The sequence below is a fragment of the Triticum urartu genome, chromosome 3A (assembly GCF_056163025.1).
Source record: "Triticum urartu cultivar PI428250 chromosome 3A, HENAU_Tu73, whole genome shotgun sequence".
Classification (NCBI taxonomy): domain Eukaryota; kingdom Viridiplantae; phylum Streptophyta; class Magnoliopsida; order Poales; family Poaceae; genus Triticum; species Triticum urartu.
The window spans coordinates 447,833,660-447,905,748 of record NC_141875.1 but is presented as its reverse complement, the minus strand read 5'-3'; positions in this window follow the sequence as shown (position 1 = coordinate 447,905,748).

Sequence of the window (72,089 nt, the reverse complement as noted above, 5' to 3'; positions counted from 1 at the left end):
CCATTTGTTACAATTTGCAGTCACAGCTTAGGTAGGAATGATGGCTTCTAGCTTTAGATAGCCCCCCCCCCCCCCCCCCCCCCTTTTTTTTTTTTAGGAAAACATAGATAGCCCCTAAATGATCTCTATATATAGCATTGTTAACACACTTTAGTTGCTTCATTATTCTTTCTGTACTTCTACGACCCAGACCCACCAAGTAAAATTACTATGTTTCACAAGTAGTACTGGTTCAGAATTTGACCTGTAGAGAAGGCACTGTGGCCTCAGATCTTGGCTACCACATCGTCTAGTGCAATCGATTTGGCAAACTCGTTAGACTAGTGAAGTAAGGCAATTCCAGATTTCCTGATTCTCTCTCCTAATAAAGCTTGCGATAACCATGGCTATTGTACCTGATGTTGCAAAGTTATGCATGATTAATCTGCTCCAATAGTGATTAAATTGCTCTAGGCGATCCTGTTAATATTGAAGTATGTTGTTGGTCTTTGTACATTTATGAAACCAAGCGATCCTTTTTGTGATAATGGTCTTGTACACCAGACGTTCTTGGTCCAGAAGCTGATGACATGTTTCAGATGCCTCTCTTCAGATTTCAGGGAGATGTTTTGGCCGGGGCATTTGAGAGGATTGGCAAGTACTCCCTCCGTTCCAAAATAGATGACTCAATTTTGTACTAAGTTATTCAGCTTGATGAGCAGTATGCAGCTGATTTTCAGAACTTGAGTTCTGTGCAGTGACAAGCATCGAGCCTTGAACTGGAAGCCTACCAGAAAACTGAATCTTGCCTCCAGTTAGAAGGCTGTGCATAGTTTGTGTGGGAGCATGTTACAGTTTAAGAAGCTGACATATCGAAGAGACCTGGCAAAGATCTATCTTCATTGACGAAGATGGAACTTGTCAGGTTTGTGTTGCACATCAGGAAACTGTGTTGACAGAATGCACTTGTCCCAAAGATGTGCTCTACCGCTCAGGCGAAGTTCTACAGTTAATTTTTATTTTTATTTTGAAATGGATGCAAAAGATTTGCCTTATGCATTAATTAAGGGCTGCGCTGCTCGGCCAGGAGGGCCGAGGCACTGTGGGGTCGCTGCAATCCCTGGAAAGGGGAGCCCCTGGTCAGGAGGATCAGGCTGCTTGCTTGGGTGCTCGTGTACACCCTTCGCTCCAAGGCCAGGGGGGCCAGGTGCTGCAGCGCCTGGAAGCGCTGTCAACTACACAAGTGAGGGCTGCTGCTGCTGTCCATGTGGAGTGTCCTGCTGGCCAGGAGGGCCAGGGGATCCCCTCGATGGGTGCAGCTAGTGATCTACCGAATGTGACTGGCACATATGACATACAGAATCAGCTTTTATTTAAGGGCCTGTTTGGTTTCAAATAAGTCACCAACTTATAAGTCGAAAAGTGAAAAAAGTGACTTATTTTGTCAAACAGACCCAACTTATAAGTCATAAGTTGCTCCACCCTAACTTAAAACATATAAGTCATCCCTTTTTGTGTGGGTCCCACCATCTTTACATAAAAAAACAATGTGGAAAGGTGTGCTCAAGTGACTTATAAGTCAGATGACAACCAAACATGCATGACTTAAAACCAAACAGGGCCTAAGCCTGGTGTGCTGGAGGCATTCTCAGGTGCTGCGGCTGCGAGGCTAGCTAGCCCGGCTATAGCCAATGAGTCTGCAATGTTCACTTTTGTTGCTGAAAAGAATCTTATGCAGGGCCCCATGCAAAGAGAAAGGCGAGGAAAGGTAAAAAGAAGGGGAGGGTTGAGAAATCTGAGCGCTCGAAAAGAGATCATAGGAAAAAAGAGGGGTAATCCTTTTGGGCTACTACCAACAGGGAGTGACCAAAACTTTTCTTTTGAGAGGGAAATGGATTGCTATGAACGTGTGTTGTATGGTGTCGGGGATATACCCCGCGGTATGACCCGGCTGGATGTATAACCCTGCCGGACTTGGTGACTCACTAATGACCCATCCTGACTGGACGACACACTAAGTGACCCGCCCAATCCTGGCGACTTATGGATGACCTGTCAAGGGCATCAGAGGAGCGACAAGACCCGGGGGCCCAGGAGGCTCAAGGCCCAGAAGGCCGGCTTACGTTATGGTAGGCCGGCTTAAGACAGAAGGCATGAGGAATATTTCCTTTACGAGGAAGCAAGACCTGTACTTGTATCCGACTTGTAATAGAGAATAAGTTAGTTCTAATCCTAGTAGGACTCCACATGTAACCCGCCCCTCTAACTTATATAAGGAGGGGCAGGGCTCCCCAAGAGGGACAAGCAACAAGAAACAATATCTAGGGCTAGACACAAAGAGGAGAGCCGGCTTACGGCAACTTCCTCATAATCATAATGAGACCTAGCCATAAACAGCATGTAGGGTTATTACCGGATGATGTTTTCCGGGGCCCGAAGCTGTCTAAATCCTCGTCTTGTGTGTTGCGTCTCTTGATTCCGCTCAACCCCTTCAAGCTACCACGTAGATGCGTTGGCCTCGCGACTAAGTTCTTACACTAGGACATCTGCCGTGATAATTTCACGACAGTTGGCACCCATCGTGGGGCCTGTGCATGGTGGTGCTGAGTTTTGAAGGGATCTTTTTTAGAATTCGAGAAGCTCGCAATTGATCTGATGAAAAGAGTCGGCATGGAACGATCGTAGAAGAAAGCCTGCCGCCGGACAACCTTGGGTAGAGCGGGCACAGCCATCGTTCTGTGAATCGAGATTGTAACTAATTTTGGAGTTGGCAGATACGGGATCCGAGTTCGGGAAAACTAGGGTTGGAGCGTTCTGTGAGCCACCGGCGCCGTAAACCTGGTGATCCATCAATCCGAAGCAAGATTGTTTTTCTGCCTTGTCAGACGTTATCGAGACCGACAAATATTTCTTCTGCTGATTCAACTCGTACACGGCAGCAGAGGTCAGCCCCAATTCGGTTTCCTCTGCAATCAAACCATCAGGATTACCTGCGCTGTGTCTTGGTCAGTTGTCAAATCACCGAGACAGTCAAATTCTACTACGGTGCACTGTTTTGCTGATTTAAAACTCCGAGGCATCAAATCATAAGTTGCTGGTACTACAACACGTTGGGTAAAGGCCAAAGATAATTTCATCAACCACAAGTACTACTTGGTGATCACGTGGGTTCTCAAAGGTGTGCATTGTTTCATGCACATATACCACGTTCGTCTTGGCTCCAGCTCATGTGCGCGTCAGTGTGTTTTTTGGTCAATGGAAAGTCAAACTAGCACGCCACCACAGCGGACCTACGGCGTGGGAGTAAGAATCAGTGGCGGCAGGATCCGTCGGAGCAGCAGTGCACTCCCGAGAGCCGCCGCCCTGGTTTGCCTCTGAATCGCCAGCTGCCACACCGAGCCGCCTCAAAACCGCCACGCCACGCGCCGCATCAACTGCAGCAGGGGTGAGCCGCCGCCGTCTTAACACGCTGCCGCTGCAGCTGTTGAGCCGCTGTACTACCACTGACGTCGCGCCAAATTGTCCACTGCTGAGTTCTTGAGCCACCGTGCCTGTGGCCTCTGGGCTGCCGGGTTCGCCCCGCGTGGAGGCACAGGCGTGAAAGAAAAAAAAATTGTTGTGGCCGGAGGATAATGGAGCAGTGCATGCATGCATGTATGTGTTGGTTCGAGGACATCAACCCAAGGGGGACGTGGTGCTGCAATTGTTTTGTTGTCATATAAAAGAGAAAAGGGGACGTTCGTTTGTGCTGTGCCACCCAACAGAACCGGCTACAGACGCGCCGCGTTGAGTCACCTCTGCCGTGTTGAGTCGTCGGAGACGCCAGTCTGCTCGAACCGCCGGGATTATATTGAGTCACCGTTTTACCTGAGCCGTTTCTGTCACGACGAACGGGTCATCGATCGACTGAGTAAATCAGGTGATATCAGTTTAAGTTTATTTTATTAAACATATTGTTTTCATCAAAAAACAATTACTTTGGTCTGTATATTTTTATGTGCAGCAAAGGTGGTGCCATGTTGTGCCTATGAAGTGTACGTCAGCACCATCATGCACCAGTATCTGCGCCCTCTTACTGATGGAACAGGTGTGCGCAAGTCACCGCTCGTGCAGCTTAATCTACATCAACCCGCCGGAGCCGCGTTGAGCCGCCCTTGCCGCGTTGAGCCGCCGGGGTTATATTAAGTCGTCGGTCTGCCTGAGCCGCCGGACTATATTGAGTTGCTGGTCTGCCTGAGCCACCTCTGTCGCGATAAACGGATCATCCGTCGTCCAAACAAATCAGGTGATATCCATCCAAGTTTGTTTTATTAGCACATGCTGTTTTTGTCAAAGAACAAGTTTACCTTTGCCTTGGTCTGCAATATTGTTTATGCAGGGCAATTATTTATGACAAAAAATGATATTATACCGCGGAGATGGAGGCACGCCAACATCTTTTGGCACAGGTGGTCGTCGTTACTCAACGGACTCCGCACCGGCTTACAACACCGTGGCCGTCTCTCGCGACCGCGCCGGCTTACAACACCGTGGCTGTCTCTCGCGACCACGCCGGCTTACAACAAGGAGGACAACTTGCCCGTTCGCACCGGCTTACAACGCCACGGCCGGTTCATCTGTCTGTGCCGCCTCAGATGTTGCGGTCGTCTTTACCGTCCGTCTCTCGCGGCCTGGTCTACATCGACACACCGAGCCGCACTTGTCTGGATGAGCTGTTTATTGAGTATGAGCAAGTCACTACTTGGGAAGCCCGGTTTTCTTCCAACAAATTAGAGGCAAATTATGATATATTATCAGCCGCCGTCTGCACTGGATGGTTCAATGGGCAGGTGCACAAGTCGCCGCCACTACAGTTTGGTTAACTTCAAACAGCAAGTTGGAAGGAACCATTGGCTGAGTTGCTGACACGGCTCATATGGGATCATTTATAACCCGCCGCAGTCACCTCAACATTCTGTGGATTTACATCGCGCTATCAACGCCAATGATATGTACCTTCTACTATGGTCAAATATGGAGAATCTCAAGCCAACTCCTCGAGTCGTCTTGAGACTCGGGGGCTACAATGGTATGACTCAGCAAAATTAGCCGATTTCAATAAATTCAAGAACTCCAGGTTATTGAAGGGAAAAATAACCCGGCCCCGGAGATTACTGCTAGATTGATGAAAATTTCAAAGCCATCAGAAGATTTCCGGCTCAAAATAAGGATTCTGGTTTAAAATCCGGCCCAAGGTAAATTTGTCCCTCACAAATTTTTGAAGCTCTCAAATCCGGTTTAAAATCCGGCTCAAGGTAAATTTGTCCCTCACAAATTTTTGAAGCTTTCAAATCCGGTTTAAAGTTCCGGTTCAAAAAGAATTAGTCTCTCATAAGTTCGAGTTCTAAGAAAAATTAAAGGTTGCCAAAAAGAATTTGCTGCCATGATGCGCGGTTCAAACATAGGTATCCTCCCTTACGACTTATTTTATTATGGTCACTTGGGGGCTTCCTGCTCATCGGGCATAGCTATCAGTACCCTCTTGATCGGCGCAATGCCAAAACTTATATGGTCACTTGGGGGCTTCCTGTTCAAACATAGGTCGTATTCGAACCAAAGAGAACATAGCTGTCGATACCCTTTTGATTGGCAAACTGCCGAACCCACTTGGGGGCTTCTTGATCATATCCGAATAATAGCTCAACCCCTTTGGGAATCGACGTGGATCGTATTCGAATCAGCGTCGCTAAACAACTCTTAAGGTCATTTGGGGACTTCCTGTTCAAACATAGGTCGTATTCGAACCAAAGAGAACATAGCTGTCGGTACCCTCTTGATCGGCAACGCCAAAGCCACTGGGGGCTATATGATCGTATTCGAATCTTAGCTTAACCCCTTTGGAATGGTTTACTGATCGTATTCGAATCAGAAGCCTCAAAATTTTGTCTCTCTTGTACAGTTTTTTGCAATCGCAGTTATTTGACTGTCTTGAGACTTTTTTGATCATATTTGAAAGCATCTAGGGAGTGGCTTTGATTCCACCGGCTTAACCTTGATCAATAGAGTTGTCAACACATAACAAACATCATGTGTCGGCTTTTACAGAATTGGGTTCTCACCCTCACTGTCCGGGTCACATAAACCGGCGGTATCATTCAAAGGATCATAGGGATATTGTGATCTACTTGTGTGCAGGGTAAGACTACATTTGGGTGGTTACCCGCCCTGGCTCTTGATGTTAAGTCGCCAGGGCATATGTTGTTTAAACCCTGTGCAGGATTTGCAGAATTATGACTTATATAAATGCTTCAGTCCAAGCTCATCACTAAAATTGGTGTCTCAAAAGGGTTATCAATTATTGATTTTCTCAAGGGCTATAGGCCACCGGGTTACAAAAATTCCGGCTTACAATGAATGTGCATTAAGTCATCATCGGCCAAGAGCCACCAGGTATTTAAACTCCGGATTTACTTGTCAACCGATGAGGTATTCAAATCTTTAAATAGCCAAAACTGGCTAGATTTTCATGATGACATTGAATGATTGAGGTTTTCATATCGGGTTATATTATTCAAATCTTGAATAGCCAACATGGCTGGATTTCTATTGTGATTATCAATAACCAGTGTTATGATTGAGGTTTTCAAAGTTGCTTTAGCGCAACGGCTATTATTTTTATCAATGGATATGATTTATTCTACAATGGAAGGAATAGTCCCGAGTCGCTGCAGGCTTACGACCCGGCACTTGGGGGCTACATTATTCAAATTGAGATTACATCGAATATGCAAGTCCCATGTCACTGCCAGCATGCACCATGGCACTTGGGGGCTAATGCAAAGTCAATTTTTTCTCAACTTATTGAAGACTCAGCTCACCACATTCTAAATGAGTTGGCCCTTGGGGGTTACCAATTGCTCCTGTCAAAAATTCAAGGTACACAAGCATTAATCCATTATATTGAACGGTCCACTATTCAGTTGGTGGAGTACAAAGCTCTTAACCTTGTGGATGTGGGTTCAAGCCCCATGGTGGAGACTATATTATATGATGTTATTATCAATTATATACAAAGTCCCAGCTCAGTATTATCTTACTAAGCTGGCCCTTGGGGGCTACACATTGCTGTTCAAATTTACATGGTTATATCTACAAAGTCCCTGCTCATCATTGCATAATAACCCGGCCCTTGGGGGCTACACTGGTTGAAGTTTTCATGAGCATAAAGCAATTACCAGTCCCAGGTTGCTGCAAGCATGACAACCTGGCACTTGGGGGCTACATGTGTGGAATATTCAGTTTATATGATTGAGATGAATAAACCGGATTTCTTCAAGGTTGCAACATTTATTGGAGCAAGTCTTAAACCATCACTTTGTTCTGCTCAAGACTTGGGGGCTACAAGTAATATGGATATAAGGGAGAAAAATCTTCAAATTATCAGTTTTGAGCAAATCAGGAGGATCAATTACATAACCCGATGTCAACAACAATTATGACCCGCCATCGTCTGTTTTATAATCCGGCAGTTTTTGGTAATGATAAACCGGCAAGTTTTACATATTCAAGCCGGCTAAAAATCAGATAAGCATTTCAAGACCAATATTTTTTAAAGCCGGAGCTTTGGAGGTCGACTCAAGTGGATTATTCTTCACAATATTTCTCTGTGAGAAACCAACGTCAGCAAATTGAATATGAAGCTGGCCTATTGACCCGGACTTTCCAGAAGGAGGAGATGACAAGGACTTAAGGATGATCAAGTGCCGGCTTACAAGAATATTTAACCCGGAGTACAACCTGTCAGTTTGTTCTTGTGTTTATGTTGCAGATCAGTTTAACATGGATAAATCCAAATTAAACTTGGGGGCTAATGTCGGGGATATACCCCGCGGTATGACCCGGCTGGATGTATAACCCTGCCGGACTTGGTGACTCACTAATGACCCGCCCTGACTGGACGACACACTAAGTGACCCGCTCGATCCTGGCGACTTATGGGTGACCTGGCAAGCGGATCAGAGGAGCGACAAGACCCGGGGGCCCAGGAGGCTCAAGGCCCAGAAGGCCGGCTTACGTTATGGTAGGCCGGCTTAAGACAGAAGGCATGAGGAATATTTCCTTTACGAGGAAGCAAGACCTGTACTTGTATCCGACTTGTAATAGAGAATAAGTTAGTTCTAATCCTAATAGGACTCCACATGTAACCCGCCCCTCTAACTTATATAAGGAGGGGCAGGGCTCCCCAAGAGGGACAAGCAACAAGAAACAATATCTAGGGCTAGACACAAAGAGGAGAGCCGGCTTACATCGACTTCCTCATAATCATAATGAGACCTAGCCACAAACAGCATGTAGGGTTATTACCGGATGATGTTTCCCGGGGCCCGAAGCTGTCTAAATCCTCGTCTTGTGTGTTGCGTCTCTCGGTTCCGCTAAACCCCATCAAGCTACCACGTAGATGCGTTGGCCTCGCGACTAAGTCCTTACACTAGGACATCTGCCGTGACAATTCCACGACATATGGTGAGATGAGTGTTTCTTCAAAAAGAGTATGTACGGGTAGAGTTGAAATTATGAGGGATGGGGATGGGATAGTCACACATGTAGCAATGGAAATAGAGGAGGAGGCATACATGCAATAGAGGAGGGAATCTGTTGGAGATGATGGCGCATCGGCGGCCTCCGAGGAGGAGGTCCGCCGGGCCAAATGAGGATCCTAGGATGGAACTGCCGTGGTATGCTTTCTCCCAGAACCGCCTTGATTGCCGAAGGATCCTAGGATGGACGGGTGACTACATGTTATGCTTGCTCGCGTCGCCTCCAGGGGGCGACTCGGGCGCCCCAACCATCGCCGCCCTCGACCTCCCTCCTCCCTTTCTTCCCCGCTGTCGCCAAAGGAGGCCGACGAGCGGAGCTCGCCCGGCGGACGGCGGGCCATCCTCCTTTCTTCACGAGGGGATCCTCTGGCTGAGATGCGTCGGCGTCCCTGGGTGTACATCATGGAGGCGGAGTTGGCGCGCTCGGGCGGCGTTGCGGGGGCTGGCGGCGACGGATCTTGTTGGGGAACATAGCAGAAATTCAAAATTTTCTACACATCACCAAGATCAATCTATGGAGTAATCTAGCAACGAGGGAAAGGAGAGTGCATCTACATACCCTTGTAGATTGCTAAGCGGAAGCGTTCAAGTGAACGGGGTTGATGGAGTCGTACTCGTCGTGATCCAAATCACCGATGATCCTAGTGCCGAACGGACGGCACCTCCAAATTCAACACACGTACAGCCCGGTGACGTCTCCTACGCCTTGATCCAGCAAGGGGAGAAGGAGAGGTTGGGGAAGACTCCATCCAGCAGCAGCACGACGGTGTGGTGGTGGTGGAGGAGCGCGGGACTCCAGCAGGGCTTCGCCAAACACTACGAGAGACGAGGAGGAAGAGGGGTAGGGCTGCGCCAACAGGGGAAGGACTTCATGTGTTGGGCTGCCCCTTTGCCTCCACTATATATAGGGGGAGAGGGAGGGCTGCGCCCCCACCTAGGGTGTGGCGGCCAAGTGGGGGGGAGAGGGAGGCGCACCAGGCATGGGCCTTAGGGCCCATCTGCCCTTAGGGTTTGCCCCCCTCTTCTCTCTAGGCGCATGGGCCTTGGTGGGGAGGCGCCCCAGCCCACCTAGGGGCTGGTCCCTTCTCACACTTGGCCCATGTATGCCTCCGGGGCCCGTGGCCCCTCCCGGTGGACCCCCGGACCCCTCCGGTGGTCCCGGTACACTACCAGTGATGCCCGGAACACTTCCGGTGGCCAAAACCATACTTCCTATATATCAATCTTTACCTCCGGACCATTCCGGAACTCCTCGTGACATCCGGGATCTCATCCGGGTCTCCGAACAACATTCGGTAACCGTGTACATACTTTCCCTATAACCCTAGCGTCATCAAACCTTAAGTGTGTAGACCCTACGGGCTCGGGAGTCATGCAGACATGGCCGAGATAACTCTCCGGTCAATAACCAACAGCGGGATCTGGATACCCATGTTGGCTCCCACATGCTCCACGATGATCTCATCGGATGAACCACGATGTCGAGGATTCAATCAATCCCGTATTCAATTCCCTTTGTCCAGCAGTATGATACTTGCCGAGATTCGATCATCGGTATCCCGATACCTTGTTCAATCTCGTTACCGGCAAGTCTCTTTACTCGTTCCGTAACACATCATCCCGTGATCAACTCCTTGGTCACATTGTGCACATTATGATGATGTCCTACCGAGTGGGCCCAGAGATGCCTCTCCGTTTACACGGAGTGACAAATCCCAGTCTCGATTCGTGCCAACCCAACAGAAACTTTCGGAGATACCTGTAGTGAACCTTTATAGCCACCCAGTTACGTTGTGACGTTTGGCACACCCAAAGCACTCCTACGATATCCGGGAGTTGCACAATCTCATGGTCTAAGGAAATGATACTTGACATTAGAAAAGCTTTAGCATACGAACTACACGATCTTTGTGCTAGGCTTAGGATTGGGTCTTGTCCATCACATCATTCTCCTAATGATGTGATCCCGTTATCAACGACATCCAATGTCCATGGTCAGGAAACCGTAACCATCTATTGATCAACGAGCTAGTCAACTAGAGGCTTACTAAGGACATGGTGTTGTCTATGTATCCACACATGTATCTGAGTTTCCTATCAATACAATTCTAGCATGGATAATAAACATTATCATGAACAATGAAATATAATAATAACTAATTTATTATTGCCTCTAGAGCATATTTCCAACAGTCTCCCACTTGCACTAGAGTCAATAATCTAGTTCACATCGCCATGTGATTAACACTCACAGGTCACATCGCCATGTGACCAACATCCAAAGAGTTTACCAGAGTCACTAATCTAGTTCACATCACTATGTGATTAATACTCAATGAGTTCTGGGTTTGATCATGTTATGCTTGTGAGAGAGGTTGTAGTCAACGGGTCTTGCCATATTCAGATCCCTATGTATTTCGCAAAACTTTATATCGTAGATGCTGCTACCACGTTCCACTTGGAGCTATTCCAAATTGTTGCTCCATTATACGTATCCGGTATCTCTACCCAGAGCTATCCGGATAGGTGTTAATCTTGCATCGACGTAACTCTTTACGTCGAACTCTTTATCACCTCCATAACCGAGAAAAATTTCCTTATTCCTCTAAGGATAATTTTGACCGCTATCTGGTGATCTACTCCTAGATCACCTTTGTACCCTCTTGCCAGACATGTGGCAAGGCACACATCAGGTGCGGTACTTCAGCATGGCATACCATATAGAGCCTATGACAAAAGCATAGGGGACGACCTTCGTCCTTCCTCTTTCTTCTGCCGTGGTCAAGCTTTGAGTCTTACTCAACTTCACACCTTACAACTCAGGTAAGAACCCCTTATTTGACTGATCTATTTTGAACTCCTTCAAAAACATGTCAAGGTGTGCGTTCTTTGAAAGTATCATCAGGCGTTTTGATCTATCTCTATAGGTCTTGATGCCCAATATGTAAGCAGCTTTATCCAGGTCTTCCTTTAAAAAACACTCTTCAAACAACCATTTATGCTTTCCAGAAATTCTACATTATTTCGGATCAAAAATATGTCATCCACATATACTTATCAGAAATGTTGTAGTGCTCCCACTCACTTTCTTGTAAATACAAGTTTCTAGCAAACATTGTATAAACCTAAAAGCTTTGATCACTCCATCAAAACATATATTCTGATTCCGAGATGCTTGCTCTAGTCCATAGAAGGATTGCTGGAGCCAGCATAACTTTTAGCATCCTTAGGATCAACAAAACCTTGTATCACATACAACTTTTCTTACGAAAACTGGTAAGAAAACTTGTTTTGACATCCATCTGTAAGATTTCATAATCGAAAAATACAGCTAATGCTAACATGATTCCGACGGATTTAAGCATCGCTACGTGTGAGAAATTCTCATCGTAGTCAACTCCTTGAACTTGTGAAAAGACTCTTTCCCACAAGTCGAGCTTCAGAGATGGTAACATTACCGCCCACGTCCATCTTCTTCTTAAAGATCCATTTATGTCAATGGCTTACCGATCATCGGGCAAGTCCACCAAAGTCCATACTTTGTTCTGATATATGGATCCTATCTCGGATTTCATGGCTTCTAACCATTTGTCGGAATACGGGCCCACCATCGCTTCTCCATAGCTCGTAGGTTCATTGTTGTCTAACAACATGATATCTAAGACAGGATTACCGTACCACTTAGGAGTAGTACATATCCTTGTCGTCCTACGAGGTTCAATAGCAACTTGATCCGAAGCTTCATGATCACTATCATTAACTTCCTATTCAACAGACGTAGGCGCCACAGAAAACATCTTTTTGTGTTGCATCACTCTCTGGTTGAAGTAAAGGTTCGACAACCTCATCAAGTTCTATCTTCCTCCCACTCAATTCTTTCGAGAGAAACTCCTTCTCGAGAAAGGACCCGTTCTTAGCGACAAACAATTTGCCCTTGGATCTGAGATAGAAGGTATACCCTACTGTCACCTTTGGGTATCCTATGAAGATGTGTTTGTCCGCTTTGGGTTCGAGCTTCTCCGGCTGAAGCCTTAAGCATCGCAGCCCCAAACATTAAGAAACGACAATTTTGGTTTCTTGCCAAACCAATGTTCATACGACGTCGTCTCAACGGACTTAGATGGTGTCCTATCTAAAGTGAATGCAGCTGTCTCTAACGCATAACCTCAAAATGAAAACGGTAGATTGGTAAGAGACATCACAGATCACACCATATCTCATAGGGTTCGATTACGACGTCCGGGCACACCATAACCCAGTGGTGTTCCAGGTGGCTTCAACTATGAAACAATTCCACAATGTCTTAAGTGTTTGCCAAACTCATAACTCAGATATTCTCATTGATCAGATCATAGGAATTTGATCTTCTTGTTATGATGATTCTTAACTTCACTCTGAAATCGCTTGAACTTTTCAAACGTTTCAGACTTGTGCTTCATTAAGTAGATATACCTATATCTACCCAAATCGTCAGTGAAGATGAGAAAATAGCGATATCCACCGCACACTTCAATTCTCATTGGATCACACGCATCAGCATGCATGATTTCCAACAAGTCACTTGCCCGTTTCATTGTACCTGAAAAACGGGTCTTAGTCATCCTGCCCATGAGGCATGGCTCGCATGTGTCAAGCGATTCGAAATCAAGTGACTCCAAACATCCATCGATATGGAGTTTCTTCATGCATCTTACGCCAATATGACCTAAGCGGCAGTGCCACAAGAAAGTGGTACTATCATTATTAACTCTACATCTTTTGGCGTGAGCATGTGTATTACCACGACCGAGATTCAATGAACCATTCACATAGGGTGCATGACCATGAAAGGTATTATTCATGTAAACAGAATAACCATTACTCTCTAATTTAAATGAATAATCGTATTGCAATGAACATGATCTAATCATATTCATGCTCAACGTAGACACCTGATAACATTTATCTAGGTTCAATACTAATCCCGAAGGCAGATGGAGCGTGCGATGGTGATCTCATCAACTTCGGAAACACTTCCAACACACATCGTCACCTCGCCCTTAGCCAGTCTCCGTTTAGTCCGTAGCTTTTGTTTCAAGTCACCAATAATAGCAACTGAACCGGTATCCAATACCCAGGTGCTACGAGGAGTACTAGTGAGGTACACATTAATAACACGTATATACTTTGTTGAAGTTTCCAGCCTTCTTATCTACCATGCATTTGGGGTAATTCCGCTACCAGTGACCATTCCCCTTACAATAGAAGCACTTAGTCTCGGGTTTGGGTTCAACCTTGGGTTCCTTCACTGGAGCGGCAACTAGTTTGCCATCCATGAAGTTTCCTTTCTAGCCCTTGCCCTTCTTGAAACCAATGGTCTTGTTAAACCATCAACACTTGATGCTCCTTCTTGATTTCTACCTTTTGCGGTCTTAAGCACCGCGAACAGCTCCGGGATCAACTCCATCCCTTGCATGTCATAGTTCATCATGAAGATCTAGTAGCTTAGTGATAGTGGCTAGAGAACTCTATCAATCACTATCTTATCTGGAAGTTTAACTCCCACTTGATTTAAGTGATTGTAGCACCCAGACATTCTGAGCACATGCTCACCAGTTGAGCTATTCTCCTCCATCTTGTTGGCTAAAGAACTTGTCATAGGTCTCACACCTCTCAACATGGGCATGAGCCTGAAATCCCAATTTCAGCTCTTGGAACATCTCATATGTCTTATGGCGTTCAAAACGTCATTGGAATCCCAATTCTAAGCCATAAAGTATGCTGCAGTAAACTATCAAGTAGTCATCAGGATGTGTCTGTCAGGTGTTCACAACATCCACAGACGACATTGTAGAGGTTTGCACATCGAGCGGTGCATAAAAGACGTAAGCCTTCTGTGTAGCAGTGAGGACACTCCTCGGACTACGGATCTAGTCCGCATCATTGCTTACAATATCTTTCAACTTAATCTTTCTCTAGGAACGTATTGAAACAGGGAGCTACAACGTGAGCTATTTATCTACAACATATTTGCGAAGACAATTTAGACTATGTTCATGATAATTGAGTTCATCTAATCAAATTATTTAATGAACTCCCACTCAGATAGACATCCCTCTAGTCATCTAAGTGAAACATGATCCGAATCGACTAGGAGCGTGTCTGATCATCATGTGAGACGGACTAGTCATCAACGGTGAACATCTCATGTTGATCGTATCTTCTATACGACTCATGCTCGACCTTCCGGTCTTCCATGTTCCGAGGCCATGTCTGTACATGCTAGGCTCGTCAAGTCAACCTAAGTGTATTGCGTGTGTAAATCTGGCTTACACCCGTTGTATTCGAACGTTAGAATCTATCACACCCGATCATCACGTGGTGCTTCAAAACAACGAACCTTCGCAACGGTGCATAGTTAGGGGAAACACTTTCTTGAAATTATTGCAAGGGATCATCTTATTTAAGCTACCGTCGTTCTAAGCAAATAAGATGTAAAACATGATAAACATCACATGCAATCAAATAGTGACATGATATGGCCAATATCATTTTGCTCCTTTTGATCTCCATCTTCGGGGCTCCATGATCATCGTTGTCACCGGCATGACACCATGATCTCCATCATCGTGTCTTCTTGAAGTTGTCTCGTCATCTATTACTTCTACTACTATGGCTAATGCTTTAGCAATAAAGTAAAGTAATTACATGATGTTTATGTTGACACGCAGGTCATAAATAAATTAAGACAACTCCTATGGCTCCTGCCGGTTGTCATACTCATCGACATGCAAGTCGTGATTCCTATTACAAGAACATGATCAATCTCATACATCACATATATCATTCATCACATCCTTTTGGCCATATCACATCACAAGGCATATGTTGCAAAAACAAGTTAGACGTCCTCTAATTGTTGTTGCAAGTTTTTACGTGGCTGCTATAGGTTTCTAGCAAGAACGTTTCTTACCTACGCGAAAACCACAACGTGATATGCCAATTTCTATTTACCCTTCATAAGGACCCTTTTCATCGAATCTGATCCGACTAAAGTGGGAGAGACAGACACCCGCTAACCACCTTATGCAACTAGTGCATGTCAGTCGGTGGAACCAGTCTCACGTAAGAGTATGTGTAAGGTCGTCCGGGCCGCTTCATCCCACGATGCCGCCGAATCAAGATAAGACTAGTAACGACAAGTAAATTGACAATATCGATGCCCACAACTGCTTTGTGTTCTACTCGTGCATAGAAACTACGCATAGACCTACCTCTGATACCACTGTTGGGGAACGTAGCAGAAATTCAAAATTTTCTACGCATCACCAAGATCAATCTATGGAGTAATCTAGCAACGAGGGGAAGGAGAGTGCATCTACATACCCTTGTAGATCGCTAAGCAGAAGCGTTCAAGTGAACGGGGTTGATGGAGTCGTACTCGTCGTGATCCAAATCACCGATGATCCTAGTGCCGAACGGACGACACCTCCGCGTTCAACACACGTACAGCCCGGTGACATCTCCTACGCCTTGATCCAGCAAGGGGAGAAGGAGAGGTTGGGGAAGACTCCATCCAGCAGCAGCACGACAGCGTGGTGGTGGTGGAGGAGCGCGGGACTCCAGCAGGGCTTCGCCAAGCATTACGAGAGACGAGGAGGAAGAGGGGTAGGGCTGCGCCAACAGGGGAAGGACTTCATGTGTTGGGCTGCCCCTTCGCCTCCACTATATATAGGGGGCGAGGGAGGGCTGCGCCCCCACCTAGGGTTTCCACCCTAGGGGTGGCGGCAGCCCCAATCCCCATCTGGGGTGGCGGCCAAGTGGGGGGGGGAGAGGGAGGCGCAACAGGCATGGGCCTTAGGGCCCATCTGCCCTTAGGGTTTGCCCCCCTCTTCTCTCTTGGCACATGGGCCTTGGTGGGGAGGCACCCCAGCCCACCTAGGGGCTGGTCCCTTCTCACACTTGGCCCATGTATGCCTCCGGGGCCCGTGGCCCCTCCCGGTGGACCCCCGGACCCCTCCGGTGGTCCCGGTACACTACCGGTGATGCCCGAAACACTTCCGGTGGCCAAAACCATACTTCCTATATATCAATCTTTACCTCCGGACCATTCCGGAACTCCTCTTGACGTCCGGGATCTCATCCGGGACTCCGAACAACATTCGATAACCGCGTACATACTTTCCCTATAACCCTAGCGTCATCGAACCTTAAGTGTGTAGACCCTACGGGCTCGGGAGTCATGCAGACATGGCCGAGATAATTCTTTGGTCAATAACCAACAGCGAGATCTGGATACCCATGTTGACTCCCACATGCTCCACGATGATCTCATCGGATGAACCACGATGTCGAGGATTCAATCAATCCCGTATTCAATTCCCTTTGTCCAGCGGTACGATACTTGCCCGAGATTCGATCGTCGGTATCCCGATACCTTGTTCAATCTCGTTACCGGCAAGTCTCTTTACTCGTTCCGTAACACATCATCCTGTGATCAACTCCTTGGTCACATTGTGCACATTATGATGATGTCCTACCGAGTGGGCCCAGAGATACCTCTCCGTTTACACGGAGTGACAAATCCCAGTCTCGATTCGTGCCAACCCAACAGACACTTTCGGAGATACCTGTAGTGAACCTTTATAGCCACCCAGTTACGTTGTGACGTTTGGCACACCCAAAGCACTCCTACGGTATCCGGGAGTTGCACAATCTCATGGTCTAAGGAAATGATACTTGACATTAGAAAAGCTTTAGCATACGAACTACACAATCTTTGTGCTAGGCTTAGGATTGGGTCTTGTCCATCACATCATTCTCCTAATGATGTGATCCCGTTATCAACGACATCCAACGTCCATGGTCAGGAAACCATAACCATCTATTGATCAACGAGCTAGTCAACTAGAGGCTTACTAGGGACATGGTGTTGTCTATGTATCCACACATGTATCTGAGTTTCCTATCAATACAATTCTAGCATGGATAATAAACGATTATCATGAACAATGAAATATAATAATAACTAATTTATTATTGCCTCTAGGGCATATTTCCAACAGATCTGGGGTTTCCCACCCCATATCGGCTCTCCTTCGGGTGGTTGGGCTCGGGCGCCGTCCAGCGATACTAAGCGGTGGTGGGCGCTCGCGTTGGCTGTCCTCCTTCACTGATGTGATTGGGGGCGGACAAAGGCGTTGGCATGATGTCGGATCCGAGCATGGTGGTGGCGCCGTCGCCTTCAGGGATGACGGCCGGGTGGTGGGTCCTTGAGGCAGCGCCGGTGGCGGCGGATCTTGGGATCCCGCTCCCGGGGACGTCGCAGGACGCGGCGGCCCGTGCACGAGAGATGGAGTTTCTTCGAACATATCTGGGTGAAAACTTGCTTTTGACTACTGCAAAGGCCGGCGGTGGCGGCACTGTCTGCGTCGCTCTCTTCTTGAAGGCATAGTCGTGGAGAAGTTCAAAGCCACTCTCTGCTACCTCCGGGGGAAATCCTAGATCAATTGATCGGATGACGGCGGCGCTCTGGTGTTGTTTTCCCCTTGGGGGCGTCATTCATGGAGGTACACACGGGCTCGGGGAACAGAGGACGGCTTCTTTGGTGGAGCGGTAATTCATCTTATACATTGATGGCGGCGGATCTCGACGGCGTGGCGCTGTGGAGATTCGGAGTCCGATGAGCAGAGATAGACTCGCGTAGGAGGAGGATGCTGTTTGGCGTCATGGTGACGTTGATGGCAGAAGAGGCCTGGCAAGGTCCATGCATTAGTTTCTGTTCTGAAGATGGATTGATGGAAGATGGCGGCGACGACACAGAGAGTGCGTCAGACCAGTTTGTGCCCCAAACCCGATATGTGGCTTGGTTGGGACCTCTGTCTTTAGATGTTAGGCATTTGTGCGATGTCTGTTCGGTATTAGGCTCGGACTATCGGCACCCCTTCATTAGGTGGATAGGAGTAGCGACAGTTGTTGCTAAGATGATGGCTTCAGACTACCTAATGTACTACTTTGTATGGTCTTTGTGAATAATTAATAAAATGGCTGCATGCACCGTCCAGATACAAAGATCGGGGTAATCCTCCTTTTCTAAAAAATGTTTTTTCCCACGGTAGTTCGTGAGCTCTTGGAGCTTCAAGAGCGTACCAAGGCTGATATGATTTTCATTTCTGAGTCACACTTGAATAAATGTAAAGCCGATGAGCTGTGTCGCTTTTTATCTTTTGATTCAATGATTGTGGTGGAGAGTGATGGTCGGGCCGTTGGCCTAGTTTTGTATTATAATAAGTTGAATAAAATTGTTTGAAACTATGTGTCATCTCATTTTATTGATATTTTTTATGAATGATGATGATGTACACTGGCGGTACATGGGTTTTTATGGTCATCCGGTTTGGAGTGAACGTAAATTATCTTGGGATAATATTCGGAATTTACATAATATGGGTCATCACCCTTGGGTGATCTTAGGGGATTTTAATGAAATTTTACTATCATCGGAAAAAGAAGGTGGAAATGCGAGACCAAATGCTATGATGAGAGAATTTCGCAATTGTTTAGGAGAGTGTGGCCTTGAGGATATGAGTTGTTTTGGTGACCCTTTCACTTGGAGGAGAGGCGATACCAGAGAGAGACTTGACCGTGCGGTATGCAATGTGGAATGGGCGAACAAATTCCCACGGGCTGTGATTATCAATGAGGAACATGTTCATTCCGATCACCGTCCACTCGTATTGGATGCAGATTATTTTGACGGAAATATTTTTAATGCCCCAAAGGGACGAGTAAAATAGTTCGAAGCTCGATGGCTCAAAGAGGAGATAGTCAGTGAAATTGTCCATACAGCTTGGGAAAAGGCAAAGAAGATGGGTATTGGGCCAAATCTCACTGACCGTACTCGAGCGATTCAATCAGATCTGCATATTTGGGACCGTGAGTTTTTTGAGAGGGCCAAAACAGAGAATAAAAAGCTCAAAAAAGAATTGGAAAAGCTGCAAAGAGGACCTATGCATGCGGATTCCCAAGCACGACAAAAGGAGATTTTGGTCCTTATTGAAAATTTGCTGGAACAAGAGGAGATTTATTGGGTACAGTGTGGTCGTGCAAATTGGTTATTGCATGGGGACCGTAACACTTATTTATTTCATAACGTGGCGACATCTAGAAAGAAAAGGAATCAGATCAAAAGATTGCTTGGGGACGACGGATTCTAGGTGCAAGGTATGGAGATGAAGGATTATATGAAAGGGTATTTTTCAAACTCTTCATGTGAGAAGTCTCTCAAGCTGACCCGGAAGTTCTCTCTCTTGTCAAAAGAAAAGTGACAGATGAAATGAATAAGGTCCTCATGGCCCCATATACGACAGAGAAAGTTAGGAAAGCCTTATTTGATATTGGTGATTTAAAAGCGCCGGGTCCAGATGGTCTACACGCTGTTTTTTATAAGAGGTTTTGGTCTATGTTGGGAGATGACCTGACAGAAGAGGTCCTCCAGGCGGTGAATAAATGTTCGATACCGGCAGGATGGAATGATACTGCAATTGTCTTTATCCCAAAGGTTAACTCTCCAAAAAAGGTCACTCAGTTTAGATCTATTAGTTTATGTAATGTGGTGTACAAGGTTATTTCAAAAATGATTGCAGCACGTTTGAAATTAGTTCTGTCAGATATTATCAGCCCAACTCAGAGTGCTTTTGTTCCCGGGAGACTGATCATAGATAATATTTTAGTAGCATATGAGTGTTTCCACAAAATTAAAAAGAAAAGAACGGGGAGGGAGGGGCTGTGTGCTATCAAGTTGGACATGCACAAAGCTTATGACCGAGTGGAATGACCTTTCTTAAAAGCAATTTTTTTGAAGCTGGATTTCAAGGAAAATTGGGTGAATTTGATTATGCAATGTGTGTCCTCTGTGAAGTATAGGGCTCAGTTTAATGTAGAGGAGACTGATAGCTTCAAACCCACTAGAGGGCTAAGGCAGGGGGACCCCTTATCCCCATATTTGTTCTTGTTATGTACGGAGGGCCCGACGACCCTTTTAGCAAATGCGGAGGAGAGAGGTAAGATTTCAGGCATAAAGGTTAGTAGGGAAGCACCTTCAGTTTCCAATCTTTTGTTTGCGGATGATTCCTTGATCCTCATGCGAGAAAATGCTACGAACGCGGAGGCTCTTAGAGCAGTTCTGGATTCTTACTGTGTTGCTTCGGGGCAAAGGGTGAGTGTCAAAAAATCCAGTATATTTTTTAGTCCCAATACGAAAGTGGAGGACAAAGTGCAAATCTGTACAATTTTAAATATTATGACTGAGGCCTTTAATGATAAATATTTGGGATTACCGGCCAATGCGGGCATGGACAAAAGCGATTGTTTTCAGTTCTTGATTGATCGTATTATTACGAAGATTAGTGGATGGAAACAAAAGTTGTTATCAGCTGGTGGAAAGGAAATTTTGCTTAAGTCTGTTGTTCAAGCTATCCCAACATATGCGATGTCTGTCTTTAAAATTCCTAAAATAAATTGCAAAGGAACCATAGATGCGATGTCGCAATTCCGGTGGGGTGACAAGGAGAATCAGAAAAGGATGCACTGGATGGCGTGGTGGAAGATGTGTGTCCCAAAAGACCAAGGAGGAATGGGTTTCCGTGATATACACTGCTTTAACCTGACCTTGTTAGCGAAACAAGCTTGGCGTCTCTTGAATAATCCTGAATCGTTATGTGCAACAATCCTAAGAGCCAAGTATTTCCCAGAGGGCGATTTGATGAGCGCAGTACTAAAAAAGGCTCCTCTTTTACTTGGCAAAGCATTATGGATTCTCTCAGGAATGGATATATATGGAGAGTGGGAACAGGAGAAAAATATTGACACATGGAGAGATGCATGGATCCCAAATTGTGCAGATAGGAAAATTATTACACCTAGAAGAGGTAATCTCCAGAGAAAAGTTTCTGATCTTATTGACCCAGTTACGAATTGTTGGGATGAAGAGTTGGTGAGACAAATGTTGTGGCCAATTGATGCTCATAGAGTCCTAGCGATCCCGATCCCTATGCACAATATGCCGGATTTTATTGCTTCGAGATATACCAAAAACGGTTTATCCACTGTTCGATCAGCTTATGTGGAGGAATAGAACAAAAAACATGGGAGGAAATTGGAATATTCAAATGGCATGGGTAGAAGTAAGGTTAATCCTATTTGGGGTAAGATCTGGAAATTAGCTTGTCCAGCGAAGGTTAATTTTTTTATTTGGCGGACGCTTCACGGGACTCTACCGTCTCGCGTTACACTAGCCAACAGACATATAAAAACTCAACCAGTCTGCCCAGCATGTTTAGATGGACCGGAGGACACGAAACATGTGTTGTTTCTGTTCCAGAAGGCAAAAGAAGTGTGGGAACATTTGGGGTTGTATGAAGTGATAAAAAAAGCCTGTGTCATTGATCGTGCAGGAGAGGTAGTCCTTGAATTTTTACTCCTCATGCCTGATCATGAACTACCTATCTTGGTCTCTCGGAATACACGAGAACCGATTGCTATAGCTACATGGTATTTATGGTGGAATAGACGGAAGCTAGTCCATGAGGGTAAGTCTCAAGAGGTGTCTCAAACCTCGATGGGGATTTGGGCTATAACAACGAATTATGTAATGGCCCAATCACCTAAAGCAAAGAGGAAGACTGAAGGATGGTGCATACCTCCCATGGGGTTTGTTAAATTGAATGTGGACGCTTGTTTTGATCATGATTAGCTAAGGGGCATAGCGGGTGCTGTTATCAGAGATGACAAAGGGAACTACATAGTAGGTGGTAACTGGAAGATTCAGTACTATGCAAATGCTCTAACAGTGGAGGCCTTAGCACTCAGGTTTGGTTTAGGTTTGGCGCAAAGGGAAGGTTGCAATCGTCTCATTATCAATTCTGATAATATGGAAGTCATTGGCATAATGAAGAATGGAGGACAGTCAGCAGGAGTGGCGGCTGCAATTTTTGAGGACTATTTTTTATGGCATGTGATTTTCCTCACACCAGTTTTGAACATTGTAGTAGATAAGCGAATAAAGTAGCTGATGAGCTTGCTAGATTAGCAAAATGTTCCATGACTAGGGATTGGATAGAGGAGCCCATGGAAAATCTTGTAACTCTCCTTATAGACGATGTAACCATTATTTCTAATTAATAAAGTTCAAGTCGTTTTTCAAAAAAAAGGGATGCGCCGCGTCAGCCGGTGGATTAGTTAAAAACATCCGCTGCCTGGCTGGCCGTTGGATGGACGCGCTGCTTGGATGGAAGCGCTGCTGGCTGTCAAAATGTACCACCCATGTTCCCCACCTCCTTTCTGCAACAAGTGCGGTGTTGTAGAAACAAAGGCCGTGCTACGCGTCCGCCGGTTGAAGTTCGGGAAATATCAACCACCTCCCACGCCGTTAGATCTCCCCACGTGAGCGTCACAAAATTGCAACAAACTAGTTGTTACGCTCATCCCTCTGCAATAACGACTTTGTTGCAAACCACTCAGAAGCGTTATCGTGCGACTTCATGAATTACAACAAGTTGGTTGTTGCTAAAACAGAGACTTTGTGCGAAGATGTGATATAACTTTTGCAACAATTGTATTGTTGCAGAAAACTTTGCAACTGTGGTGATGTTGTAGAGAAAATTGTCTCCACCTTTATGCAACAAAGGTAATGTTGCACAATTTTTTTTGCCTTCACATTCATGCAACGTAGGTGATGTTGTGGGAGAAAGTTTTGCAACATTATTGATGTTGCGGAGTTTTTTACAATGAATAGGGTTGGCCCAGGTATTAGGGCCCAAGCACGTGCACCAAGTCTTGAGAGCAACTAGTTAATGAGCGCTCCTTTGGGAGCCTCGCAACAATCAGCGCCACTTGTCGCGCTTTCAGTCATTCGCCACGTGTCGTGCTCTGGGTGCTTCCTTTAGATTTTGTTTTTTTGCACGTGTTTTTGGCTTTTTAATGTTTTTTTAGTTTTTTTTGATGTTTTGGTTTTCCATCGGTCTTCCTTAGCTTTTCGATTAAAAAATTGAAAAAAAATTGCGCGAAAAAACGCGTTTTCTTTTTTCTTTTTTCCTTTCGCGAGTCACGGTTTTTCTTCCCGAGAGGCACGGGTGTGCTTTCACGAGAGTTATGTCCGTGCCTCTCGGAAATGGGAAAAAACGCGTTTCCTATTTTTTTCCTTTCGCGAGAGTCACGATTTTGTTTTTGCGAGAGGCATGGTTGTGCTTTAGCGAGAGTCACGGCCGTGCCTCTCGGAAACGAAAAAAATGCGTTTTCTATTTTTTTTCCGTGAGAGTCATGGTTTTGCTTCCGCGAGAGGCACTGTTGTGCTTTCGCGAGAGTCACGGCCGTGCCTCTCAGAAAGGGAAAAATGTGTTTTCTGTTTTTTTTTCATTTCATGAGAGTCACGGTTTTGCTTCCGCAAGAGGCACAGTTGTGTTTTCACGAGAGTCACGGCTGTGCCTCCTCGAAAATGAAAAAACACGTTTTCTCTTTTTTTTTCTGTGAGAGTCACGGTTTTGCTTCCGCGAGAGGCACAATTGTGATTTCGTGAGAGGCACGGGCATGCCTCTTTCAAAAAGGGAAAAAACTTGTGCTCCCGGTTCGGTTTTTTCGTCCGTTTTTTGTCCGGTTTTTTCATGAAAAAAGTTTGTCAAAATTTATCAACATGGGATCTAGTTTTTAAGATCTCGACGTGAGGAATCCAACGGTGAAACCGGTTCGAGATTTGGACGCACGGTTTGAGAGATAAAATGTCTTGAATAAACGGATCTATGAAAAAAGGGAAAACTCCTAGGTTGCGACAAGTGGCGCGCTGCATGTGCACCACTTGTCGCAACCAGGGGAGTTGAAGTGATTTTTGCAATGAGTACTCCTCAACTAGTGATTTCGCCAAGTCTTCATGCAAGTTGCGCGCCCTCACGGTCCAGTGGACCAATGGGTCGTGTCTGACGGCCGCGCGAGCGATGGATGCAACAAGAAAGATCGGTCGGTTGATTGGAAGCGGCACTGCTACGTGTCAGTCGACAAATCTTTTTAAATGATCCGCCGCCTTGCGGGCGGTGGGATATGACTAATTGAGTGGCGAGAGTCATCTAGTATCATTGCAACACATGCGATGTTGCGGGAAATTTCTACAACACGCGTTATGTTGCAGAAAATTTTGCAACATAGGTCTAGTTGCAGATTTTTCTTTTGCAACAGAGGTTTTGTTACAATTCCTTACGTTTTTTTGCAACAAAGATCTTGTTGCAATTTATTTTTGCAACAGAGGTCTCATTATAGTCCTTTTTGCAACAAAGACCCTGCTGTAGAAACTCACTGTAGCAGAAACTCATTACAAGACACGTGTCCCACGGATGACATGGCGGGTGCACGCGTGCCTTCCGCCAGCTGTAGTAGAAATAGAGTGTTCCGCTTACAATTCCAATGGAAACCAACCAAAAAAAGCCACTACTCTCCTCACATGATTAGACCCAAATGTTTTGCATCCGCGGTGACTCAATGTTTCGCCTCTTTGTTAATGGTCTCGAGAAGGATTATTGGCGATGTAGACTGGAAGACCCTTGCATTTCTTTTATTCCATATGGTCCAACTCACAAGCATAATTAAGGAGGCGATGTAGAGTGGAAGACCCTTGCATTTCTTTCATTCCATATGGTCCAACTCACAAGCATAATCAAGGAGGCCATTGTGCGTTTATGCTGGACGTTGCTTTCAGACATGTTGATCCATCACTCCTTGGTCGAGCACTCCAACGAATCCTGCTACATAGCCGATGAGTTTTGGACGATTTGCAGACGATGCAGCATATTAGGCCGTCGATGCATGGAGCAAAAGTGAACAACACCATTGAATCCTCCAATAGTCCATGGTTCGGTCGTCAATTGTCGTCCGTACAACCATTTCGCACTCCAAGTGCCACAAGTGGTAATGTTGATCCATCACTCCTTGGTTGAGCGCTCCCAAGTGCCAAGCGGTAATGCCGATGTTCCCAAATTGGATGTTATTTTTTATGCAAAATTGCCATGGTGTTACTTTTTACAGAAATAAAAGTGCTTCAAATTGGATGACAATTTTCGAGAATTATTTTTGAAAAATTAGAAGACTGAAGGGCTGCAGATGGACCAGAGGAGGGTCACCAGGCCTAGACGGTTTGACCACGTGCCACTAGCCCCATGGCCGCGTGGGGTGCTCATATGGAGGCCCATTACTCCTCCACCAGCCTCCTCTTGCTATAAAATTTCATACATCTTCGAAAAACACATAAAATCCCCGACGCTTTTTATGATACAGAGTCGCCGTCACTTCTGTTCTTCCTTCGAAGATCTGACTTGGAGTCGGTTTTGGGCTTTGTAGAGGGATATTTCTAGCCATCTCATGATGCTTCCATCCATGTGTGAGTAATTCCCATGTAGGCACATGGACGTAGATGTGAATTGGACAAGGTTTATTATGTAATAAATGTCAGATTTGTTAGGCCTTGATGCCTATTATCCATTATATTATGATGTTGCTATGACTCTGTTATGCTTAATGCTTGACGCTAGGGACCGGGTGCCATGATTTCAGACCCGAATCCTTTATGTTTTCGTGAATATATTTGAGTTTTGAATCATACCTGCAAGTTGTATGCACTTGTTAATGTTAATGTTCCGACTCGAGACACCAAGGTAGGGATGGCTTTACCTTGAGGCTTACATGTATTCAATGATTGTTAATGTTTTGATCTAGTTCTCTATTTAAAGGAGCACCATAATTACCCTGAATTTCCATGGGGATCCCGCTGAAACTGGAGGGTGTGACAAAAGACACTGTACAAGTTTTTATCGCAAGCACGTACAACTACATCTGAAATACATGCCTACATATGATTGATGAATTGAAGTCAGTTTGCTATTGTTATATGTTATGACTATTGCACAATTGATCTTATCCATTCAACACCCATTTATCTACTTCCATGCCCACACTTTTTCATTATTGTTGCTCTCTTTATAATTAGTATTGTTGCAATCTATTACTTTACTGCAATACCGTTACTATTACTACTTCATTACTACTGCTATCATATCACTTTGCTACTAATAAATTGTGTCAAGCAAGATATCTATCTAGGTGTCGTTGAATTGAAAACTCAACTGATAAGACTTATAAAAATACTTTGACTACCCTTGTGTCGAATCAATAAATTTGGGATGAAATATTTCCCTCGAAGAGTATTGTGATCCCCTATACTTGTGGGTCATCAGGGCCTGCGATGGTAAGGGCTCAGGCAGGGTAGACTCCTTCGCATCTAGGTAGGACCAACAGCTGAAACAAACGACCCTGACACGCACCTCCGTCAACCAAGGCATGTCCGGCTAGCAAGGTGATTAAGATGCTACCCGGATCGAAAGGCCAGGTGGTGGAGCCATAACTGCTGAAAGTGGGTGTTCCTTCTAGGCTATGGTTGGGTTTTAACTTAATGAATCATTTGTATTTGCGGATGCTTGCTAAGGATTTCAATCATAAGTATGTATGGGTCCAAGTACGGATAATATGTTAACAGAGGTCTCTCGCACGTGTAAAATTTCAATGATGATTATCATCTAGTGTCATAGTCAATTGCCTAGGGACAATTTCACACCTCCTATCGTTGTTACTCCACACTTGCTATCTTTTACTCTCTTGTTCCTTTACTTTACACAAATTAACTCCTATTTATAAGTTCTTTACTTTCTTGCAAAGTTATCCTTTTATACCCGCAAAGTACTTCTAGTTTTATTTCTTGTTTTCAAGTAAAGCAAACATTATGTATACGTAGGGTTGTGTCAGTGGTCGACAAAACCCGAGAGAATACGAATACTCCCTTTATCTCCTTTCGGGTTTGACACTTCATACTAACCATGTCCACTTTGAAAAGTGCCACAATATTCCATACACTTGGATATTATCATGCATTCTGTAGGTACATCATCCTCCACTCCTCAACAAATTTCATGGAGAAATACCAAAGATGCTAAGTCAGAGAAATACACCTTGCTCGATAAAAACATAACCTAAAATAGGCCTAGCAAAGATCAACTGTCGGCCACAAATAAATAGAAAAAAGGGTAGGTCCAACAACACTTCTTTATTCATGAAAACAAAGACCAAAGTTACCAAACTAGAAAAATGCACCCTCATTAAAACTGAAGCCCACAAAGAAGATCTGGCAAAGATCAATTGTCATACAAGAATAAACTAAAAATGACAAATCCCACAAAGAAGAGCGACACATCAAGGCATGTGTTTTATTCTAGTATATGTACATTATGTAGAAATTATAGGATGGCTAAATTGTTATGAAGTATTGGTCTGACCCTTGTATGGGTATATATAGATTACAACACGGGATGAGACTTGGAGTACAAGATACATCATCATATGTTTAAATATTATATCTCGGTGTCGAGGTAGCCGATCATGCAGTAGCCATGGTTGAGGTAGTCATGATCGATGTTGTAGCCATCGTGGATGATGAAGCCGCACAAAGTCGGAGGTGAAAAAAATGTGCTATGTTGTAGATAACGTAGTTGTAGTCGTGGATGATGCACCTTGCGGGTGTTAGAGGGTGCCGTGGGCGATGATACCACTAGTTTTGCCAAGACCAAAGGAAATTGATTTATCACACGATAGTTTTGCCAAGACTGTGTGGGCATGTAAGGGTCGCCACTACAGTGATGTTGTGTCGCTACAGTCATGTTGTCGTGGATGGCATGGTTCATCCCGTTGTTGATGACACATTGTAGGATCATAAGTAGGTCTAGAGGAGGGATGACGATGACATGTACCTAGGGTAGGGTCATAGGCCTGACCTAGACACCCTACCCAAGGACACTGCCCTAGAGTCAAAGGCATTCAAAGCACAAGAAGAGAAACCGACTGAGTTATCGAGGAGTGCAATCCACTCGACCTTCAACCTCACTCGGATACCCCAATTCCACTCGACCAAGAGAATGAGTCACTCGACGATACAAGAAATCACTTGGAGTTGAGAAGGCCTAATGTCACTCAGGATGGCAACGGTCAGGCAATCACTCTGTAGACTTAAAGATCATTTATACTCCTTTATTGCTGGCATTATCAGTAATGCTCTATCTTAATGTACATTGAACTCTTTGTAACATGGGCTGGCCTGGGTCCTGGCGCACTCTATATAAGCCACCCCCTCCACTGGCACAAGGGTTCGCACCCCCTGTAACTCTCACGCATAAACCAGTCGACCAAGCCCCCGGGCACCGAGACGTAGGGCTGTTACTTCTTCTGAGAAGGGCCTGAACTCGTAAATCTTGCGTGCACAACCTTGCCGTAGCTAGGATCTTGCCTTCTCCTACGTACCCCCTATTCTACTGTCAGACTTACTCCCACAACAAGGGGTGATTATACTAGTTGACCAAATAAAACCTAGCCTTTTCTCAATTTTAGTTCTTGGCAAGTTTTAGCAATTCACACAAGTCAAGCAACACCCTACACATGCAAGTCTAGATAGTATGCAGCGGAAAGTAAAGACTTTGCATATGAACGTAAAGGAGGGATCGGAGAAATCAAACACAATGAACACACGGTGATTTTTGGCATGGTTCCGATAGGTGGTGCTATCGTACGCCCACGTTGATGAAGACTTCAGCCCATAGAGGGTAAAGGTTGCAAAAGTTCATCGAGGGCTCCACCCACAAAGGTTCCACTAAGAAGCAACCTTGTCTATGCCACCGTGGCTTCCGTTCACGAAGGATTAGCCTCAATCGGGGTTCTTTCGAACTTCTCATGCCACTGCTTAGGAGCTTGTTTAAGGCCTATAAATTTCCTCGTTCAACTCCATTGAGGAAAGCCGTCTTAACATCCATTTGATGAATGAGAAGACCGTGTGAGGCAACTAGTGATAGTAGCACCCGAATAGTGGCAAGTCTAGCCACAGGTGACTAAGTCTCAAATAAGTCTCCACCTTCTTTCTGGGTATAACCATTGGCCACAAGTCTTGCCTTGTACTTTTCAATTGTACCATCAGGTCTGAGCTTTTTTTGAACACCCACTTACATCCTACAGGTTTACAGCCGTAAGGACGATCAGTGATTTCCCAGGTTCCGTTAGCTAAGATGGAATCCATCTCGCCACAGAGAGCTTCCTACCAGTAGTCAGCATCAGAAGATGCGTATGCTTCTAAAATAGTCATGGGTATGTCATCCATGAGGTACACAATGAAATCATCACCAAAGGATTTTTAAGTCCTCTGTCTCTTACTCCTTACAGGAGTTTCATTTTCATCCTCCACAGGATTCTCAATGTGTTCCATCGCAATGGTGGGTTCAGAAAATAGAACTAATTTATGACTAGATAGAGTAGGTATCTCCTGATTTGATGATCTCGACATATCCTTCAAAGGAAATATGTACTCAAAGAAAGTCGCATCATTCGACTCCATAATTGTACCAATATACATATCGGATACCTCAGATTTTATTATCGAAAATCTATAGCCAATGCTATGAAAAGCATAGACTAGAAGAACACAATCCACGGTTTTTGGTCCAAGCTTGCGCTTCTTGGGAATTGGTATATTGACTTTTGCCAAACAACCCCAAGTACGTAGATAAGAGAGTTTTAACCTTTTCCTTTCCCATTCCTCAAATGGAGTCATGTTCTTATGCTTTGCAGAACTCGGTTTAGGACATGACATGCAGTGATTAGCGCCTCCCCACCATGCCTTGGAGAGACCCAATGTGTCTAACATGGTGTTAAGCAAATCAGTTAGAGTTCAGTTCTTTCTTTCGGTCACCCCATTTGACTGAGTTGAGTAGGGAGGCATCCTCTCATGAATTATACCATGTTCTGCACAAAACAAATCAAACTCATTGAAAAAATACTCTCCACCATGATCAGACCTAAGCCGTTTAATTTTTCAATCAAGTTGGTTCTATGCTTCAGCTTTATAGTTTTTGAATAAATTTAAAGCCTCATCTTTTGATTTCAGAAGATACACATAACAATATCTAGTGGAGTCATCAATCAACGTCATGAAGTATTTCTTTCCAAATTTTGTCAACATGCCATTCATTTCACAAAGATTAGAATATGTAAGCTCTAGTGGCGCCAAGTCTCTTTCCTTTGCAGTCTTATGGGAGTTGCGAGGTTGTTTAGCTTGCACACATACTTGGCACTTGGAGCCCTTGGCATTTTGGAATTAAACTCATATTGGCTAGCCGCCTCATGCAACCAAAGTTAATATGACAAAGTCGTGAATGCCAAATATTAGACTCATTATCATGGCAAACATTATTAGTAACTTTAGTGCAAATTTTTGACAAAGACAGGCAGAACAAGCATCCGCACTCATAACCTTTTCCAACAAATTTTCTATACTTGGATATTACAACTTCACTGGAATCAAAAACTAACTTAAAACCATCTCGACATAAACGGGAACCGCTGACGAGATTCTTATTGATGGAGGGCACATGATGAACATTTTTCAAGCGCACGATCTTCCTTGAAGTAAACTTCAGATCAACCGTACCAACACCTCGTACGGTAGCATGTGACCCGTTCCCCATAAGCACGGGAGAAGTCAATGTGACCTGATAAGAAGAAAACATGGAAGCATCATCACAAACATGTACATTGGCACCGGTGTCAATCAATCAATTAGGAGAATGACATACTAAAAGGATGGTGGAAAAAATGCCGTACCCAGATTCCTTCATATCAGTATCACTGATGACAACATTAGCGGACTTGCCACTCTTCTCAAGTTCGCATTCCTCAAAGCGGTTAGGACATCCCGGAGCCCAGTGATAAGTATCACCACATACATGGCATAATCACTTCCCCTTATTATGAGAATTCTTCTTAAAGTTGGTAGAATGTGAAGGTTTGTTCTTTGCATCAAACTTGCCTTTGCCGTGAGATTTGTTAATGTTGCTTTTGAGCTTGTTGGGATGGAAGTTCTTATTCTGTACCATGTGGGTAATAGAAGCTCCCTCAGCAACTTGAGCCCGTGTGTATTTTGTTCTCGCCTTCTCTTCAACATCAAGAGTCCCAATGGGATTCAAAATGGAAAACTATTGTCTCTTGTGTTTCAGGAAAGTAGCGAAATTGCTCCACAAAGTTGGAAGCTTGGCAATGATGCCTCCATCACCAATCTCTCTACGGGCCATTCGACCTGTCGACTAGCTCCGTTGAGACCCTGTCCGAGTGCGACAACAGCGACCTTGCGACAGAAGTCTTGATGGTCGACACGCCGCGCAGCCCGCCTGGTTTCCATCGCAGCGGTGGCAGCGATCCGTCGCGTGTTCACGAGGAATATTGTCCTGAGGCCCTCACTTCGCAATAGACGGATGAGCTACACTGTCGCAACGCGGAGGCACTCCACACTCCCATTGTTGGAGAGACCTTCGAGGCTCGGGCCTTGAAGGCTGCACGCCTGGCCACTTTGGCTGAGCACGCGCAACTGGAGAACCTTCAACATTCACTATGAGCGCGCTCGATGACAGATCCCCGGATCCAGTCGACAACAGCGACAATTGTTCCCACCTGAACCTCAGGTATACCACACTCCGATTCAGAATCTTACAACTGCAGCCCATATAGCAGAGTTAATTTAGCCATCCCAGTCAGAGGCTGGAAGAGGTTTGATACTATTCCGAGCGCTGCTCCGGGCAGTAGGAGAGCAAAACACATCCGTTTCTCAGTCTTGTAACAGGATCCATAGCAGGTCTGTGGTGGCGGACACAGTCCAGTCGGCTTACAGCCCAAGATTGCCTCTACGGCGTGAGGGTCGTGGGCACCACCAAGAGCAGTACTTGAGTCGAAACCATGATCAGTATGATCATTGGCTCGGTCGTGACAACCGCTGTTGAGTGCCTACGCCCCCTCCGAGGGGCGGATCGTACGTGCCCCAGCAGTATGGTGACAGGCGCCCATATAGCGATGAGCGGAGGGTTCCATTTGACCCAAGAGAGCCTGGATTTGATGTGAGGTCAATTCTTGTACAAGGTCTGGTCGACAGAAACCGAGCACACAGAGAAGGGCTGGACAGAGACCGTCCGAATGGCAGCAGAGTACCTGTCTCCAGACCTGAATGCTTCAGCAGAGCCATCAGAGCCGCTGAGATCCCTCCCAACTTCAGGTTGGCAACAGGAGTGAGCAAGTTCACTGGTGAGTCTAAGCCGGACACTTGGCTGGAAGATTACCGAGTGCCCGTGCAGATTGGCGGTGGCAATGACGATGTGGCCATGAAACATCTCCCCTTGATGTTGGAGGGTTCGTCCAAAGCTTGGTTGAATCAATTGGCCCGTGGTAGTATATTCAGTTGGGAAGAGTTGGCCCGAGTGTTTGCCAGGACATTTGAAGGTACATGCAAATGGCCTGCAGGGCTGACTGAATTGCAGCATTGTGTGTAGAAACCGAATGAAACTCTGAGGGATTACATCTAGAGGTGGGCCACTTTACACCACACAGTGGAAAATGTGTCACCGCACCAGGCTGTTTGCGCCTTCAAGGAGGGCGTTCGGTATAGAGAGCTTAAGCTGAAATTCGGTCGGACAGGAGATATGACTCTGACTCGAATGATGGAGATAGCCACTCGGTACGCTAACGGCGAAGAAGAAGACTGACTCCGCAGTGGCAAGAACAAACCAATCGCCTAGGACACCGGAGGAGGGAATTCTAGTCGAAAGCAAAAGCGTAAAGCCGAACCCGCAGGCCATGGTGAGGCCGCAGTTGTGACCCAAGGAAAGTTCAAAGGAAAGCCTAAGGGGCCGTGGGTACCCAAGAAAGTGAAGGATCAAGCAGGAAATGATGTGCTAGATTTGCCGTGTCATATACACACTAAGACAAATGAAGAGGGAAACCTGATTTACCCCAAGCATACCACTCGACAGTGCCGACTCCTAATTCATAGCTTCCGAGAGGCACAACCCAGCGAGAAAGAAAAGGAATCTGATAAGGATGAAGACAAAGAGGGGGACAGTGGTTACCCTAATGTCAATGCCACTTTAGTGATTTTTGCTGACCTAGAGAGCAAAAGTCGACTAAAAGTTATCAACAGAGAAGTGAACATGGTCGCTCCGGCAACAACGACATATCTGAAGTGGTCCAAGACTCCTATCACATTTGACCAGTCCGATCAGCCAGCACACGTTGCTACCTGATGAAGCTATGTACCTAGGGTAGGGTCATGCACCTGTCCAGCATACCCTCCCCAAGGACATCTTTACAAAGAATCAGAAGCAGTCGAAGAGAAATCATCATCCACTCGACCGTGGAGATGCGCTCACTCGACCACCTTGAAGACACTCGACCACCAGAAGATGAGGAACCCTCCACTCTGCAACGGTTAGGACTTAAACCATAGAATTATGAGCATTTATGACATTTACTGTAGACGTTACTAGTAACGCCTTTCCTTTATGAGCATTGAACTCTGTGTAAAGGAGGGGAGATGGGGTCCTGGCACACTCTATATAAGCCACCTCCCTCCTCTGGGACAAGGGTTCACACTTTTGTAAACACACACACACATATAATCTAGTCGACCGCCTCAGGGCACTGAGACGTAGGGCTGTTACTTCCTCCGAGAAGGGCCTGAACTCGTAAAACTCGTGTGTACAACTACTCCATAGCTAGGATCTTGCATCCTCATACCTACCCCCATTCTACTGTCAGTCTTAGATCCACGACAGTTGGCGCCCACCTTGGGGCAGGTGTCTTAGCGACTTATTGGAGAAGTTGCAATTTTTCCGATCCCCATCATCATGGTTCCAGGCGAAGGTTTGGCTGAGGGCCGCGAGATCCGTCTCGGCGCGCTCGTGTTTGTTGCCGACGACTCCGCTTGGCTTCAGGAGGCACCACTCGACGTCGACGCGCTCCCCGCCCGCGAGGCGACGCACTTTCACGCGTGTGTCCGCGGCGTCCTCTTGCGGCAACCGTCGACCCAGTACCAGTCGACTCCAATGGCTTTCCCCCTCCCTGCAACCCGCTGGAGCAAGTGCGCCGGCCGGTCGAGGATTCAACGGTGGGTGAAGCATGCGGTGGCCCGCCAGTCGGCCACCCCTCAAGTCGCAGCACTCGAGCCCGACGAGTCTCTCTACGGCCTGTTCGATCTGTTGACTGGCTCCGTAGAGACTGCATCCGAGTGCGGCAGCAATGACTCGGCAGCGGAAGTCCTGATGGTCAATGGACCACGCGGTCCTCCTGGCTTCGATCGTGAAGACGGAGGTGACGGGAACGGCGATCCGTCGCGCGTTCACGAGGAGTACCGCCCCGAGCCTCTCTCCTCGCAGCAGAGAGAAGAACTTCGTCGCCGAAACATGGATGCCCTGCATACTCCTATAGTTGGAGAAACGCCCGAGGCCCGGGCCTTGGAACAGGCTCGCTTGGCCAATCTGGCTGAGCGCACTCGGCTGGAGAACCTACAGCGCGCACTCGACGATCGCGCTTGTCAACATGCTCCTGAGTCCAGCCGACATCAACTTTTTCCACCTCCGGCTTAGGTATACCGGACACCGATCCGAAACCTAGCAGCTGCTGCCTGGATAGCAGAGTCTATTCAACCTTCCCAGTCAGAAGCTGGCCGAGGTCTGGCGCAGATCAGGGCCTTGCTCCGGGCAGTAGGAGAGCAGAATACGACCGTGTCTCAGTCGCGGGATAGGAACCATAGCAGATCTGTGGTCGCAGATACGGTCCAGTCGGCCCATAGCCCGAGATCGCCCCCGAGGCGTGAGGGACGTGGAGAGCGGCGTGATCAGTACAGAAACTAGGAGCAGTATGATCGTCGAGCCGATCGCGATGGTCGCTGTCGAGTGCCCACGCCTCCTCCAAGGAGTGGGTCATACGTGCCGCGGCCACATGAAGACAGGCGCCCTAACAGCGTCGGAAGATATATTCCAGTCGACCCCAGGGAGCCAGGCTTTGATGCGAGATCTATTCTCGTACAAGGCTTGGTCGACAGAAACAAAGCTCACCAAGATGGCCATGACAGAGGCCCGCAAACCAGCAATAGGGTGCATGTCTCTGGCCCAGAGTGCTTCAGCAGAGCTATCAGAGCTGCAGTGATTCCCCCCCAACTTTAGGTTGGCGAATGGAGTCAGTAAGTTCATCGGAGAGTCCAAGCCTGACACCTGGCTCGAAGACTACTGAGTGGCTGTCCAGATTGGTGGTGGCAATGATGAGGTGGCCATGAAACACCTTCCTCTGATGTTGGAGGGCTCGGCTAGGGCATGGCTGAATCAGTTGGCACCTGGCAGCATCTATACTTGGGAAGATCTCGCCCGAGTGTTTGTTAGAACGTTTGAGGGTACTTGCAAGCGGCCAACAGGTTTGACATAATTACAGTGTTGCATCCAGAAACCGAATGAAACTTTTAGAGATTATATCCAGAGGTGGATCACCCTGCACCACACGGTGGAAGATGTGTCTGATCATCAGGCAATTTGTGCTTTCAAGGAAGGCGTCAGGTACCGGGAGTTGAACCTGAAATTCGGTCGGACAGGAAACATGACTCTGACTTGGATGATGGAAATCGCCACCAAGTATGCCAATGGTGAAGAGGAGGAACGACTGCGGAGCGGCAAGCACAAAGCAGTCGCCCACGAAGCCGGAGGAGGAAACTCCAGTCGGAAACAAAAACGCAAGGCCGAACCAGCTGCTCCGGGTGAGGCCTTGGCGGCAAGCACAAAGCAGTCGCCCACGAAGCCGGAGGAGGAAACTCCAGTCGGAAACAAAAACGCAAGGCCGAACCAGCTGCTCCGGGTGAGGCCTTGGCTGTGGTTCAAGGAAAGTTCAAGGGGAAGCCCAAAGGGCCGTGGAACCCCAAGAAAGTAAAAGATTAGGATGGAAATGACGTGTTGGATCTGCCGTGCCATATCTACACTAAAAAAGACAAAGAAGGTAATTTCATTTACCCGAAGCATACCACTTGACAGTGTTGGCTCCTGATCCAGCAGTTCCGAGAGAAACAGCCCAAGGAAAAGGAGAAGGAGGCAGACAAGGCTGAGAGTGAAGGGGAAGATGATGATGGTTATCCTCACATGAATTCCACTCTGATGATTTTTGCTGATGTTGAAAACAAGAGTCGATTGAAAGTCATCAACAGAGAAGTGAACATGGTCACTCCAGCGACACCTAGTTACTTGAAATGGTCGTAGACTGCCATTACATTCGACCAGTCTGATCACCCAGTGCACATCACCACCCCTGGGAGGCAAGCGCTGGTGGTCGACCCGATGGTCGAAGGCACTCGACTGACAAAGGTCCCGATGGACGGTGGCAGTGGCCTGAACATTCTGTATGTAGAAACGTTGAAAGGAATGGGAATTCCGATGTCCAGACTCAGTGAAAGCCATATGAGTTTCCATGGGGTCATCCCAGGCAAGAAGGCTGCGTCCCTCGGTCAGATTGCACTCGACGTGGTTTTCGGTGATGCCAAAAATTACCGCAAAAAAAGTTGACGTTTGAAGTTGTGGATTTTCAGAGTGCATATCATGCAATTCTGGGCAGGCCAGCTTATGCACGATTCATGGCTCGACCTTGTTACGTGTACCTCAAACTGAAGATGCCTGGTCCCAGAGGAGTGATCACTGTCTCTGGTAATCAGAAAAAGGCGGAAGAGTGTTTCCAGAAGGGCTCAAAGATCGCTGATGCCCAGATGGCCGTGGCAGAATTGCAAGAATACCAGAAAAATGCAGACCCGAGTGCCTTGTTGAGAGCCAAGAAGCCAGCCACAGATTCAACATTCCAGTCGTCTGGCGAGACGAAGTTTGTTAACATCCACCCGACGGACCCCAATGCAGCTCCGGCCCACATTTCGACCACACTCGACTCCAAATAGGAAGAAGCGCTCATCCAGTTCCTCCGTGAGAACTGGGACATCTTTGCATGGAAGCCTTCTGACATGCCAGGTGTTCCCAGGGGACTGGCTGAGCATCGTTTGAGAGTCGACCCGAAAGTGAAACCAGTCAAAGAGCATCTTCGATGGTCCACCGTCCAGAAAAGAAAAGCAATCGACGAAGAGGTGGCTCGGCTTTTGGCAGATGAGTTTATCCGAGAGATTTACCACTCCGAATGGTTAGCCAATGTTGTCATAGTCCCAAAGAAAGATGACTCACTCCACATGTGCATCGATTTCAAGCATATCAATCAGGCCTGCCCGAAAGATCACTTCCCTCTCCCTCGCATCGATCATATAGTCGACTCGACTGCTGGGTGCGAGCGTTTGTCCTTTTTGGATGCCTACTCCGGGTACCACCAGATCCGTCTGTACGGACCCAACGAAATAAAGACAGCTTTTATCACCCCGTTCGGGTGCTTCTGTTATGTCACAATGCCATTCGGCTTGAAGAACGCCGGAGCCACATTTATGCGAATGATTCAGAAGTGCCTGCTCACTCAGATCAGTCGGAATGTGGAAGCATACATGGATGACATTGTGGTCAAGTCACGTAAAGGTTCCAACCTGCTGACCGACCTCGCTGAAACCTTTGCCAACCTCAGAAGGTATGATATCAAGCTCAATCCATCAAAGTGCACGTTTGGAGTTACAGGCGGAAAGTTGCTCGGTTTTCTTGTTTACGAATGAGGAATCGATGCTAACCCAGAGAAAGTAGGCGCTATACTCCGAATGAAACGCCCTGTGCATGTGCATGATGTCCAGAAGCTTACTGTTTGCTTGGCCGCCCTAAGTCAATTCATTTCTTGCCTCGGTGAAAAGGCGCTGCCCCTTTACCGACTGATGAAGAAATCAGGTAAGTTCGAGTGGACTCCAGAAGCTGATACAACATTTGCAGAGCTAAAAGCCCTACTTTCCACCCAGCCGGTGCTTGCTGCTCCAATCAGCAAAGAGCCTCTTTTGCTTTATATAGCAGCCATGGGACAAGTCGTCAGTACAGTACTTATGGTCGAGCGGGAAGAAGAAGGAAAAGCGTACAAAGTTCAACGCTCAGTTTAATATATTTTTGAAGTCCTGACCCCGTCAAAGCAGAGATATCCTCACTATCAGAAGCTTGTCTATGGAATTTACATGACCACGAAGAAGGTTGCACACTACTTCTCAGATCACTCTGTTACAGTCGTCAGCGACGCTCCATTGTCAGAGATTCTACACAACAGGGATGCAACTGGTCGAGTGGCAAAATGGGCGATTGAACTCCTTCCCCTTGGATATCAAGTTTGAGGCAAAGAAAGCTATCAAGTCCCAAGCAATAGCAGATTTCCTCGCCGAGTGGATCGAACAGCAACTGCCGACTCAAGTTCACTCTGAGCACTGGACCATGTTCTTTGACGGATCCAAGATGTTGAACGGTTCTGGTGCTGGAGTAGTTATGGTATCCCCCCGAGGAGACAAGCTCAGATATGTCCTCCAGATTCACTTTGATTCCTCCAACAATGAAGCAGAATATGAAGCACTCCTGTATGGGTTGCGCATGGCCATCTCACTCGGCGTCCGTCGCCTCATGGTCTATGGCGACTCAGATTTGGTAGTTAATCAAGTGATGAAGGAGTGGGACGTCAGAAGCCCAGCCATGACTGGTTACTGCAACACGGTGAAAAAGCTTGAGAATAAGTTCGAGGGGTTAGAACTCCACCACATCCCCCGATTGAAAAATTAAGCAGCCGATGAATTGGCAAAGATAGGTTCCAAGAGAGAAGCCATTCCCAGCAATGTGTTCTTGGAGCATATTCACATGCCGACAGTTCAGGAAGACCCTTTCACTGAAGAGCCCCCACAACCCAAGAGCGCCACGGATCCGACTGAAGTCGAGGTCCCAGCTGTGGTCGACCTAAGCATGGAGGTTCTGGCCATTACTCCCGATTGGACGGTGCCCTACACTACGTACATCCTCAGGAAAGAGCTCCCAGAGGATGAAGAAGAAGCTCGACAGATCGTCCGCCGATCTAAAGCTTTTACTATGATAAGAGGGCAGCTGTTGAGAGGAAGTGTGACTGGAGTCGGTCAGAAGTGCATAACACCAGAAGAAGGTCAAATGATCCTCAATGACATCCACTCGGGGACCTGTGGCCACCATGCGCCCTCTCGGGCCATCGTGGCTAAAGCATACCGAGCTGGATTCTATTGGCCACGAGAAAATGAGATGGCGAAAGATATAGTTGACAGATGTGAAGGCTGTCAATTTTACTCCGATATGTCTCACAAGCCAGCGTCAGCCCTGAAGACCATTCCCCTCGTCTGGCCCTTCGCTGTTTGGGGACTGGATATGGTTGGACCGCTGAGGACCGGCAAAAGCGGCTTCACTCACGTGCTCGTTGCAGTCAACAAGTTTACCAAATGGATCGAAGCCAAACCTATCAAGAACCTTGACGCTAGCACCGCTGTCAGTTTTATCAGAGAATTGACATTCAGATATGGAGTCCCACACATCATCATCACGGACAACGGATTGAACTTCGATTCCAATGAGTTCAGAATTTTCTGCGCCTCTCAGGGCACTCGAGTCGACTATGCTTCTGTTGCTCACCCGTAGTTGAACGGACAAGCAGAAAGAGCCAATGGCCTAATTCTCAAAGGACTGAAGCCCCGACTGATGCGTGATCTCAAACACGCAACAGGTGCTTGGGTTGATGAACTTCCCTCAGTTCTGTGGGGTTTAAGGACAACTCCTAATCGATCGACTAGAAGAACTCCTTTCTTCTTAGTCTATGGAGCCGAAGCTGTTCTACCAAGTGACTTGCTCCACAACGCGCCCCGAGTCGAACTCTTCTCTGAAGCAGAAGCAGAGCAGGCCCGGCAGGATTCAGTCGATCTCTTAGAGGAGGAAAGAGAGATGGCCTTGATCCGCTCGACCATTTATCAGCAAGATTTGCGTCGATTCCATGCCAGGAATGTGAGGGGTCGGGCCTTTCAAGAAGGAGACTTGGTTCTTTGAGTGGATCAGCAGAAACCACACAAGCTCGCTCCAACTTGGGAAGGCCCCTTCATCGTCACCAAAGTTCTCCACAATGGAGCATACCATCTTTACAGTATCGAGCATCAGAAAGACGAGCCACGGGCTTGGAACATGGAGCTGCTCCGCCCCTTTTATACTTAAACACTCGTTTGAATAAAATGTAATAAGCAACACCTTTTGTAATTCGTTTATCAAAGACAAGAGCTTACGGTTCTCTCATTCGATTGTGTTGTTCTTATTTACTCCTGAAATCCCCCAGTGGGTGGGCTTAGTCGCGAATCCGTTCCGCCTAAGTTCGAAAAAATCCTACTGAGTGGAGAGAAATCCTCCCACTCAGGGTGCTTAGCTGCAGTCGAGCACTCGCCTAAGTTCTCTCACTAAGAGGCTTAGCGGCAGTCCAGCACTCGCCTAAGTTTGGAAAAATCTTACCGAGTAGAGAGCAATCCTCCCACTCGGGGGCTTAGCTGCAGTCGAACACTCGCCTAAGTTCTCTCACTAAGAGGCTTAACGGTAGTCCAGCACTCGCCTAAGTTTGAAAAAATCCTACCGAGTGGAGAGCAATCCTCCCACTCGGGGGCTTAGCTGCAGTCGAGCACTCGCCTAAGTTCTCTCACTAAGAGGCTTAACGGCAGTCCAGCACTCGCCTAAGTTTGAAAAAATCCTACCGAGTGGAGAGCAATCCTCCCACTCAGGGGCTTAGCTGCAGTCGAGCAATCGCCTAAGTTCTCTCACTAAGAGGCTTAACGGCAGTCCAGCACTCGCCTAAGTTTGAAAAAATCCTATCGAGTGGAGAGCAGTCCTCCCACTCGAGGGCTTAGCTGCAGTCGAGCACTCGCCTAAGTTCTCTCACTAAGAGGCTTAACGGCAGTCCAACACTCGCCTAAGTTTGAAAAAATCCTACCGAGTGGAGAGCAGTCCTCCCACTCGGGGGCTTAGCTGCAGTCGAGCACTCGCCTAAGTTCTCTCACTAAGAGACTTAACGACAGTCCAACACTCGCCTAAGTTTGAAAAAACCATACCGAGTGGAGAGCAGTCCTCCCACTCGGAGGCTTAGCTGCAGTCAAGCACTCGCCTAAGTTCTCTCACTAAGAGGCTTAACGGCAGTCCATCACTCGCCTAAGTTTGGAAAAATCCTACCGAGTGGAGAGCAATCCTCCCACTCGGGGGCTTAGCTGCAGTCCAGTACTCGCCTAAGTTTAAGACCCATTCCTATCCGCAAGGACGACGAGGCGCAGGTCGACTGCAACCTTCTCCTTTGGAGCTGCGACACAAATACAACGTCCGCTCCATCCCTATCCGCAAGGACGACAAGGTGCAGGTCGACTGCAACCTTCTCCTTCGGAGCTGCGGCACAAATACAACGTCCGCTCCATCCCTATCCGCAAGGACGACGAGGTGCAGGTCGACTATAACCTTCTCCTTCGGAGCTGCAGCACAAATACAACGTCTGCTCCATCCCTATCCGCAAGGACGACGAGGTGCAGGTCGACTGCAACCTTCTCCTTCGGAGCTGCAACACAAATACAACGCCCTCTCCATCCCTATCCGCAAGGACGACGAGGTGCAGGTCGACTGCAACCTTCTCCTTTGGAGCTACGACACAAATATAACGTCCGCTCCATCCTTATCCGCAAGGACGAAGAGGTGCAGGTCGACTGCCACCTTCTCCTTCGGAGTTGTGGCACAAATACAACTTCCGCTCCATCCCTATCCGCAAGGACGAAGAGGTGCAGCAAGCAAAGTCCATCCGAAGGCAAACAGAAGCACATACAGAGATAAACCAAATTCAGATAAATACTAAAAGGTTCCAAGCAGCGAATCAAAGGTACTCGGGCACCAAGCCCGAAGGAGTTTAACGGTTACAGAAACCACTCGGCATTCCGAGGCAAATTTAAAGCGTATCCAAGTTTCATAAGATTGTTCACTCGGCCGGAGGAGGGCTGGCAGGCTCCACGAACGAGTCCAGATCGATCCCATCAGCGATCCGAGTGGCGGCAGCAATGAAAGTCTCCATGAAGGACTGGAAGTCGTGCCTTTTGGTGTTAGCAACTTTGATTGCAGCCAGCTTGTCTTCACGAGCCTCCTTGCAATGGACTCGCACCAGGGACAGCGCCACATCAGCACCACACCGGGCGGAGGATTTCTTCCATTCTTGCACTCGGTCAGGGATCTCGTTCAGTCGAGTCATCAGAGATTCCAGATCATTCTGAAGCGTCGCCCCCGGCCAAAGCATCGAGTCGATTCGAGAGACAACCTCCTTCAGGCGTGCGAGGTAGCTTGTGGCGCTGGCGATACGGGACTCCAGTCGGAGCACGTTCATCGCAGTTTCTTCGCAGACAGGGGAAGCGATAGCGTCCAGACCCATCTCAACCCTTCCAGTTTCTTCGTCAAAGTCTTGACAGAGTTCTGCAGCCAAAAGTCAGTTCAATCAACTGAGCAAAATCCGATGGCAAGCATCAACACAGTCGGATTAAAAGAAATACCTCCCAGCACGAGATAAAGCTTCTTGGCGAGGGTCCTCAGATAAGCTTCTGTGTCGTTCCTCTTGCGGATCGCAGACTCCAACTTTTCGTTCAGGACGACCTTATCCTTCTTCAGGCTGGTCACTTCACGGTTAGCTTCATTAAGACAAGATGTCAGTCTAGTCACCTCTCCTTCAAGCGTTTCGACTGAAGCAAGCTTCTTGTCTGCGAGAACGGTTTTGTCTTGGGCTGCTTTTTGCACGGTGGCGAGGTCCGAGTCCTTCTTGTCCAGAGCCAACTTCATCTTCTCTGCAAAAGAAATAATCGAATCAAAAAAGAGATCAAAGAGATATATTGAAGTTCAGTCGGCAATCAGTTACCTTCCATACCAGCGGCCTCGTCTTGAGCTTTTTTCAGATTTTGCTGAGCCAATTCCAAGTCTAAGTTGAGTTGCCTCTGCTTCTCTTCGAGTTCGGCAAACTTGGAGATAAGAGTACAAGACTTCTGCAGGAGGAAAGAGACAGATCAATTGATAGGTTCGAAGGCAGTTCATTTTCGAGTGAATAAAACCTAAATAAGTGGACAACAAGCTGTTCAGACCCCAATCGACTGCCAGCAGTCGACCGCGGTCTCGTGGACTACACCTAGTGGGCGCACTTGGCGTGCCCCCACCGGTTCTGATCCCACTCGACCGGCCCGCCGGAGTCGAGTGCAAGGAGTAAAAAAAGAGAGAGAAAGAACAATTGCGCCGTCAAGAAACAAGAACTCAGACCACAGTCGACTGCCAGCAGTTGACCGCGGTCTCGGGGACTACACCCAGTGGGTGCACTTGGCGTGCCCCCACCGGTTCTGATCCCACTCGCCCAAACCGAGTGGAAGAGCAAAACTACCAAAAACGACAGCAACACCTAGTGGGTGCTCTAATTCAACGCGAACAACAGGAGATTGTGCAGAAGAAGATTTTTTGAGAACAAAAACAGTCGGAAAGTCTACTCACCTGGACGTTGGCCCGAAGGGCGACACTAGCGTAGTAGGCAGCCTGACTGCTCTCGTGCACTATCTTCACCCGCTCCATCATCATATCAGCCTGTCGGATGGTTTCCACAGCCGCTTCTGACTGGTTGTCTGGGACGGGGTAGCTGGTGAAAAAATGTGCAGACAACCTAGGTGCGGCTGCTTGAGGCTCCGTGGTGTGGAGTTGGATAGTTGAAGGAACCACAGGCGCGGTCGACTGCGTGGGATGCCCACTCGGCAAGGGTGCAGCGAACGTCACAGTGGCCCTGCCCGCATCTTCCGCTTGATAGACGGGAGGCGTTGCAGTTGGTTCTTGCCGAGCCACCCTGCCAGCTGTTACCTTCTTGCTCTTCCTAGGCTTAGGAGCCACATCTTCGTCGTCGTCCAAAAGGTCAATGATGTTGGGTGGAGCTGCAAGACAGAACATTCGACCCCAAGTGAACCACTCGACCCTAAAAGGATCAAGAATCGAAATCGCAAGAGTTCATACCTGGGTTAGAGGTTACCGCATCCTCCATTTCCTCGTCTCGGTACTGGTATGAAGAGGTCAATGACGTAGCAGCACTGCAAAGGCCCGCATTCAATTGGTTACACCCAGTTAGTCGAATCCACATAAAGGACAAGTCAGATGGTTACCCGGAGATAGTAGGAACGGTCACTTTGATCCGAGGCAAAGCTTTGGGCGGTTTGGAAGAGATGGCTTTCGGCACTTTCGGCGCTGGAAGCGGCGCGACCTTGGATTGCTTTGGAAGCTTCTCAGTCGGCGTCAGGGAAGACGTTCTGGGGCGCTTCGAGGATTGCCTGATCGGCGCAGCCACCAAGTCCGGAGCGCGTGCCGAGTCATGAGTGTGCTTGGACCTCCTCTCCCTGCGAGGAGGCTAGTCGACTTCTTCCTCATCGGTCAATTCATCGCTCTCCTCGTCCTCCTCGGCTTCCGAATGCTCCTCGCAGCTCTCGCCCCCGCTCCCTTCTTCTTCAGCGCCGGGGTGCTGCACTCCGTTGGGCATCGAGTACATTTCAATGAGGGCCTGAAAGGATAACAATCAAAAGACATTCAGTCGACCACAAACGGGACATCACGTGGTGAATCGGAAAGATACTTGATAAAACAGAAATATACCTGCTCCGGCTGGTGCGAGTTGTCGAATGGAATCACCCTCCTGGATCCCCGAGGGTTGTCTTTGTTGCCAGTGATTCCCCTCAACCAGTTCTCCAAGATATCCTCTCTAACCTCCTCCGGGTGGATCCGAGTGGTATCCTCGAGCCCAGAGTACATCCACATCGGATGATCGCGCGCCTGAAGAGGTTGGATGCATCGACCGAGAAAGTCCTCCAGCAGATCCATCCCGGTCACTCCGTCACGGACAAGCTGGACGACCCGTTCAACCAGCTCCTAGACCTGCGCCATCTCTTCTGGAACTACCTTCAGGGGAGCAGGCTTCTCCACTCGAGCCAAGGAAAAAGGAGGAAGTCCAGTCGACTGGCTAAGGGTTGGCTGATCCTTGCAGTAAAACCAAGTCGACTGCCAGCCCCGGACCGAGTCAGGAAGGATCATTGCTGGGAAAGTACTCTTGCTCCTCATCTGGATCCCCAGACCACCGCACATCTGGATCACCCACGTCCTCTCGTCACTCGACTTGGCCTTTTTGACCGACTGGGAACGGCAAGTGAAGATGTGTTTGAAAAGCCCCCAGTGCGGTCGACAGCCCAAGAAGTTTTCGCACATGGACAGGAAAGCGGCCAGATAGACTATGGTGTTCGGAGTGAAATGGTGGAGCTGAGCCCCAAAGAAGTTCAAAAAACCCCGGAAGAAAGGGTGGGGAGGCAGTTAGAATCCGTGATCTACGTGGGTTGCTAGGAGGACACACTCACCCTCTCTAGGCTGCGGCTCGGTTTCGTCCCCCAGGAGCCGAGCCGACTTGTGGGGGATCAATCCCCCCTCCACCAGGTCGTCGAGGTCGTCCTGCGTGATTGCCGAGTGGATCCATTCGCCCTGGATCCAGCCCGCCTGCAGGCCGGACCTCGACGAGGATCCGCCCCGGCTGGTCCGCTTGCCCTTCGGCTTCGCGGTGGCCTTCTTCACGCGTTCCAGCACCGCCGTCTTATCCTTCCCCATGGTGGCGGATCGAGCTCGAGCGGAGGTCTGGCGACGAGGCGGAAGCGAGAGTGGCAGAGGGATCAGGAGAAAGAGAAGATAGAATGGGGGCGTGCGGAGCAGAGGCCTAGCCCGAGACCTTTTATAAGGCTTTCCACCGAGTGGCTGACTAGTGGACCCAAGCGATCTAAACAAATCCCGCAACAGTCGCGCGCGCAGTATGTGGCGAAAAAGGTGGCGCGGGGATCGAGGAGACTTACCTAATCCGTCCCGATAACCTCGGTTCCTCCCGTCTGGCGCGCTTCTCAAAATTCGAATCCCGCGAGATCCGCGGAGAGCAGAACAACCTGTTAGACTGAAGACAAACACCCTCTACATTATCATTCGGAATTCAACCATGAAAGTTCAGTCGACAACAACCAAGAATGGACCAAGGCGATTGAGAATGGAGTCAACGTCGTCTCCTCAACTCATTGTTTCAGGACAAGGCATATTCATAGCATAAAGAGTGGGTCGGAAGTGTTCTCAACCCCTTCCTCACTCAAACCCTGATCCATTGGGGGGCTAATGATGAAGCTATGTACCTAGGGTAGGGTCATGGACCTGTCCAGCATACCCTCCCCAAGGACATCTTTACAAAGAATCAGAAGCAGTCGAAGAGAAATCATCATCCACTCGACCATGGAGATGCGCTCACTCGACCACCTTAAAGACACTCGACCACCAGAAGATGAGGAACCCTCCACTCTGCAACGGTTAGGACTTAAACCATAGCATTATGAGCATTTATGACATTTACTGTAGACGTTACCAGTAACGCCTTTCCTTTATGAGCATTGAACTCTGTGTAACGGAGGGGAGCTGGGGTCCTGGCGCACTCTATATAAGCCACCTCCCTCCTCTGGGACAAGGGTTCGCACTTTTGTAAACACACACACATATAATCCAGTCGACCGCCTCAGGGCACCGAGACGTAGGGTTGTTACTTCCTCCGAGAAGGGCCTGAACTCGTAAAACTCGTGTGTACAACTACTCCATAGCTAGGATCTTGCCTCCTTATACCTACCCCCCATTCTACTGTCAGTCTTAGATCCACGACACTACCCCCGGGCGGCAAGCGTTGGTGGTCGACCTAGTCATTGGAGGCACCCGATTGACCAAGGTTCTGATGGATGGTGGCAGTGGTCTGAACATTTTGTATGCCGAGACCCTCCTTGGGATGGGCATTCCGATGTCCAAACTCACTGAGAGCAACATGCGTTTCCACGGAGTCATTCCGGGGAAGAAGGCTGATTCACTCGGCCAAATCACCCTAGATGTGGTTTTCGGTGATTCCAAGAATTACCGCAAGGAAAAGTTTGAAGGAAGTATGCCCTAGAGGCAATAATAAAGTTTTTATTTATATTTCCTTATATCATGATAAATTTTTATTATTCATGCTAGAATTGTATTAATCGGAAACTTAGTACATGTGTGAATACATAGACAAACAGAGTGTCACTAGTATGCCTCTACTTGACTAGCTCGTTAATCAAAGATGGTTAAGTTTCCTAACCATAGACATGAGTGGTCATTTGATAAACGGGATCACATCATTAGATAATGATGTGATTGACTTGACCCATCCGTTAGCTTAGCATTATGATCATTTAGTTTATTGCTATTGCTTTCTCCATAACTTATACATGTTCCTATGACTATGAGATTATGCAGCTCCCGAATACCGGAGGAACACTTAGTGTGCTATCAAACATCACAACATAACTAGGTGATTATAAAGAGGCTCTACAGGTGTCTCCGATGGTGTTTGCTGAGTTGGCATAGATCGAGATTAGGATTTGTCACTCCGATTGTCAAAGAGGTATCTCCGGGCCCTCTCGGTAATGCACATCACTATAAGCCTTGCAAGTAATGTGACTAATGAGTTAGTTATGGGATGTTACATTACGGAACGAGTAAAGAGACTTGCCGGTAAAGATATTGAACTCAGTATGATGATACCGACGATCGAATCTTAGGCAAGTAACATACCGATGACAAAGGGAACAACGTAAGTTGTTATGCGGTTTGACCAATAAAGATCTTCGTAGAATATGTAGGAACCAATATGAGCATCCAAGTTCCGCTATTGGTTATTGACTGGAGATGAGTCTCGGTCATGTCTACATAGTTCTCGAACCCGTAGGGTCTTAACGTTCGATGACGATCGGTATTATGTGTTTATATGTTTTGATGTACCGAAGATAGTTCGGAGTCCCGGATGTGATCACGGACATGACGAGGAGTCTTGAAATGGTCGAGAAATGAAGATTGAAATATTTGAAGGTTATGTTTGGACACCAGAATGGTTTTGGATGAGTTCGGGCATATACCGGAGTACCGGGGGGTTACCAGAACCCCCCAGGGGCTTAATGGGCCTACATGGGCTTTAGTGGAAGAGAGAGGAGGAGGCCAAGAGGTGGGGGCGCCCCCCCCCCCCAATCCTAGTCCGAATTGGGAGGGGGGCCGCTCCCCCTTTCCTTCTTCTTTTCTTCCACTTCCTTCCCCCTCCTATTAGGACCAGGAAAGGGGGGAAACCTACTCCTAGTAGGAGTAGGAATCCCCCATTGGGGGCGCACCATGAGGCCGGCCGACCCCCTCCTCCCCTCCTTTATATACAGGGGAGGGGGCACCCCATAGACACACAAGTTGACAATTGTTTTAGCCGTGTGCGATGCCCCCCTCCACATATACACACCTCGGTCATATCGTCGTAGTGCTTAGGCGAAGCCCTGCGCTGGTAACTTCATCATCATCGTCAACACGCCGTCGTGCTAACGAAACTCTCCATCGGCCTTAATTGGATCAAGAGTATGAGGGACGTCATCGAGTTGAACGTGTGTAGATCACGGAGGTGCTGTGCGTTCGATACTTGGATCGGTTGGATCGCGAAGACGTTCGACTACATCAACCGCATTACTCAACGCTTCCACTTTCGGTCTACAAGGGTACGTAGACACACTCTCCCCTCTCGTTGCTATGCATCTCCTAGATAGATCTTGCGTGTTCGTTGGAACTTTTTTTGAAATACTCCATTCCCCAACAAATTTGACATTTGAGGTCGTGGACTTTCATAGTGCCTACCATGCTATTCTGGGTAGGACTGCATATGCTCGTTTCATGGCTCGACCATGTTACGTGTACCTTAAATTGAAGATGCCCGGTCCCAGAGGTGTGATTACAGTCACTGGTAATCGGCAGAGAGCATAAGAGTGCCTCCAGAAAGGTTCAAAAATTGCCGATGAGCAGATGGCAGCAGTAGAAATGGAAGAGTACAAAAAGATTGCCGACCCGACTGATTTGTTGCACGCTAAGAAGCCTGCTTCAGAGTTTGCATTTCAGTCGTTCGGTGAAACAAAACCTGTACACATTCATCCGACTGACCCAATGCTGACCGACTCATATATCAACAACACTCGACAGCAAATAGGAAGAAGCGCGCGTCCAGTTCCTCCGTAAGAACTGGGACATCTTCGCATGCAAACCATCTGACATGCCAGGTGTACCCAGGGCTGAGCACCGTTTGCGAGTCGACCCAAAAGTAAAACCAGTCAAGGAGTATCCCCGTTGGTCCGCCGTGGAGAAAAGGAAGGCCATTGGCTAGGAAGTGGCTCGGCTTCTAGCAGTTGAGTTCATCCGAGAGATATACCACTCCGAGTGCTTGCCAATGTCGTCATGGTCCCCAAGAAAGATGATTCACTTTGCATGTGCATCGAATTCTGACACGTCTCCAACGTATCTATATTTTATGATTGCTCCATGCTATATTATCTACTGTTTTGGAAATTATTGGGCTTTATTATACACTTTTATATTATTTTTGGGACTAACCTATTAACCGGAGGCCCAACCTAGAATTGCTGTTTTTTTGCCTATTTTAGGGTTTCGAAGAAAAGGAATATGAAACAGAGTCCAAACGGAATGAAACCTTCGGGAACGTGATTTTTGGAATGAACAAGATCCAGGAGACTTGGACCCTATGTCAAGCAACCAACAGGGAGGCCACGAGGTAGGGGGGCGCGCCTACCCCCCAGGCGCGCCCTCCACCCTTGTGGCCCCCCTGTTGCTCCACCAACGTACTTCTTCCTCCTATATATACCTACGTACCCCCAAACGATCAGATACGGAGCCAAAACCCTAATTCCACCGCCGTAACTTTCTGTATTCACGAGATCCCATCTTGGGGCCTGTTTCGGAGCTCCGCCGGAGGGGGCATCGATCACAAAGGGCTTCTACATCAACACCATAGACCTTCCGATGAAGTGTGAGTAGTTTACTTCAGACCTATGGGTCCATAGTTATTAGCTAGATTGCTTCTTCTCTCTTTTTGGATCTCAATACAAAGTTCTCCCCCTCTCTCGTGGAGATCTATTCGATGTAATCTTCTTTTGCGGTGTGTTTGTTGAGACTGATGAATTGTGGGTTTATGATCAAGTTTATCTATGAACAATATTTGAATCTTCTCTGAATTCTTTTATGTGTGATTTCTTATCTTTGCAAGTCTCTTCAAATTATCAGTTTGGTTTGGCCTACTAGATTGATCTTTCTTGCAATGGGAGAAGTGCTTAGCTTTGGGTTCAATCTTGCGGTGTCCTTTCCCAGTGACAGTAGGGGCAGCAAGGCACGTATTGTATTGTTGCCGTCGAGGATAACAAGATGGTTTTTTTATCATATTGCATGAATTTATCCCTCTACATCATGTCATCTTGCTTAAGGCGTTACTCTGTTCTTATGAACTTAATACTCTAGATGCATGCTGGATAGCGGTCGATGTGTGGAGTAATAGTAGTAGATGCAGGTAGGAGTCGGTCTACTTGTCTCGGACGTGATGCCTATATACATGATCATACCTAGATATTCTCATAACTATGCTCAATTCTGTCAATTGCTGAACAGTAATTTGTTCACCCACCGTAAAATACTTATGCTCTTGAGAGAAGCCACTAGTGAAACCTATGGCCCCCGGGTCTATCTTCATCATATTAAATCTTTCAATACTTAGTTATTTTCATTGCTTTTATTTTACTTTGCATCTTTAACATAAAAATACCAAAAATCTTATCTTATCATATGTATCAGATCTCACTCTCGTAAGTGACCGTGTAGGGATTGGCAACCCCTTATCACGTTGGTTGCGAGGATTTATTTGTTTTGTGTAGGTGCGAGGGACTCGCACGTAGCCTCCTACTGGATTGATACCTTGGTTCTCAAAAACTGAGGGAAATACTTACGCTACTTTGCTGCACCACCCTTTCCTCTTCAAGGGAAAACCAACACAAGTGCTCAAGAGGTAGCAAGAAGAATTTTTGGCGCCATTGCCGGGGAGGTCTATGCAAAAGTCAAACATACCAAGTACCCATCAGAAACCCTTATCTCCCGCATTACATTATTTTCCATTTGCCTCTCGTTTTCCTCTCCCCCACTTCACCCTTGCCATTTTATTCGCCCTCTCTCTATCCTCCCTCTCTTTCCCGTTTGCCTCTTTTCCGTTTGCTTGTCGTTATGGCTAGTCCCTTATCTGCTCCTTTGTCTCCCGAGTTTGAGGTTCTTCACTTCAAACAAAGGCAAGGAGAAAATTTAAAAGATGCTTGGTTTAGAATGATGGAATCTTATCGTAATTGTACCCTAGAGGTAAATTTTAGAATTTTGTTTCGCAACTTTTATGTTGGACTAAATATGTCTCATAGACAACTTTTGGATTGCATTGCCAAAGGCAATTTTATTGAAATTGATCCTAGTATTGCACATGAAATTATAAAATTGCCTTTGGCAACTTTTGGATTGCGTTGCCAAAGGCAATTTTATCGAAATTGATCCCAGTATTGCATTGCCAAAAGCATGAACTCTACCTCAACAAAAGGGGCCTCACCATACCCAAAAGGAAACACAAGTTTTTGTGAAAATTTGCGAAGTAACTAAGATGTTAAAAAAGTCTCTTGAACCTCTTAAGAGCGTTAGCGGAAATCTCCACCGCATGAATATGTTGATTACCCTTTGCAATAAGAGGTTGGACTCTTTAGATCTCAAGATTTCTGAATATGAAGGGAAACGTAAAGAAACTCCCGGATTCGAGCATAACTCCGCTAAAGAATTAAGAATAAAGATGATAATACCTAGATCTATCCTTGCTTTTTATGCCTAGCTAGGGGCGTTAAATGATAGCGCTTGTTGGGAGGCAACCCAATTTTATTTTTATTCCTTGCTTTTTTCTCCTGTTTAGTAATAAATAATTTATCTAGCCTCTGTTTTGGTTGTGTTTTTGTGTTTAATTAGTGTTTGTGCCAAGTAGAACCGTTGGGAAGACTTGGGGAGAGTCTTGTTAATCTTGCTGTAAAAAACAGAAACTTTAGCGCTCACGAGAACTGCTGCCATTTTTATTTGGAAAGTGATATTTAGTTAATTATTTTTGAAGATGATTAATAGATAAATTCCTCACGTCCAGAAATTTATTTTAGAATTTTTGGGGTTCCAGATCTTGCGCTAGCTACAGATTACTACAGACTGTTCTGTTTTTGACAGATTCTGTTTTTCATGCCTTGTTTGCTTATTTTGATGAATCTATGGCTAGTAAAATAGTTTATAAACCATAGAAAAGTTGGAATACAGTATGCTTAACACCAATATAAACAAATAATGAGTTGATTACAGTACCTTGAAGTGGTCTTTTGTTTTCTTTCGCTAACGGAGCTCACGAGATTTTTTACTTTAAGTTTTGTGTTGTGAAGTTTTCAAGTTTTGGGTAAAGATTTGATGGATTATGGAACAAGGAGTGGCAAGAGCCTAATCTTGGAGACGTCCATGGCACCCGCAAGATAACCTAAGGACACCTAAAAGCCAAATCTTGGGGATGCCCCGGAAGGCATCCCCTCTTTCGTCTACTTCTATCGGTAACTTTACTTGGAGCTATGTTTTTATTCACCACATGATATGTGTTTTGCTTGGAGCGTCTTGTATGATTTGAGTCTTTACTTTTTAGTTTACCACAATCATCTTTGCTGTACACACCTTTTGAGAGAAACACACATGATTCGGAAATTATTAGAATACTCTATGTTCTTCACTTATATCTTTTGAGTTATATAGTTTTGCTCTAGTACTTCACTTATATCTTTTAGAGCACAGTGGTGGATTTGTTTTATAGAAACTATTGATCTCTCATGCTTCACTTAGATTATTTTGAGAGTCTTAAATAGCATGGTTATTTGCTTAAATAATCCTAATATGCTAGGTATACAAGATTAATAATAAAATTCTCTTATGAGTGTGTTGAATACTAAGAGAAGTTTGATGCTTCATGATTGTTTTGAGATATGGAGGTAGTGATATTAAAGTTGTGCTAGTTGAGTAGTTGTGAAATTGAGAAATACTTGTTTTGAAGTTTGCAAGTCCCGTAGCATCCACGTATGGTAAATGTTATGTAACAAATTTGAAACATGAGGTGTTCTTTGATTGTCCTCCTTATGAGTGGCGGTCGGGGACGAGCGATGGTCTTTTCATACCAATCTACCCCCTAGGAGCATGCGCGTAGTGCTTGGTTTTTGATGACTTGTAGATTTTTGCAATAAGTATGTGAGTTCTTTATGACTAATGTTGAGTCCATGGATTATACGCACTCTCACCCTTCCATCATTGCTAGCCTCTTTGGTACCATGCATTGCCCTTTCTCACATTGAGAGTTGGTGCAAACTTCACCGGTGCATCCAAACCCCGTGATACGATACGCTCTTTCACACATAAACCTCCTTATATCTTCCTCAAAACAGCCACCATACCTACCTATTATGGCATTTCCATAGCCATTCCGAGATATATTGCCATGCAACTTTCCACCATCCCGTTTATCATGACACATTCATCATTGTCATATTGCTTTGCATGACCATGTAGTTGACATCGTATTTGTGGCAAAGACACCGTTCATAATTTTTCATACATGTCACACTTGATTCATTGCATATCCCGGTACACCGCCGGAGGCATTCATATAGAGTCATACCTTGTTCTAGTATCGAGTTGTAATCATTGAGTTGTAAATAAATAGAAGTGTGATGATCATCATTTAATAGAGCATTGTCCCAATAAAAAAAATGAAGGCCCCCCAAAAGAAAGAAGATAAATAAAAAGGGACAATGCCACTATCCTTTTTTCCACACTTGTGCTTCAAAGTAGCACCATGATCTTCATGATAGAGTCTCTTGTTTTGTCACTTTCATATACTAGTGGGAATTTTTCATTATAGAACTTGGCTTGTATATTCCAACAATGGGCCTCCTCAAGTGCCCTAGGTCTTCGTGATCAAGCAAGTTGGATGCACACCCACTAGTTTCTTTTGTTGAGCTTTCATACATTTATAGCTCTAGTGCATCCGTTGCATGGCAATCCCTACTCCTTGCATTAACATCAATCGATGAGCATCTCCATAGCTCATTGATTAGCCTCGTTGATGTGAGACTTTCTCCTTTTTGTCTTCTCCACATAACCCCCATCATTATACTCTATTCCACCCATAGTTCTATATCCATGGCTCACGCTCATGTATTGCGTGAAGGTTTATAAAGTTTGAGATTACTAAAGTATGAAACAATTGCTTGGCTTGTCATCGGGGTTGTGCATGATGAGAGCATTCTTGTGTGACGAAAATGGAGCATGAATAAACTATATGATTTTGTAGGGATGAACTTTCTTTGGCCATGTTATTTTGAGAAGACATAATTGCTTAGTTAGTATGCTTGAAGTATTATCATTATTTCTATGTGAATATTAAACTTTTATCTTGAATCTTTCGGATCTGAATATTCATGCCACAATTAAGAAGAATTACATCGAAACTATGCCTAGTAGCATTCCACATCAAAAATTCTGTTTTTATCATTTACCTACTCAAGGACGAGTAGGAATTAAGCTTGGGGATGCTTGATACGTCTCCAACGTATCTATAATTTTTGATTGCTCCATGCTATATTATGTACTGTTTTGGACATTATTGGGCTTTATTATACACTTTTATATTATTTTTGGGACTAACCTATTAACCGGAGGCCCAGCCCAGAATTGCTGTTTTTTTTGCCTATTTTAGTGTTTCGAAGAAAAGGAATATCAAACAGAGTCCAAACGGAATCAAACCTTCGGGAACGTGATTTTTGGAACGAACAAGATCCAGGAGACTTGGACCCTACGTCAAGCAACCAACAGGGAGGCCATGAGGTAGGGGGGCGCGCCTACCCCCCAGGCGCGTCCTCCACCCTCGTGGCCCCCCTGTTGCTCCACCGACGTACTTCTTCCTCCTATATATACCTACGTACCCCCAAACGATCAGATACGGAGCCAAAACTCTAATTCCACCGCCGTAACTTTCTGTATCCACGAGATCCCATCTTGGGGCCTGTTCCGAAGCTCCGCCGGAGGGGGCATCGATCACGGAGGGCTTCTACATCAACACCATAGCCCTTCTGATGAAGTGTGAGTAGTTTACTTCAGACCTACGGGTCCATAGTTATTAGCTAGATGGCTTCTTCTCTCTTTTTGGATCTCAATACAAAGTTCTCCCCCTCTCTTGTGGAGATCTATTCGATGTAATCTTCTTTTGCGGCGTGTTTGTTGAGACCGATGAATTGTGGGTTTATGATCAAGTTTATCTATGAACAATATTTGAATCTTCTCTGAATTCTTTTATGTAAGATTGGCTATCTTTGCAAGTCTCTTCGAATTATCAGTTTGGTTTGGCCTACTAGATTGATCTTTCTTGCAATGGGAGAAGTGCTTAGCTTTGGGTTCAATCTTGCGGTGTCCTTTCCCAGTGACAGTAGGGGCAGCAAGGCACGTATTGTATTGTTGCCATCGAGGATAACAAGATGGTTTTTTTATCATATTGCATGAATTTATCCCTCTACATCATGTCATCTTGCTTAAGGTGTTACTCTGTTCTTATGAACTTAATACTCTAGATGCATGCTGGATAGCGGTGGATGTGTGGAGTAATAGTAGTAGATGTAGGCAAGAGTCGGTCTACTTGTCTCGGACGTGATGCCTATATACATGATCATACCTAGATATTCTCATAACTATGCTCAATTCTGTCAATTGCTCAACAGTAATTTGTTCACCCACCATAAAATACTTATGCTCTTGAGAGAAGCCACTAGTGAAACCTATGCCCCCTGGGTCTATCTTCATCATATTAAATCTTTCAATACTTAGTTATCTTAATTGCTTTTATTTTACTTTGCATCTTTATCATAAAAATACCAAAAATATTATCTTATCATATCTATCAGATCTCACTCTCATAAGTGACCGTGTAGGGATTGACAACCCCTTATCGCGTTGGTTGCGAGGATTTATTTGTTTTGTGTAGGTGCGAGGGACTCACGCGTAGCCTCCTACTGGATTGATACCTTGGTTCTCAAAAACTGAGGGAAATACTTACGCTACTTTGCTGCACCACCCTTTCCTCTTCAAGGGAAAACCAACGCAAGTGCTCAAGAGGTAGCAAATTCAAACACATCAATCGGGCCTGCCCGAAAGATCATTTCCCGCTCCCCCGAATCAACCAGATTGTCGACTCAACTACGGGGTGTGAGCGTTTATCCTTTTTGGATGCGTGTTTCGGGTACCATCAGATCCGACTATATGGACCCGACGAAATAAAAACCGCCTTCATCACCCCATTCCGGTGTTTTTGCTATGTTACCATGCCTTTTGGTCTCAAAAATGCTGGCGCCACATTCATGCACATGATTTAGAAGTGCTTGCTCACTCAAATCAGTCGGAATGTGGAAGCATACATGGATGACATCATGGTCAAGTCACGTAAAGGTTCCGACCTGGTGACTGACCTCGCTGAAACCTTTGCCAAGTTGAGGAGATATGATATCAAGCTTAATCCGTCAACGTGCACATTCGGAGTCCCAGGTGGAAAGTTACTCGGTTTCTCGTTTCCGAACGAGGGATCGATGCAAACCCAGAGAAAGTTGGTGCAATCCTCCGAATGAAACAACCTGTGCATGTGCACACGTTCAGAAGCTTACTGGTTGTTTGGCCGCTCTGAGTCAATTCATTTCTCGTCTCGGTGAAAAGGCATTACCTCTTTACCGACTGATGAAGAAGTCTGACAAGTTCGACTGGACTCCTGAAGCTGAAGCAGCGTTTGTAGAGCTCAAAGCCCTTCTTTCCACTGATAACCCACAAGTATAGGGGATCGCAACAGTTTTCGAGGGTAGAGTATTCAACCCAAATTTATTGATTCGACACAAGGGGAACCAAAGAATATTCTCAAGTATTAGCAGCTGAGTTGTCAATTCAACCACACCTGGATAACTTAATATCTACAACAAAGTGTTTAGTAGAAAAGTAATATGATAGCAGTGGTAACGATGGCAAAAGGTAACAGTAGCAGAAGTAATATTTTTGGGTTTTGTAGTGATTGTAACAGTAGCAGCGAAAAATTAAATAAGTGAAGAACAATATAGGAAAAGCTCGTAGGCATTGGATCGGTGATGGAGGATTATGTCGGATGCGATCGATCATGCAACAATTATAACATAGAGTGACACCGAACTAGCTCTAGTTCATCAATGTAATGTAGGCATGTATTCCGAATATAGTCATACATGCTTATGGGAAAGAACTTGCATGACATCTTTTGTCCTACCCTCCCGTGGCAGCGGCGTCCTATTGGAAACTAAGAGATATCGAGGCCTCGTTTTAATAGAGTACCGGACCAAAGCATTAACACATAGTGAATACATGAACTCCTCAAACTACGGTCATCACTGGTAAGTATCCCGATTATTGTCACTTCAGGGTTAACGGATCATAACACATAATAGGTGATTATAGACTTGCAAGATAGGATCAAGAACTCTCATATATTGATGAGAACATAATAGGTTCAGATCTGAAATCATGGCACTCGGGCCCTAGTGACAAGCATTAAGCATAGCAAAGTCATAGCAACATCAATCTCAGAACATAGTGGATACTAGGGATCAAACCCTAACAAAACTAACTCGATTACATGATAAATCTCATCCAACCCATCACCGTCCAGCAAGCCTACGATGGAATTACTCACGCACGGCGATGAGCATCATGAGATTGGTGATGGAGGAAGGATGATGATGATGATGGCGACAGATTCCACTCTCCGGAGCCCCGAACGGACTCCAGATCAGCCCTCCCGAGAGAGTTGAGGGCTTGGCGGCGGCTCCGTATCGTAAAACACGATGAATCCTTCTCCCTAATTTTTTTTTCTCCCCGAACATGAATATATGGAGTTGGAGTTGAGGTCGGTGGAGCGTCAGGGGGCTCACGAGGCACGGGGCACGCCCAGGGGGTAGGCGCCCCCACCCTCGTGGACAGGGTGTGGGCCCCCTGACGTGGATCTTTCTTCCAGTGTTTTTTATATATTCCAAAAATAATCTCCGTTGATTTTCAGGTCATTCCGAGAACTTTTATTTTTGCACGAAAATAACACCATGGCAATTCTGCTGAAAATAGCGTCAATCCGGGTTAGTTCCATTCAAATCATGCAAGTTAGAGTCCAAAACAAGGGCAAAAGTGTTTGTAAAAGTAGATACGACGGATACGTATCAACTCCCCCAATCTTAAACCTTTGCTTGTCCTCAAGCAATTCAGTTGATAAACTGAAAGTGATAAAGAAAAACTTTTACAAACTCTGTTTGCTCTTGTTGTTGTAAATATGTAAAGCCAGCATTCAGGTTTTCAGCAAATATTATGAGCTAACTATATTCACAATAACACTTAGGTATCATGTTTACTCATATCAATGGCAATGGCATAATCAACTAGCGAGCAATAATAATAAATCTCGGATGACAACACTTTCTCAAAACAATCATAATATGATATAACAGAATGGTATCTTGCTAGCCCTTTCTGAGATCGCAAAACATAAATGCAGAGCACCTTTAAAGATCAAGGACCGACTAGACATTGTAATTCATGGTAAAAGAGGTCCAGTCAAGTCATACTCAATGTAAACTAACAGTAATGGATGCAAATGACAGCGGTGCTCTCCAACTGGTGCTTTTTAATAAGAGGATGATGACTCAACATAAAAGTAAATGGACAGGCCCTTCGCAGAGGGAAGCATGGATTTGTAGAGGTGCCAGTGCTTGGTTTTGAAATAGATATGAATAATATTTTGAGTGGTATACTTTCATTGTCAACATAACAACCAAGAGATCTCTATAGGCGGTTCCCAAACATAATGGTAAAGTTTATACTCCCCCTCCACCAACAAGCATCAATCCATGGCTTGCTCGAAACAACGAGTGCCTCCAACTAACAAGAGTCACGGGGGAGTTTTCTTTGCAGTTATTTTGATTTGATTTGCATAAAGCATGGGACTGGGCATCCCGATGACCAACCATTTTCTCGTGAGTGAGGAGCGGAGTCCACTCCTCTTGAGAATAATCCACCTAGCATGGAAGATACAGACAACCCTTGTTGATACATGAGCTGTTCGAGCATGCAAAACAGAATGTTTATTTGAAGGTTTAGAGTTTGGCACATACAAATTTACTTGGAACGACAGGTAGATACCGTATATAGGTAGGTATGGTGGACTCATATGGAGCAAATTTGGGGTTTATGGAATTGTATGCACAAGCAGTATTCCCGCTTAGTACAAGTGAAGGCTAGAAAAAGACTGGGAAGCGACCAGATAGAGAGCGACAACAGTCATGAACATGCATTAAAATTAATCGACACCGAATGCAATCATGAGTAGGATATAATGCACCATGAACATAAATATCGTAGAGGCTATGTTGATTTTGTTTCAACTGCATGCGTGAACATGTGCCAAGTCAAGCCACTCGAATTATTCAAAAGAGGATACCACCCTATCATACCACATCACAACCATTTTAATAGCATGTTGGCACGCAAGGTAAACCTTTATAAACTCCTAGCTAATTAAGCATGGCATAAGCAACTACAATCTCTAATTGTCATTGCAAATATGTTTATTTCATAATAGGCTGAATCAGGAACGATGAACTAATCATATTTACAAAAACAAGAGAGGTCGAGTTCATACCAGCTTTTCTCATCTCAATAAGTTCATCATATAATCATCATTATTGCCTTTCGCTTGCACGACCGAATAGTGTGGATAATAATAATAGTGCACGTGCATTGGACTAAGCCAGAATCTACAAGCATTCATTTCAAGAGAGAAGACAAGGTAATATGGGCTCTTTGTTAGATCAACAATAATGCATATGAGAGCCACTCAACATTTTCATTATGGTCTTCTCCTCTCGACCCCCAAAGAAAAGAAACAAAACTATTTACACGGGAAAGCTCCCAACAAGCAAAAGAAGAACGAGAAATCTTTTTGGGTTTTATTTTTAATTACTACTACTACATCATGAAAAGTAAACTAACTAAAAGCTACAACTATTTTTTTTGTTTTTTCTAAGGTTTATCAAACACACAAGAAGAAAGCATAAAAAGGAAAATAAACTAGCATGGATAATACAGTGAAAAAGTATGACCACCGACAACTAGCATGAGTGTGTGAACCTGAATGTAATGTCAGTGAGAAATGCGTACTCCCCCAAGCTTAGGCTTTTGGCCTAAGTTGGTCTATGGCCACGGCTGAGATGCATCAGCTATTGCCTGACGAGCTACAACTTGGAGGCGGGCTGCCTCCGTCCTCCTCTTATACTCGTTCGCCTCCTCCCTGGTTATAACATATCTCCCCTTTGTCTGAAAGTCAAAGAAAGCGGGAGCAGGGAGAGCGACGTGATAGGTGCGTCATCTGTCAAAGATTAGTCAGTACTGGAGGGACTGGTTGTTCCTCTCAACAAACTGATGACGAACCATAGCATCATAATCTAGATAAGAAGGAGGCAACTCAATATCATCTCCACGTATGGGTATCTCAAGAAAGTTAGCTATACGAGTTGCATAAATTCCACCAAAGAAATCTCCATGAATACGATTATTATGCAACCTACGTGCAACAATACCCCCCAAGTTGTATTGTTTATCTCCTAAAACAGCGCTCCTGAGCATGCTAAGGTCAGGTACACACATGTGACATGCTTCATCTTTACCATTTATGCACCTTTCTATGAAGAGAGCAAAATAATGTATAGCGGGAAAATGAATGCTCCCTATGGTGGCTTGTGTTACATCTCTAGATTCCCCCACTGTAATACTAGCAAGAAAATCTCTATGCTCGGATTTTCTAGGTTCACTAGCACTACCCCATTGTGGGAATTTGTAGGCAGTATTAAAATCCTCTAAATCCATGGTATAATATTTATCATAAAGATCAAACAGGATAGTTTGTGAATTGCGCGAGGATGAAAATTTAAACCTTCTCACAAATGAATCAGTTAAATAGAGGTATTGTCGGCACTTGTCTGCCTCGAAGCTCTCCAGATCAGCATTACGCACATATGCATCAAATTCCTCTTTAATTCTTGCTTGGACCATGAAATCCTCTGACGGCCATTCACAAGGCCGCACTTGAGCGTCCCTCGGTGGTTCATCGTCCGCATCGCGTATTGCGGGCCTGGGTCGTTGCTTCCTTGAAGAACCACCTTGGTACATTTTCCTAAACATATTTCTTCCTCTGAAAAATTTCTGAAATTTTTAGTAACTCAAAATAAAAGTGAATCAAACTCATCAATATTGATAGCAACTACTCCTACAAGTGACTAGAGGCAATATCATGCATTAAAACTACTTTTGACCACATAAATTTGACATGCAAGCTCAAGAATAGGGTCACCTAAGCAGCAAAAAATTGCAATGAATAAAGCATTAGAACAAAAACTAATTGGACCATTGGAGGAGTCACATACCAAAGAACAATCCCCCAAAGCAGTTTTGTGAATGGAGCTTTGAGCTAGGAGATCGAAAATGGCAGCAAGATGAGCTAGAACTCGTGCTTGAGCTGGTTGGTGATTTTTTTGGGAGGAAGAAGGAGTGTGTGGTGGCTGGAATAAGTGGAGGGGAGCCACCATGGGCCCATGAGGCAGGGGGGGCGCGCCAAGGGGGGTGGGCGCGCCCTGGACCCTCGTGGCCAGGTGCTTGCTCCCCCTGGTGTGTTCTTAGTGCGAGATATTCTCAAATATTCTAGAAAAAATCATATTTAATTTTCAGGGCATTTGGAGAACTTTTATTTTGGAGGTATTTTTTATTACATGGGTAATTCAGAAAAAAGACAGAAAAATTACTATTTTTGCTTTTTAAATATAAATAACAGAAAGTAAAAAGAGGGTACAGAGAGTTGTGTTTTCTAAATTCATCCATCTCATGCTCATCAAAAGGAATCCACTAACAAGGTTGATTAGGTCTTGTTAACAAACTCATTTTGAATAACATGAAACCGGAGAATTTTCGAATAACACTAGGTTACCTCAACAGGGATATGCATGTCCCCAACAATAAGAATATCATATTTCTTCTTGATAGTAAGAAGAGGAAATTCAAAACCTCCAATAGTGATTGTTGAAAATTTTCCAATAGAATTGATACTGTGGACTTGAGGTTGTTTCCTCAGAAAGTGTACCGTATGCTCATTACCATTAACATGAAAAGTGACATTGCCTTTGTTGCAATCAATAACAGCCCCTGCAGTATTCAAAAAGGGTCTTCCAAGAATAATAGACATACTATCGTACTCGGGAATATTAAGAATAAAAAAGTCCGTTAAAATAGTAACGTTTGCAACCACAACAGGCACATCCTCACAAATACCGACATGTATAGCAGTTGATTTGTCAGCCATTTGCAAAGATATTTCAGTAGGTGTCAACTTATTCAAATCAAGTCTACGATATAAAGAGAGAGGCATAACACTAACACCAACTCCAAGATCACATAAAGCAGTTTTAACATAGTTTCTTTTAATGGAGCATGGTATAGTTGGTACTCCTAGATCTCCAAGTTTCTTTGGTATTCCACCCTTAAAAGTATAATTAGCAAGCATGGTGGAAATTTCAGCTTCCAGAATTGTAACATCCCAAAATTCTAAATTTTGGAATGTTATAATAAATAGATAGATTGATTGATTGTTGTGTGATTGATTGAGTGAAATTCGAAACCTTTTTGAAAGTTAAATGAGAGGGAATAAAAGGAATTTCCCAAACTTTCATTTTGCATTCGTGATCTCCGTGAATTCAAATTCTTTTCACCACGAAACCATGGAGAGAAGATGACATGACTTCTTCCATTTATTTAAATGACAAGGGGTGTTGAAAATATTTGAATTTCATTTGGAAAATATTTCCAATTCTGAAACTTTATGCAACTCAATGATTTTCACGAGAGGAGATAAAATGACTTCTTAAAATTATATGAAATATGAGTTGGGAGTTTCAAAGGATCAATTTCAAAGTCCTTTTGGAATTAATTTTCAATTTGGATTTATTTGAGTTTTATTCAAATTATTTTTCTCTAAAAACAAAATACATGGAAAATAGGGTAACATGATTCCCTACAATAGAAAATTGGAGAAAAATTAATTTGAAATCATTTTGGTATTTTTAAAATGATTATTATTGGATTTTAATAGACCAGTAACACTCTTTGATTTATCTGATTTTGTGAGGATTTTATTTGGCATATTAAAAATGTTTATGGCGTAGAAAATCTTTTTCTGAAAAATTTGGTATATTATATGCCTATATAATATTCCTATTTAAATTGTTTTACCATTTTTCTTTGTCTAAAAAATGTTTATTTAATAAAAGAGTTTCCCTTCGCCGACTGGGCCGACCCAGCATCTCGCCAGGCCGCGGCCCAGCTCCCCGCCGCCGTCCCTGCCGTCTCCGACAGGGACTCCTTCCCCGGAGTCCGCCGAGTCCGCCCCGGCCTCCTCCCGCCCCCTCGCCCAAGGAAGGCCTCGGCCTCGTGCCTTTATAAGGACGGCCCCGGACCCCGCCTACTCTCCTCCCCTAGCGCCGCCACCCCACGCCCGATCCGCCGCCGGCGAGATCCGCGTCGCTACCGCCGCCATCGCCGCTTCTCGCCGCTGCCGCACCGCCGCCGCCACTCCACCGCCGCGCCGCCTCTTGCCTTCGCCCGCGCCACCGTCGCGCGCTCTGCCCTTGCCGCGTGCTTGCCTCTGCGCCGCGCCGCTCGACCCGCCGGACACCGCTGCCCCGCCGGAGTTCGCCGCCACCTCGACCCGCCGGACGCCCGACCCGGTCCACCGCCGAAAACCGTTGGGTTTCATTGAAAAGACGAACCGGTAATAAACCGTTTTGGATTTTTTTTCTTTTCTTAGGTTTTCTTTTCAAAAACCCTAGATCAGTTTTTATAAAAAACCCGGTTTTGTTTAGATTTACTTATGTAGCGAACGTTCATTAGTTTAGCCTCTGTAGTGAACGAATTCGTCACATATGCTTCTGTAGCGAACGCTCGTTCTGTAGATTTTTTTTATTTTTCTTATTAATTTCAGCCAGGGACCTATTCGTGATAATTTTCTTCACAGATTAGTCCCTGTACTTCAATCTATCACTACTTTTTGCTCGTTAGTCGGAATTAGACGAAACCAACGCTCACGTCTTCATTATGATCCCCTCTATCCATTAATCCAACTCAAACAGGTTTTGAAAAGTTTAAAATTTGAATTAGATCAGATTTGAATTCAAACTTCGTTTGATCATAACTTGAGTTTCGTAGCTCTGTTTGAGTTGATTCTTTTTGCAAATCGAAGCTCTTGACCTAAACTTTCTAATAAGGCCAAATTCACATAATTTTGGTACTGTTATAAATTGTTTTATGTTGCAAGAGTTATTTGCTTGGTTTTGAAGTTTTCCGAATCGTCTTCTTCGATCCTTCTGATCTTTTGAGTGATTGCTTATGTGTGGTTACTATTGCTTGATTAGGATAGATTGACTGGAGTGTGATGAGTAGAGCTATCAAAATTTTTGAGTGCGAATCATCTTCATCAACATTGCAGGCAAGTTCACACTTTGATCATATCCCCTTTCATACCCAGTTTTTATGCATTAGTTTCACCCTTAAACATTGCATGAGTAGGATTGATAACATGTGGGTATTGGGAAGTAGTTGATGAGGTAGGAACCTATTACCTGTTTATTATCAAACCCTTGGGAGTTACTATTACGTTATGCTTACATTGACATGCTATGCTCGTAGATGTGGATTGGGTTTTGAGAGTATTCATGACAGATGTGAGATTGTTAATTAATGGTTTACTTAAGGTGGCAACTTAAACACACATCTGGGTGGATTGAGGCACCTGGTTATTCCAGGATTGCCTGTCTAGGCACCTGGGTAGACCAGGATTGCCTGTTTTTTTATGGACCGCCACCCAGGCTCAAAGGGATCATGAGATTATTCATACTAGAAACTTCCGTGTGCAGCCACAAGCTATTATGGGCTCTAGCATAGTTGATTAAGTCGTGCGAACTCTTACAGGGTATACTAGCAGATGTAGGGGAAAGTAGGTGTAACGGTCTATCCATCGTAAGGTGCTAGCGCTTTTGAAAGACTATGTCTCGGTCATCCGTCTTCTCAAACACCATGTAGTGCGAGAAACCAAACGGAGGCGATCGAGTCTTGTGGGGAAAAGTGCGCAAACCTCTGCAGAGTGTATAAACTAATCATGATTAGCCGTGTCCCCGGTTATGGACATCTTGAGTATCTAGTACCTGGATTATCATGTGAATCTCATCACGTTACTTTAAATGAATATTGTTGGGTTTTAATGATGTTACTTAATTGGGATTGAGAATGCTGTCAACCATTCTCAATGTTCAACAACCACCATGATAGTTAAATAAAATTTATTCCTTTGCAGTAGGGAAAAATGGGCTTTTCACAAAAACATTATAACCATAGAGCCTTTCCACCAGCCAAATATGCATGTAGTGATAGCCTTAAATCATCATTATCCTCTGGTGTGAATTTGCCAGTACATTCAATGTACTGACCCTTTGTGGCTGCAACGTCTCATGTTGCAGGATTATCTTACGACGAGTAAGTGATACGTTAGGGTTACGATTTCTACACTCAACTTTGCCGTTGGTGTTGATGGGAATCCACAACCTTGTTACTTCCTCTATTTTGGATTGAGGTAATAGTATTTACGTTATTTTTACATGTGATTTACCTCTGTTATAAATCCTCGAGTACTGCGTGTGTCAGCATACCGATCCAGGGATGACACTTAAGCACAGAGACTTGATCCATTCGGGTCGGGTCGCTACAAGATGGTATCAGAGCACATGTTGACTGTAGGACGTGACCCTAGAAACTGGCAAGCCCATAGCAAAGATTTTTCTCTACAACTTTCCCTTTCAAAAGATCTTTTACATCTCTTCTCTTCTGAGCTTATATTAAAATTCCTTTTAGTGAGACTATACCCCTTTCCCCTTTTGACCACATGAAGATTCGACTGATGAGACCACTCCACGAAGTACAAGATATCAGACAACTGAGACCATTCGGAATGAAGAGGATTTTACCATACATTATGATAATGGAAACTACAACTGTTGAAGACTCTGAAGACTAGGAGAATTGGAGGCTCCGAAGAATTTCCAGATTTGTGTGACCTAGGAAGGCTACCCTTATGGAACTTGGCAGACTATGGAAGTTGTCAATACCCGAGATCAAGGTGTATCGGAGAAAGACCGGAGCATGGAGAGTTAAAAACTCAAAGTTCTGTCAAGGAAAACCCTAAGGCAGGAGATATCAACTATGGAATGATAGCTCATGGGAATGACAAGAGCAGAAACATGGTTACCCGTGATGTCATCGCCCGCTGATGCTATTGTCACCGTGCTGAGTTAAGGATGCTTTCTTTAGAATGGATTTGATGGAAGAAGGCTGATGGAGCACCTATTAGTAAGATGAAGTTTTAACCTTAGCCGGTGTATCGCCGGGATCTGGAGTAGTACATCAAGAAGTTTAAGGTGGAGCTCCATGAAGCCGTATTAGACAAGGAAGCATTTCGTAAAGAACTCAGGAACCAAAAGCTGAAAGTAGCCAAGCTGGAGGAGCTACAACCTTGAGATACCGGAGATTTGTCAGGAACTGAAGGACAGTATGGCCATGGTTCATGTGAAGGATGTTGAAACCAGAAGTTTGGGACGCAACTCCAGAATATTAAAGGACGTCATGAGAGACTTCGCGTCAACAGAGTTGATCTGGCAAAAGAACTGGAAAAGGACAAGCATGATTGGAAGAAGCCATTGGAGGCATGAAACAAGACTTGATGGGTTTGATGACTTTGAAGATTTATTGACCTTTAGAAGACCAAACCCTTGTTACACTTACGTTAGATGCGACGTTTGTGAGCTGTCATTTGTTTGATGTTTTTCCCGATAGCCACAAATAAAATCTGCCTTTTCCAAACTTTTTGTCTGTATTGTGTGCATCCCTCTCTATCTCTCTTATCTCACCCCAAACCCATGGACCCAATAGAGGATGAATGAAGATGAGCTTGTATTTTCTGGACCGATGAGTCAGTTGGAGACGGACCGATGGATTCAGAACATGGAGGATCACATGAAGAATAACCCTGTAGTCGGAAAGGATATGACCCAGCATGCTCTTCAGTGCTTTGAAAGAGGTGCAACTACTTGGTGGAGAATGTACCAAACCATGAATGGATGGCAAGGAGTAACCACTTGTAAAGAATTTAAGTTGACTTTGCCAAAGTCTCAGTTTGTGTCCCAGAAGTTGAAGCTTTATGGAAAGGATATGAAGAAACCTTGTGCATGCAAGATTTGTGGAGAAATAGGACACACCCATAAAGAACGCAAGGATGAATGCCCTAATTGTGAAGGAAGTCACCCAGTTGAAGAATGCCCAACTAGGCAGATTACTTGTTTCTTGTGTGAAGGGATTACCCACTATCCTGCTCAGTGTCACATTTACCCCATGGTACAACGAACCATCCAGCAGAAGAAAGAAGTAATGAAAGGAGCCCTCATGGAAATTTTAGAAGAAGTTGTGATGAAGGAAGAGATGGAGGACACGCCTAAAGAGGACCCGAGTAAACCCTGCACTAAGTCTTGCTATTCATGTGGAGAAGAAGGACACATCTCCCAAAATTGTTTGAATGGGGATCTAGTAGAATTCCCAACAGAGGAAGTAGAATATGATCCATAGGAAATAGAATCCCTGATTATGGAAAAGTCCAGGAAGAGAATTAGATTGGATTCTAGGAAGGACCTGAGTCATATCACCTGTTACAGGTGCAAGGAGTCAGGGCACTACCTCAACAGTTGTCCAAAAAGGAAACCTCGAGACTTGTCAGAAGTAATATGTTTTCATTGTAATGGAGCAGGGCACTTTGCCAGAGAATTCCCCAAGGAGAAGGAGACTTGTGATAAATAGTTGAGTCTGTGAGAAGTATAGTAGTAGAAGTGAGAACATTTTCTTTTATATCGAGGTGTTGAGTTGAGACATGTAATGGAAAAGCGAGAGATTGTAATCAATTGAGAGTGAATAAAGTTAGCATCGTTGGTACTGATATGGATTTTATGAGTTGTTACTCTATGAAGAAAGATTTTGATCATTTCTGAGGATATGAGAAATATGGTCTATGGAAGATTTGTGCATTTTAAGGGTGGTAGTACCCTATAAGAATCGTTGACCCCTGGAAAAGATAAGGATACTCCACTGAGTGGATTTTGGACAAAATGAATATGAGTTTTGTCTCGATATGTGTGACACCCCAAGAGTGTGTGGGATGAAGTTGGAGACCGTCAGTTGTTTGGACCAAATGTGATCAAGGAGTCAGAAGAGAATGTTAAGTTGATTCGAGGTAGACTGAAGGTAGATCAGTCCAGGTAGAAGAGTTATGTAGACTCAAAAACTCAAGGAGGTGGTCTATGAGATTGGAGACAGAGCAGGTCTTCGTCCCCTCTGCGAGGAGTTAAACGATTTGGAGTTAACGGACAGTTAGCCCCGAGATTTATAGGACCATACCGAGTTTTGGAGCATATGGGAGAAGTGGCCAACAAGTTGGAGTCACCCGAAGGAGTCAGGAGTTCATGATGTGTTTCACGTTTCCCAGTTGAAGAAGTGCCATGCAGAGATGACCAATATTCCCCTATAAGGACGCTTGACCCTGGAAAGGATAATGATGTTCCACAAAGTGGAATATGGACTCCATAAGTATAAGTTTTTATCTCGGTATGTGGGATATCCCACGAGGATGAAGAGATAAATTACTATTGGATATAAAGGAGGTATGATGTCAGAAATATGGATCAATGGAAATTCCATGATAAGTCTGAGTAATCATGTCCTAGTTTGGTGCCAATAGAAGGAAGGAAGACAATACAATTGGATGGATTTAAGAATACTAGGAAGTTGGAAGTTGGAATAATGATTAGTTGCCCGATGATAAGTTCAAGGACTACAAGTGATGAGATGGGCCATAACCCACAGGCCCCAGGACCTGCCAAGAAGCAAGCACATTCTTGCTGAAGGAAAAACCCTGGAGGAAGACACAGCGTTTATCGGCAGACAATTTTATAGGAGTAACGCAAAACCTGAGAGTTGTGAAGGAACGATAGATGGTTGTTTGGCTTGCAGAATCCATGGATTTATCCGAACCAATTTCGTCGACAAGAGAAATTCTGCAATGCTTGTGAGGATGACCGAGTGTTAGAATGCGAGATTCGCTAAACCGTATACAAGGTAATGATTTGGGTGCGGGATGGATTGATCACCATACCGACTTACTCTTATTATTCGCCTTGCTATGTGGGATGGTAAATCTGAGTGACTTACCTATAGTAAAGAGACGACGATCAAAACCCTGTTTAAACTTAGAATGGTATAAGTATTTTTCCCTTGTACATGGCAGTTGTTGCCAACCGTAGGTTATATGGTGAGGATCAACCCAGACCCATTTCCTGCAGGAGAAACCATAAATTGTTGACCACCATGAGATATCGATAGTTGATTAGTATTGGCGCCAGACCCGTCAGCTAAGAAGACCCAGTCTCGGAATAAGCTTACCAGGATGAAAGTACAGAAGAATTGAGGAAAAGGTTATGCTGCTGCCGGAAGAGCCAGAGAAGGAATTATCCTTACGATCTGAGAAGACCGGCCCTGTCAAGAATAAGGATGGAGTATATGAGTATTGATGGGACCGTAACGATGTTTCTAAGGGTGGTAGCACCCCAGACCCCCTGTGATGATCGATGGATTTTGAAGAGACCCCGAACCTAACCTATTTCTTTCTAGCCTCTCTGAATCTCGAGGACGAGATTCATTTTAAGGGTGGTAGGTTTGTAACATCCCAAAATTCTAAATTTTGGAATGTTATAATAAATAGATAGATTGATTGATTGTTTGATTGTTGTGTGATTGATTGAGTGAAATTCGAAACCTTTTTGAAAGTTAAATGAGAGGGAATAAAAGGACTTTCCCAAACTTTCATTTTGCATTCGTGATCTCCGTGAATTCGAATTCTTTTCACCACGAAACCCTGGAGAGAAGATGACATGACTTCTTCCATTTATTTAAATGACAAGGGGTGTTGAAAATATTTGAATTTCATTTGGAAAATATTTCCAATTCTGAAACTTTATGCAACTCAATGATTTTCACGAGAGGAGATAAAATGACTTCTTCAAATTATATGAAATATGAGTTGGGAGTTTCAAAGGATCAATTTCAAAGTCCTTTTGGAATTAATTTTCAATTTGGATTTATTTGAGTTTTATTCAAATTATTTTTCTCTAAAAACAAAATACATGGAAAATAGGGTAACATGATTCCCTACAATAGAAAATTGGAGAAAAATTAATTTGAAATCATTTTGGTATTTTTAAAATGATTATTATTGGATTTTAATAGACCATTAGCACTCTTTGATTTATCTGATTTTGTAAGGATTTTATTTGGCATATTAAAAATGTCTATGGCGTAGAAAATCTTTTTCTGAAAATTTTGGTATATTATATGCCTATATAATATTCCTATTTAAATTGTTTTACCATTTTTCTTTGTCTGAAAAAAATGTTTATTTTAAAAAAAAGAGTTTCCCTTCGCCGACTGGGCCGGCCCAGCATCTCGCCAGGCCGCGGCCCAGCTCCCCGCCGCCGTCCCTGCTGTCTCCGACAGGGACTCCTTCCCCGGAGTCTGCCGAATCCGCCCCGGCCTCCTCCTGCCCCCTCGCCCAAGGAAGGCCTCAGCCTCGTGCCTTTATAAGGACGGCCCCGGACCCCGCCTCCTCTCCTCCCCTCGCGCCGCCACCCCACGCCTGATCTGCCGCCGGCGAGATCCGCGTCGCAACCGCCGCCATCGCCGCTTCTCGCCGCCGCCGCACCGCCGCCGCCGCTCCACCGCCGCGCCGCCTCTTGCCTTCGCCTGCGCCGCCGTCCCGCGCTCTGCCCTTGCCACGCGCTTGCCTCTGCGCCGCGCCACTCGACCCACCGGACACCGCCGCCCCGTCGGAGTTCGCCGCCACCTCGACCCGCCGGACGCCCAACCCGGTCCACCGCCGAAAACCGTTGGGTTTCATTGAAAAGACGAACCGGTAATAAACCGTTTTGGATTTTTTTTCTTTTCTTAGGTTTTCTTTTCAAAAACCCTAGATCAGTTTTTATAAAAAACCCGGTTTTGTTTAGATTTACTTATGTAGCAAACGTTCATTAGTTTAGCCTCTGTAGTGAACGAATTCGTCACATATGCTTCTGTAGCGAACGCTCGTTCTGTAGATTTTTTTTATTTTTCTTATTAATTTCAGCCAGGGACCTATTCGTGATAATTTTCTTCACAGATTAGTCCCTGTACTTCAATCTATCACTACTTTTTGCTCGTTAGTCGGAATTAGACGAAACCAACGCTCACGTCTTCATTATGATCCCCTCTATCCATTAATCCAACTCAAACAGGTTTTGAAAAGTTTAAAATTTGAATTAGATCAGATTTGAATTCAAACTTCGTTTGATCATAACTTGAGTTTCGTAGCTCTGTTTGAGTTGATTCTTTTTGCAAATCGAAGCTCTTGACCTAAACT